Here is a 51130-nt window from a genome sequence, read left to right on the forward strand (position 1 = left end):
GACATGACCAACGCATCCTGGAGTGTCTGCTGAGCCGTGTCAAATGGTGTCTCCTCTGAATTTGCCTCACTGGCACGACATGCTCAAACCCGTCTTCGGCGCAATAATTCCGATCTTTCATGTATTCATACTCTTGTGTAATTGACGCCCCATCCTAAATAAATCTGTCTCTTCCGTGATACCCTGAAAATTTTGAATAATCCGATCTAATATGATTTCCGACCTGTAAGGTTGCCAGAATAATAATCTTACACGGTGTGTTAATAGGCCAGAGGAGAACTGGCACCCCGACTGAGTCTGGTTTCTCCCAAGGTTTATTTTTCTCCATCATGCCCCGATGGAGTTTTGGTTCCTTGCCACTGTCGCCTTTGGCTTGGCTTGCTCAGTTGGGGACACTAAAAATATGATTAAAGTTATTCAACTTATTATACAAATAAAATATATGAATTAGGTCTTATTTAATTCTATAAACTATAATACTGATCTGCCAACATTGTCGCTATATGATAAATTAAAATAAGCTGATAACATCACTGTTTTCTCCAGTACGGCTGAACAGCCAAATCTAATTTTGTCGCAATATTACCCTGTTTGACACTGTGAAGCTGCTTTGACACAATCGTGATTGTAAAAGCGCTATATAAATAAAGTTGATTGATTGATTGATTGATATGTCTAAAATTGGAGTTAAAGGCAGCCCAAGTTTCTGAACAAAGAATGACAGTTCGGGGCATATACATGAAGGTTCACAAAATCACCAATTCCATCACAAGCTGGTTCTCAGCAGAATTTTAAAACCAACAGACTGGTTTCACTCCAGCCATATAGTATGTCACCTGACGCTTTGCATACTCAATGAAACTCCACAATACAGGGTTGGTTGTCATTTGAATTTTAACAATTTTAACAATTTTTATCTATTCCTAATTTCAATTCCAGTAAGGAAAAAAAAAACACCTAGATGATATTCACATGTATTCTTATTGCAAAACATTTCATTGTAGCTGAATGCCATGAACAAAAATCAGCCTGCTAAAGAACAATTACACAAGGAACTTTTGCCTATGGTTTAAAAATGGGGATGGGGTTTGTTCTGGATTTTTGTTCTGGATCTTCTATTACCCTTTAAAGGAACAATATGTGAACATTTTATCGCAGTATGCCTGATGTAATCAGTATGGATTTATTGCTGATTGCTAGCTTTGATTATCTGCTGCTTTAGTGTCTACATGTCTATGTGCGCACACGCACACACACACACACATACAACACACACACACACACACACACACACACACACACACACACACACACACACACACACACACACACTCTCTCTTTTAGAAACGCAGACCACATGCCGTCACAGATGACATTTCTCCCTGTTTTCCTTCACTGAAGGTCGTGACAGGGTCGGTCCAGCTCCAGGAAATAGGGTGTGGAGGGACCCAGCAGGGCTGCTGAACTCCTGCTGTCTGTATGGGCTGAGGGGGTCAAAGGTCACAAAGACACAACAGGAGAGCACTCAGTCCTGCCTCAAAGCTACAAAGAGCCTCACGTAGCTCAGGCAGAAAGACAGGCTCTCCATCCGTCAAACCTTCACTCACAATTTCTCATATGCCAAGTCAAGTCACCTTTATTTATATAGCGCGGGGTCTAGCTTATATAGAGGTTAGCTTCATCATGTACAGTATGTTTCTGTAAAGAAGCTCTACAGAAGACAGTAGTGTCTAAATAACTGGGGACAATTAATTAATTATCAGCTCAATTCAGTGTTGATTCAATAGAGTTTAATAAAAGTGCAGATTCACAAGAAGCTCTGCAGATTTGCATAGTGTCAGTGCAGTTACATCAATAATGTTGCTGAATATTAAGTGTCTTCCAAACAGGAACTAAGTAAGCCAAATGTGACCATACAAGGAATCCAAATGAAAACCCAAAGAAAAAACCTTTGTAGAAACTATAGGCTCAATCTGGGAGCCAGTTCTCCTCTGGCCAAAGGAATGAACATGGAATGTTTTTTTTAATTAATTTTACATAGAATAATTTTTGACCCAGTAGTAGATGACGTATACATCCAAAGAGAGGCATGTTATCACGCTAACTCACTCTCTTCACCTCTTTGGATTAACCTATTCTTTTTTCTTTTTTTTATGTGACCACTAACTCACTCTAGCTGCTTCCAGTAATGTTCAAAGTAAGAGTAAGGTTTTCATCATCTCTTTTGTTATTAGTTTCTAAATTCAGAGGTGGCAAAGTGTTCTAGAGCCTCTGACCCAGCTAACCATGTTTGGTCTCCTCCGCCAGCACAGAGGGAGCTCGAAAAGAAACATTCCCTCTCTAATCCCCAAACACTTCCCTAAACGTTTCAACAGTGTAGTGTCCAGGTTCTGAGCATTGCTCCACAGAGGTCCTGCTCTTTAATGCAATTGGCTGGCGGGAGGTTTAACGTATGGCCTCTGCTAAAGCTATCAGTGTGTGTACTGGTGCGGTCTGGACCCACTAAGCAGATGAGTGTAAATATGAAAGAAAGAGAGGAAACCAAACCCTAGCTTAAAAACTCGTACAATCCTGGCTCCAGCCTGTAGGGTGACTAGATGTCCTGGCTTACCCCAACTGAATGTGACTGAAATCTGTAAATAGGTCATTCAATTTATGTTAGTTTTAGGCCTGTCAAAAATACAAGTTTTTCCGGCTTTCCGTGTTTTCACTGCTATGACACATTTTCCCAAAAGAGTACAGAATCTCCTGCTCAAAACACATGTGAAGAAGACGCAGAAACAAGTGATAGCATATGAAATCATATGCATATATAATATATTGTGACCATCAACATTAAACATCATATAAATCAAAACGGCCTAATGTTAGTGAATGAAATGTCGACCCAGAACGAGCTACAGGACTGTGAAACTTTAGGGGTATTGATGGACTCCATCGTCCTGAATCCCATCTAGATGTAGTCTTTGACAAAAACACGATTTTCTCAGCTTTTTGTTCAAAATTATACTTTTTTATTAAACTTACCAATATTCAAGTGGTGATTTTTAAAAAAATGAATGGATTTTGTTTAAAAGCAGAGGGTCTGTTCTTTCTTTTAATGTATTGAATGTTCAGATATTAATACAACACTAAAACTTTTTTGAAAATGATCATAATAGCCAGCGGGGAAAGAGTTAAATTAATATTAATATTAATAATTATAATAAATATAATAATTAATGTTAATAACGCATTAATAGAGCGAGTTGATTTTGGCAGACAATGCCACAAGTGCAAATTTCCATAAATGGTTATTAAAGCAATTGCAAGCCTCAGTACTAGAAGGAAGCGGTAAGGTTACCTTCAGGGCACGAGAAAATAAGTGCAAAAGGGTCAAAACAAATTAGTTAAAATAATTTCATCTTTGAAACGTATTTGCATAGTGAATGGTTTAAGGAATTAGGCTTGTTGAATGTAGAAATGTTTTCTATTTTTTATTTTTTATTATTGGGTATGACATAAAATTGTTAATAATGTGGTTCGAAGCTATGTAGAAAAATACTTCAATATGGTGAGACAACAGCATAGAGCTGGGGCTGCAATATAAATAAGTCAATGGCTTAATTGTGTATTTACTCTTCAGTTTTTTAAAGTGAATGGGATACTTATTTTGTACAGTTTTGTAAATGTGTTCAACAGCCTATAATCAAAACCACAAAAGGTAACAACCGTGGAAGCTTTGGGGATGTTGATGGACTCAATCTACTCAGTCTATGTTTTGATCATCCTCTGAATTAGATCTGGACAAAGTCTTTAAAGAAAATGCGATTTTCTAAGCTTTTTGATTAAAGATGCAACTTTTTTTTTAAAATGTTAGCAGGGAAAGAGTTAAATGTATAAAATAGATGCAATATATAGCAATAAATATTTCCGCGTCTGCTGTCTATGATGTCAAAGGTCATTAGCGAAGGGTTTAGGACTATGCGCATTCTTGTCATGATGTCATTTTTCCCGCAGCTCCAAAGTGATTCGTCAAGGCTCAAAAACTTCCATGCCCTAGAGCACCCATATAGCCCCAAAGCTAACAGCCATGGACTGCGAGCTTAGATTTTGATTATAATAGCGTCCTGAAGAACAGTGTCACACAAATGCACCCGTCCTCTGCACCTGATCATGATGCTGCAGAGTCTAGTGTGAATGCACTTAGCATGTGGCCCTGCTGCCCCTGTTTTCCACTTCAAAGCTCAAAGGCATGTGAATGCTCAGAGACAGAGCACTTTTCTCCTGCTTAACTTCTGTGGGGAAACTTAATCTCTCATGAGGGGGGTCTGTCCTCACCCTCTTCTACCTCCCTGAGAGGCTGAATGCTAAACAGCAGTGCAAACTTCCCTCAACCCAACCCCGCAGGTGCACTGCCCACCATGATGCCACCTGTTATTATAAAAGCTAGTTCTCTTCTGTAAAACAGATATTTTGTCCTAACCAGTCATGACCATGGCAAGTGATGAGCAACAAGACATATAGTCAATATATTGCTTTTGATTTCTGACATGTTCCACACAGTAGCCCCACTGGAAGTCTGTTTGGTCCAAAATCACATTTAGAGCTTATCAAGCCTTCTGGAGCAGCCATAGAAGCCATCACAACACTATGGTCTTTATGTGAGTGGTTTTTTTTTTTTTTTTTTGCTAGTTTCAGCCTGATAAATTTCACGTCCAGCGCCACATTGTTTAAATAGCGAATGCACTCGTGCAATCTGTTCACCTATGGGCTTGCTGGTCTGAAAACCATGTGTGTTCAGGTCCATTTTTGGCACGTTACTATTGAGGAACTGAAAACAACTGCACAATTGACCAACAAAACCTGCTGTAAAGACAATAGTGCAGTGTTTCTTGTGTTATTTAAAAGTTACTCTGCATATAGGCGGATGCAAAACACACATACACTCTGATTATTACTAGGGATGGGCCTGAATAGTCGAAGATTTGATTGCTTCGATATACGGAGCCGTATTCAACCAGCAATTTCAGTTTAATCTTCGTGGGTGTTATGACGCCTTTAAAAAAAAATTTAATGAGTGTACATACACCAGCGGTGGCATTGGGAGCCTGTCCGTGATGATTAAGGAAGTTCTTTAAAATCCTGTCGCACCACAGAGTGCCATTTAGAGGTTTTATATAAAATGTATATTATATTTCCCTCAAATCGTCAATGTACTGATTTCACCCTGTGGTACACGATACACCCATCGTGCAGCTCTTCTGTCAGAAGTCAATTCAAAACTGAGCTTGTGTGTATATAATGTGTGTGTCCGGTGTGAGATCCTGAGGCGGCGCTGAGCTTCAGTCCGGTGTGAGACGCCCTTTAGGCACAATCGGCTTAAGAACGTGCAGTAAACGCACTCAAAGTGTCCTTTTCCTCTCTAGACAGTTTTTTTTTTTTTTTTAGGTTTATTTATCCAAATGTTCTTTTATATATTTGTGTGATGTTCTGTATTTCGATCACGGCTTTAAAATGTTATGAGAAAACGTTTTACGAATGTTTATCCACCACATTACCTTGTATTTAAACCTAAATAAGAAAGCCATTGTCAGTTTGTCTGTCCGTTGGCAGGCAGTTTTGGTCGCTTTATTAAAAGTTGTTGCTGTGTGCAGTGTGTAAAGGTAAATAAAATAGTTTTACCCTCCTGCTGACGAGTGTCGTGCCCCTCCCAAACCATTCACACACACATTCGACCATAGAGATGATCAGTCGACCATAGAGATTTCAACAATTCTGATTCGAATGTGTAAATCCTTAGTCGGGGACAGCCCTAGTTATCACACACACAAGGACCAGCACATAAACATGCCAAATATTAAAATTCCTCTCTGGAGAAGAATTCAGTTTTTTTTTGCTTGAATGTAAATAGTGAATCCACCATGGTGTGTGCTTTTAAAGGGAAAGGGAGATGAGACTTTGATTGGTTTATTGCTTGTTACGCCCAAAACACACCCATGACTCATTAAGAGACTAGAGACAACCCTTTTAGACCAAGAGCCGGGCGCGCCAATGTTTTTTTTTTTTGCACTCAGATCATTAAAATAGGCCCTTCAGCAGATATGGAAAACAGAAAAAAATTCCAAAAGACTGGACAAGGTGTTTATTCCCATAAAGACAAGAAAGGAGACACTAACGACTGTATAAATTATCGTACAGTCGTGCTAGTAAGATTCTATTGAAGGTCCTTCAGTGATCCTACAACCATACGTCGAGAGATAACTGCCGGAAGAGCAAGCCAGTTTCAGAAAAGGTAGAAGAACCCAAGACATTATAACAGATGATTGATGGACATTAGAAAAGGCAGATTATTACCAGAAAAACCTCAACCTATGCTTTATTGATTACAGCGAGACTTTTGACCATGTGGATCACCAGAAAATCTGTGTGAATTTAAAAAAACATGGGCTTTCCAAACCATCTGATCATTCTAATGAGAAATCTTTATATTAAGCAGGAAGCAACAGTTCCAACAGAATATGGAGAAAAGTTATGTGGCATTAGACAAGGATGCATCCTATCACCATATATCTTTAATTTTTATACCGAAGCAATTTTCAGAGATGCTGGTTTAGCCTAAAGTGACAGAAGGAATCAAAGTGGGAGTTAGGAATGTAAACACTTTGAGATATGCTGAAGACAACACCTTGCTGGAGAACATCTCAGAAGATATGAAAACCCTATTAAGGAAGCTCAGACGGGAAAGTTAGAATAAAGGACTTAATGCTTAATGTGAAGAAGAAACTATATACTAATGATGGACAAATACAATCACGATACATTTGAACTTGATTCACTTGATGGTGATTAAATAGAAGTGGTCAAAGACTTGAGGATCACTGGTCATTTGGTATGCAACACCAATGGAGGAAATTAAAAGAAGAATCACTATGGAAAAGTCTACAATAAAGTCACTAGACACGATGTCTGACATCTCCCTAAAAACAAAAATATAACTCACAAACGGCCTCAGGGCTCCAGACTGTGACTAAAACGGTCGCAATTGCGACCACAAAAATAATAATTTGCGAGTGATATTTTTGCTGAGATCACCACTGGCGACCATATACATTGACATGTTCATTTTTACAGCAACATTTTACAGATTAACGTTTAAGCATTTTACAAGATGTAGTGGTTATATGCCTTTTCAAAATAACTTACTGTGGTGTGGCATTATGGGATTGTGTGGGCTTAAAAAATCCAAAATCTTTCTGTCCCTCTATGCAACAAGGCCCAGAAAGTTAGTAAAGACATCATTAAAGATATCCATGTAACTACAGTGTTTTTACCAGCATCTTCTGTCACCTTTAATATGTCACTTTTAACTTGTTTGTTAATCAATTTAACCCTTAAATACCGATACAGGCATGGCTAAAATCACTATTGTTCCAAAATGTTTAAAAACCTTTAAACCGCTAATCCGATCTGTATGATGTACAGTGTGCACAGTAAATATGAGAATCTCAGCTTTTCAGAAGCATCACATTTCCCGCAATTGAACGGGAATGAGTCATCAAAACCTGCAGCATTGATTGGTCAAGGAAATGCACGTGGGTTGTTCACCTGAGCCAATCAGTAATGACTGTTGATCATTAGCCCCAGTTAATATGGCCTGACAGATCGCTTAATCAGCATTTCCACCTTGGAAAGAGCTCGTATAAAACAGCTTAAGAACAATCATGTCAAGTAATTAGGGGTGTTCCATATCATATCGTCCATAATAATACTGGTATAAATCTTTACATGATAAAAAAGTGTCATGTCGCGATGTCAATGATATAGCGACGCGATGACGTATGGCACATTTACTTTCCCTAGCGAGCACAACAACACCTGTCTGAGAGAGAAGAGCACGACGATCAGCATGTCAGCCTCCGATGATGATGATTTAGTACCTAAAAGGGAGCTACTTGGTTGCAAGAGGTCATCTCTCTTGACAACTGACATAACATTGACAGCTTAAAGCTGTTATTGATGTTTGCCGCGCAATATTTGAACGGAAGGGTAACATTGACAGTTATTTTCGTCAGTTACGGCTAGTTAGATCTAGCATTATGCACGCTTCGAATGAGACACAGAGATAAAGTAAGTAGTGTATAAAGTAATACGTTTATTTGAATGAATGGATTATAGCATTTATTTTAATTAGAGAGAGAGAGAGAGAGAGAGAGAGAGAGAGAGAGATTCGTACATGCGTGACTGCGTCTGTTCAGCGTCTCTCTTAACAATGCAGATGTGTGTTTATTACTTTAAAATAGCGAGTGACCCCATCATTGCTGAGAAATATAATGTAGTGATCCAGCAGCGTAGCTATTTTGTTGCGGGGTGGCGTTGAAAACTAGTTTCCGTGCTCCTGAATCTGCAGCGCAATCTCATGTATGAAAATGTACAAATGCAGAATGTTTCTTGTGATGGTTAGGTTTAGGGGCTGTGTGTGTGTGTGTGTGTGTGTGTGTGTGTGTGTGTGTGTGTGTGTGTGTGTGTGATGGGTAGGTTTAAGGGCTGTGTGTGTGTGTGTGCTGGGTAGGTTTAGGGGCTGTGTGTGTGCGTGTGTGTGATGGGTAGGTTTAGGGGCTGTGTGTGTGTGTGTGTGTGTGTGTGTGTGTGTGTGTGTGTGTGTGTGTGTGTGTGTGTGTGTGTGTGTGTGTGTGTGTGTGTGTGTGTGTGTGTGTGATGGGTAGGTTTAGGGGCTGAGTGTGTGTGTGTGTGATGGGTAGGTTTAGGGGCTGTGTGTGTGTGATGGGTAGGTTTAGGGGCTGTGTGTGTGCGTGTGTGTGATGGGTAGGTTTAGGGGCTGTGTGTGTGTGTGTGTGTGTGATGGGTAGGTTTAGGAGCTGTGTGTGTGTGTGTGTGTGATGGGTAGGTTTAGGGGCTGTGTGTGTGTGTGTGTGATGGGTAGGTTTAGGGGTAGGGGCAGAGTAACATTAGGGGGATAGAATGAAATGCCGTTGATAAACACGCTAAAAAGCGATTATGCGTCTTGATAGCACGGCAAAATGGCACACGAATTGCCGTGTCATACATACACCATATCATGAGATCAGTCTGGGAATGGAGAAAAAATATTACCACTTAGCGCCTCCGGTGGACGTTTCACCCAAAAAGTGCAGGTAAACGTAAATTTCAGGTTTTGCAAAAATGTAGGCAGAGTCACGTATTTCCAATGAGCCTGGGTTGGTTGGAACAAATCAAGTCAGCTATGTCCTTACAATAAAGGAAGATCAAATTAAGCCTTGCCTATTTCGGTCATACGATTAGGAGGGAACAATCACTAGAGAAGGACAATATGATGGGAAATGGATGAAGATGAAGGGGAAGACCTGCAATTTGATGGATTTACACAAATAGCAGAGAAGACACTGGCTGAACTTGTTCAAATTGCATGCGATCAGTATCTTTATAGGTTGTTTTTCCATCAAGTCGCCTTGGATCGAGATCAAAGTGAAGGCTTGTAATTATAACTGTAAAAACCTAATGAAATTGCAAATTTAAACTCAATTGAAAGCTGATCCTTTTAAAGCTACACTGTGTAACTTTTTTAGTTTATTCTTAGCTAAAAACACTTAGTTCTTTCAAAAATATATGTGCTCATTACTGTATATTTACTTCTTTCAAGTAATAAAGTATTCTCGTAAGTTTATAATATGCCGTGGAAAATACATACGGGTGAGGGGTTCGAATGCCGGTCGCCATGTTGCTCCTCCATCTTGAAAGTACATTAGCCAAAGAGGGACATACCCGTAAATTCAAGCTTCGCCTTTTGCGTTTTAACACTCGATGGCACCGTGTTGAATGTGAAGAGGGGGATTGCCATGTTAATCTTGGACTAAATCGGCCACCGTAGGAGTTAAAACGAAATCAGAGGAGAGGAACAGAAACGTCTCGGTTACGTATTTAACCCTCGTTCCCTGAGGAGGGAACGGAGACGTAACGTCAGTGACTGACGAATGGGGGTTTCGCTTAGAAGCCTGTCATCTCCGAGACTAGAAAGAACCCAATGGCAGTGCCAATGCCATGGGCATGCGAGATTTGCATGCGTAACTCTGCCTACCCACGTGGGTATATAAGGAAGTAGCTGGCATCATCGCATTATGTTTTACCTGCTGAGGAGCCAAGTTGAACTCCGTTCCAGCGGTACAGCGGATGTGGCAACGGGACGTTACGTCTCCGTTCCCTCCTCAGGGAACGAGGGTTACATACGTAACCGAGACATTCCCTTTCGTTCAGTCACTCCGACGTAACGTCAGTGACTGACGAATGGGGGTCCCAATGCAATAACGCCACTCGGCTGTCTTCCAGTGCCCTGCGCAAGCGTGAGAACCCTGATGCAAGTTAGGACGGTCAAAGGCCTCTACTTAACGCAGGAATACCAAGGTACACTGGGAGGCATATTCCAGGAGGAGATATGCGCCAAGATGCCTACCCGTAGGGAGGACTTAGGAATACACGTATGACCCCGGGGGGCTGCATACGGAAGATCCCTGGGGTACCAGCCGCAGGTGGATTTTTAACCCCAGGGGGTGGCAAGTTGCCAAGGGAATACACCCGCTCAGGGAGGCTTACGGTGGAAATACACATGTGGGGGTCGCCGGAGGGGAACCATGCACATGGGGCACCTGGCCGGACACGAGTGTCTGGGCTAAGGGCAGACTTACTGGCGTCGGCGTCGTCAGTGCTGGAGGAGCTCAGGGCTCTCAGGGAACTCACCTGAGAAGAATATCGCACGTATCCAGTCCGTGGAGTGGAATGGCGAGCAAGCGAAGACACCTGAGCCAATCCATTACCGGCCACTTGTAGAGGCGAGTACATGGTCGGATACAGGCTCCACTCGGAGGTTATAAAACCTGGCGAATGTGTTTGGTGTCGCCCAGCCTGCAGCTCTGCAGATGTCTGTCAGCAGAGCGCCATGTGCTAACGCCCAAGAGGAGGCCACACTCCAGGTGGAATGGGCCCTGACCCCAAGGGGACATGGGCGTCCCTGCTGCTGGTAAGCCAAAACAATGGTGTCCACTATCCAGTGAGACAGCCTTTGCTTTGAGAGAGCCTTCCCTTTCAGCTTCCCACCATAACAGACAAAGAGCTGGTCTGAGGTCCTGAAACACTGCGTCCTGTCTACGTAAGCGCGAAGGGCGCGTACTGGACAGAGCAGTGCCAAGGCTGGGTCTGCCTCCTCCAAAGGCAGCGCTTGCAGGTTCACCACCTGGTCTCTGAACGGAGTGGTGGGAACCTTGGGCACATATCCAGGCCGGGGTCTCAGGATCACGTGAGAGTCAGCCGGCCCGAATTCCAGGCACGCTTCGTCAACCGAAAATGCCTGCAGGTCCCCTATTCTCTTGATGGAGGCCAGTGCGGTCAGGAGCGCTGTCTTCATAGACAAGAACTTAACATCTACTGACCGCAAAGGCTCAAATGGGGCCCTCTGCAGAGCACTTAAAACTACTGAGAGGTCCCAAGAGGGTACGAGAGGAGCACAAGGAGGATGTAGTCTCCTTGCACCCCTCAGGAACCTGATGACCAGGTCGTGCTTACTTACCGTTTTCCCGTCCAAGAGGTCATGGTAGGCGGCGATAGCGGCCACATAAACCTTCAGGGTGGATGGAGACAGCCTTCGATCCAACCCTTCCTGGAGGAAAGAGAGCACAGACCCGATCGGGCATTTCCAGGGGTCTTCTTGGCGAGAAGAGCACCAATTGACGAAGAGGTTCCACTTCAACGCATAGGCCTGTCTCGTGGACTCGGCCCGAGCGGAAGTGATGGTAGCCACCACCGGAGGTGGTAGGGTACTCAAACCTGCCGCGTCCCGTCCAGGAGCCACACGTGGAGGTTCCAAAGATCGGGACGCGGGTGCCACAGGGTGCCCCGTCTCTGAGAGAGTAGGTCTTGTCTCAGAGGAATTGACCAGGGAGGGGCTGTCGCAAGGAGCACTAGTTCTGGGAACCAGGTCCGGCCGTGCCAGTACGGGGCGACCAAGATGACCTGCTCCTTGTCCTCCCTGACCTTGCACAGAACACGTGCAAGAAGGCTCACTGGGGGAAACGCATACTTGCGTAGGCCCCGCGGCCAGCTGTGCGCCAGTGCATCCGTGCCGAGCGTGCCCTCGGTCAGGGAATAGAACAGGCTGCAGTGGGACGAGTCGTGGGAGGGAAACAGATCTACCTGTGCGTCCCCGAACTGATCCCAAATCAGCTGGACCGACTGGGGATGGAGTCTCCACTCCCCAGGGATTGGCTGAACCCGTGAGAGCTCGTCGGCTGCACGGTTCAGGATCCCCGGGATATGAACAGCACGAAGGGACCTCAGGCGCTTCTGACTCCATAAAACGAGATGGCGGGCGAGTTGAGACATGCGGCGGGAGCGTAGACCGCCCTGGTGATTGATGTACGCTACTACGGCCGTGTTGTCTGATCTGACTAGTACGTGTTGACCCTTCAGCAACGCTCGGAAACGGTGCAGGGCGAACCGTACTGCCAGCAACTCGAGGCAATTGATATGCAGGCGGCTCTGGCTCTCTGACCAAGAGCCGGCGGCTGCATGTCCATTGCACATGGCACCCCAACCCGTGGTGGACGCATCTGTTGACACAACAACATGCCGGGAAACTCGTTCTAAGGGCACACCTGCCCGTAGAAAACTGAGGTTCGACCACTGGGTGAGTGTCTGTCTGCAGGCCTGAGTCACTGGGACCCGGAGCGTGCCAGACTGCCATGCCCATCTCGGGACTCGATCGCGAAGCCAGTGCTGAAGCGGTCTCATATGAAGCAATCCAAGCGGCGTCACCGCGGCTGCAGATGCCATATGCCCCAGGAGCCTCTGAAACAGTTTCAGTGGAACCGCACTCTTGCTCTCTATCTGCCTGAGGCAAGTCAGCAGTGACTGCGCACGCAAGCCGGTAAGCCGCGCGCACATGGCGACCGAGTCGATCTCCATACCGAGAAAAGAGATCCTCTGCACGGGGCAGAGTTTGCTCTTCTCCCAGTTGACCCGAAGGCCCAAACGAGCTAAGTGGTGGAGAACCAGGTCTCTGTGTTCGCACACCCGGTCCCGAGAGTGGCCCAGTATGAGCCAGTCGTCGAGATAGTTCAGGATGCGAACCCCTTGTTGCCTGAGTGGCGCAAGGGCTGCCTCGACAGTCTTCGTGAAGACGCGAGGGGACAGAGCTAGCCCGAATGGTAGTACAGCATACTGATATGCCCGCCCTTCGAACGCAAACCGTAGGAACGGTCTGTGTCGCGGAAGGATGGACACATGGAAGTACGCGTCCTTCAGGTCGATCGCTGCAAACCAATCGCATGGACGAACGCATTCGAAAAGGCGTTTCGCAGTCAACATCCTGAACGGAAGCCTGTACAGGGATCGGTTCAGGACGCGAAGGTCCAGGATCGGTCGTAACCCACCGGATTTTTTCGGTACAATGAAGTAAGGGCTGTAGAAGCCGGACTTCATCTCGGCTGGAGGGACGAGCTCGACCGCACCCTTCGCCAGTAGGGTCGCAATCTCCACACGCATGACTGGGGCATTGGACCCCACCATGGTGTACCGGACACCCCGGAAGCGGGGAGGAGCTCGCGCGAACTGAATTGCGTAGCCGAGCCGGATGGTCCGTGCGACCCAGCGGGACAGTCCCGACAGCTGTAGCCACGCTCCCAGGGAGTGTACCAACGGGGTCATGCGGAGCACCGGCGTACCCTCGGTGGGGCAGCGAGGCAGCGTTACCGGCCCGGACTCGGGTGGCGTAGCGGCCCGGTGTCGAGGTGGCGGTAACAGCTGCGCCCTGACAGAGGAGACCAGGGAAGGACTCGCGTTCCACTGGGGTCTGCTCTGAGAGGGGGCTGGCGACAGAGAGGGACGAGAGCGGCGTGGCCCGGGGGCGGCGCACACTGCCGTCACCGGTCTCTGGGTGCTCAGAGATGGGTTTGTCAGTTCTTTCTTTAACCGCATTAGGGTGCTGCCACCCCGGGGGGCGGCAGCGGAACGAAAGATTCTCCCCCGGCCCTCCACCGGGGGAAGGAGCGGCCCTGCTGCCGTCTCCTGGATAGAACTGCCCATCTCTGAGCTGTCCGCGTCAGGAGCGCCGCTTGGCCTGGCGTTTAGTGGGGTGCGGGGCTGGCGCGGACTGGGGCGGCTTCTTGCGGCGCGCCCCGCAAGGCGGCCCGGGTGAAGGCTGCTGCTGTGGCCGCGCGGGAGCGGGGGGGACCGCAGGAGGCCGCCCTCGGCGGCGAGGCAGCTGAGGCGACTGTGCCGGCGGCACTTGGGATGCAGCAGCGGGCCGCCGGGGCAGTATGTGCTTGATAGCCTCGGTCTGCTTCTGGGCGGCCGAGAACTGTTGGGCGAAGCTCTCGACCGCACCGCCGAATAGCCCAGCCTGGGATATGGGGGCGTCGAGGAAACGAGTCCGCTCGGCGTCCCGCATATCGGCCAGGTTGAGCCATAGATGTCTCTCCTGGACCACACATGTGGACATCACCCGGCCCAGGGAGCGTGCGGTAACCTTCGTCGCTCGGAGAGCGAGGTCGTTTGCGGCACGCAGCTCATCTCTGAGCCCTGGGTCGGCTCCACCCTCGTGCATGTCGCACAGCAACTTGGCCTGGTAGGCCTGGAGGGTTGCCATGGCATGCAAAGAAGCGGCGGCCTGCCCCGCAGCTCTGTAGGTCTTCAACACCATGGAAGATGTGAATCTACAGGCCTTGGAGGGGTGCTTAGGATCACCACGCCAGGAGGAGGCGCTCTGGGGACACAGTTGCATCGCCACAGAACGCTCCACCAGGGGAACCCCAGTGTACCCTCTAGCCGCCGCCCCATCGAGGGTGGAGAAGGCGGAAGAGGTTGCCAAACGCTCGCGAGAAGACACGGGGGCCCTCCACGAGTGCGCAACCTCCTCATGCACTTCCGGGAAGAAAGGAATTGGGGGCACGGCAGGACGGCTGTCCTGACGTGGCGCACCCAAAAACCAATCGTCAAGCCGCGAACGCTCCGGCCGGGGTGGAGGGTTCCACTCCAGACCGAGCGCCGCGGCCGCCCGGGCAAGCATGGCTGTCAGCTCCGGCTCCGACTCGGACAATGCTGGCGCGCCCGGAGGCGGCAGCACAGCCGAATCATCATCCTCGGAGGACTCTAGCCCACCTTGTGATGCGGTCACCGACATCTCGTCCTCCTCTGGAGCGCCGAACGAAACCCGCGGACCGGCCGAGACCGAGGCCGCGGGCTCCATCACAACGCTCGCGGGTACCGGTGCAACAGAGGGGGGTGTGGACCGAGGCATGAGCGTCGGAGCTGTGTTCCACACCATCACCCTCAGGTCACCCTGGCCACCAGCCGAAGAGACGCCCCGCGGACCGGATGAGACCGAGGCCGCGGACACATCAGATCGGGGGGTGACGGAGGGGACTCTCACTCCGGCGGCCGCACGGAGATCATTGAGTCTCGACCGCAACACGGAGATGGCCATGTTCCCGCAGTGGGAACATGACTCATCCACAAGCGCCGCCTGAGCATGCTGAAAGCCCAAACATGCCAGACAGTGCGAGTGCCCATCAGAAGAGTGTAGAGACCGGCCACACCCAGAAGCACACGGGCGAGACATCCTGAAAAGGACGTGCCACGTGTGAGCTCTTTTGTGAGAGGATTAACCTCGCAGTTGATGCCGAAGCGCCCAGGGGACCACACACCAACTGGAAACCAATCGTCTGACCAGCAGGCAGGAAGTATGTGACCGCTGGAACGCGCCGAACACCAACACCGACTGGAAGATCCTGATCGTCTCGAAGAACTGACTTAACTCAGAAGGCTTATAGGAGTGAAAGGTATGTAACCCTTGGCTCCGAAGCATTAAAACATAATGAGATGATGCCAGCTACTTCCTTATATACCCACGTGGGTAGGCGGAGTTACGCATGCAAATCTCGCATGCCCATGGCATTGGCACTGCCATTGGGCGCTTTCTAGTCTCGGAGATGACAGGCTTCTAAGCGAAACCCCCATTCGTCAGTCACTGACGTTACGTCGGAGTGACTGAACGAAAGGGAACTATTATTCACTGGATGGTCATATACCTTTACACCGCTACACTGTAAAAAAAAATACACCATATCTACTCAATAAAAATGAGGCAACAGATTACAAGCAATATTATTAATTAAATTTCACAAGGTTTGGCATTGAGTAAATATTAATTAAATGAGACTCTTAATAGTTACACATTTAATATTAGTAAATTTGAATAGAAAACGGTACAGAATTAATTATAACCTAAACAAAAATATTGAGTTGATTTGAAAAAGATAAACTCCCTAATGTGTAAATAGTACTAATAAAAATTAATTAGATTCTACATATCATAATTGAGTAATCATCTACATTAATCTGCACACTTATTTGAATTTAATCAATGCAATTAATTAAATCGAAATATTCCTTATAAATATGGCCCAGAAAGTACAGAATGTGAATACTCAAGAATTTTATTAACAATTCACTTTTGTGCTTTAGACACGTTGTAGCACATCATTGAACACTGCAACCAGTTATATTTCAAGCCAGAAGATGGATCTTGCATTTCAAACCAGACATTTGAAAAAGGAGAGAATGCTGACTTTAAACTATTTTGTAAAAACAAAAATAAATGACATACAGAATGGTGATGTGTCCAAAATCCAGTTTCCATGCTTTATGACCTCACTTAGCCACTACATTGAATCAATAATGATCTTAAAGACTTTGAACTTACAAAAATTAAAATGTCATGACATATGTGGGACAGATCAGTGCAAACTTACAAACATAGCACTTTCAGCTATTTTCACGCTCTGTAGAAGATAAACATTGTGTAGCACAAAAGTCTGCACGGCAATACAGTCTCATTTCAAGCCTGAAGGTTGCTCTTGAGAGACTGGACTTTGCTTAAAAGCTTTAAATCATCCAGTTCGAAGAAAAGTTTTTGGAAGACCTCAAAAGGTGTACTTAAGCTGTGTGGGATATTTAAGATGCATCGCGTAGGTCAAGCCAAGGAGGACAGAGCAAGCCCTTGCAATATCTCCAAGTCCTGTGATGACTTCCACGCCCTCTATGACGATCCCAATGTTCTTTGGGGTGTTGCTTGTAATAGCTCCAGGCTTTGGGGTCACAGTAATGGCCATTATGGCCTGTTCAAGTTCCTCCAAGTTCTCAGCATCCTACAACAAGAAATTGTCATTGTCTTAGTATAAAACTGTCAGAAATATATTGCAAGGATATCACATTACTAGAAAATACATTCATTATTGTTTTCATAGCTTATAAATCGATTGTATTAGATTTTATTTTCTCGCAGGCCTTGGTGTCAAATTGGTCTGTTGTTTTGTTTTCTCCATTTTGATGTTTTTGTACAGGGTCCATTCAGGTTACAATAAGTCAAATGTAAGACCTTTAAGACATTTTAAGACCATAAAGATGTAAATTTAAGACCTACACGATGCATTACCAAAAAAATATTCAGATAAAAAGAAATTCTGAAGAAAACCATCATTAATTTAATTTACAGATAAAGGTCACATATCTAGATCAAGCACCTACTTGAGAAATTAAGGGCAGAGGCTGTTGTCATGATGCTATGTAAAGCCCTTTGAAACTAAATGTTTCCAAAATGTGCTATACAAATAAAATTGCCTTGCCTCGGATCAATTTATAAAACAAAAAGCAGCATCTTAAAGGCATGAGCTGTGTTCGCTGCTAGCCGCTAAGGACGGACATTACCACAATAGAATTAACAGATGGATGGTAAAAAATAAAATTGCTACTCTAAAACGTAACACTGTTAATAGACTGACTTCACGTGGATTTAGCTAAGTTAACTTCACATTTGCAAGTTGCAACAAAACGGTGAAAAAACAGAGAGAAGTTACGTTACCTGCCCGGGAAGACGAGCTCCACACACGAGAAGTAAAGCCAACAGAACTGCGTCAAGTGCCGTCTGAAATATACGATGCTCTTCCAGCGATAACCCCAAATATTGCTCTTTATGGAACCTTAAAATTAAACCCAATGTACTTATTTACGCAATTTCATTAAAACATACTTAACACGCAAAAGAGGAACCATGACAGTGAAAATGCTAACACACATCCTTCAAAATAAAAGTTCGACTTCGATACATAAAAATTCTTACAAAATGTATAATGCTGTGTTAATATTATAGCGTAACAACATTCTGCCTTCCGACAGAAGTCAACTTTGTGTTGCTGCTGAGTCTCTTTTTCTGTGGTAACTCATTTTAAATTGTAATATACCACTACTCGTTCCAGTGATAACAAAAGAAGTTTTCTTACCTAAGTCAACCAGTTAAATTTTGCAAGATGAGCAATGTAGAAGAAAACGAACATTCACTGTCTGTAGCCTTACTCTCTATTGTCTTGTAGGCCAGCTGACTTTTTTTTTTTTTTTTTTTAAAAAGGCGCACTTTGACAGGAAGTGCTTTTCAATTTAAATTTGCCTGATTACATTAATTTGAATTAACTCAATATTCTCTCCATTTGGGATTAGGTAAATATAATGCTTAAGTTTTATTTAACTACAATGGGTAGATTTTATTCCAACCATTTTTATTTTAAATTTAATTAAATATTTGCCTCAAAATCATAAACACAATTATATTGAATACATTTTAACCAAAAACATTAATTTAAATCTACATGGCCACAGAATCATTTCTTACAGTGTAGATGGGGGAAAATATCACACAGTGGAGCTTTAAAACAGTCGGCTCATTTTAATTTAAATAAATAGCCAATAGGAATTGTTTTATTTTATTTTATTTTTTTTACATCACATTGCCCCGTTAAAGAAGCCAATTGGACCAAAATTGAGTATTTCTGAATCTTTCTCTCTTCTGATCACCTTCTCTCAATACATTTTTCCCCTTTTTTTGGAAAGTCATAACAGCTTTATCGTGGATTTTTACTTTTTTTCTATTATATATTTGCTATTTATATACTTGCATATACATAGCTTCAAAGCTATGGATTAAATGCCACAAAACTATTGTTCTGAATGGCTTTTATTGTGATATTGCTTGTTACTGCAAACTCTTCATATCATGTGTGGTAGATGTAAATGGGCATGGTGTAAAACTCAGTTCTCACTATAAATTTAATCCTTCCCTCAGCAGTTTTTTTTCCCCCAAACGTTTATTAAATTTCCTCTTAATTAAGCTGTCATGACAGAGATTACGGTGAGGATTTCCATTTCAGAACTGCAATTCCACAGCAGCGTGGCAGCAAAGCAACCGCTGTGAGCTTCACCTACAAATCCATCATCTCTCTGCTATAGTCATCAGCCATTTTTCACATTTTTCCTTGAAACAAAATGGATGCTTCACTGGTGCCGTTTGGGATCAACAGCTCTGAAGAGAAATGATCCCTCAGCTGTGAAGCCCGAGACTGGGGAATTTTTCATCACGAGTCCATGGTCTGTTTTTCCCTCATTCACATTCAATTTGGGGCTCATTGGATCCAGCTGAGTCCAACCATGAGGCTTATTTAGAGGCAGCCAGAAGATGAGCTACATCAGACAACCTGGCATCAGCCTTTCTACATGCATTACTCAAGAAAAATGCTAACGTATGACAAAAATAAAATAAAAAATCGCTTAAAACGGGCATTTATGCCGTTGACTCGCTTTGTTGACACACATTCTTCCATCTAAAGTCTTCCTGCCTTAAATCCCTCTGTTATTAAAACATTATTAGATTAGAAAGTGTCTGGCATTGTGCTGACACCCTGCCTGCTATCTCCACATCACAAGCTGGACAAACAATGAAAGCTTGATATTCTGTGTGTATAGTGAGGTTTGGAGCAATTCGCCCTGAGAAAATCCACTGATAACATCTTAGTGACGGAGGGTTCATGTTAAAATATGGCTCACTGCAACTATGACCTAGACTGTGAAAAAACAGTCTGGATATACAGTAGCATAGACTGGGGTAAGATGTGTCACTTTTGAAGCTGTCCTTAAAGGACAACTCCGGTGAGAAATGAACCTAGGGGTAATTAACAGATGGTTACCGAGTAGATCGTTCTCTGGGATGCGTTTTCATGGAACTCGAATGCAAAGAGTTTTATCTTTAAAAACAGATTAGCTTATAACACTAGTCTATGGGGCACAGAGTAGTGAAATTAAATCGCTAGTTAATACCACTAACAAGGCTAAAAATAGCCTCACACTAACACAGTAGCATAATGAGGGTCCCTACATGCAAACCGAAGCATTGAGAACTTTGTAAGAGTACAAACAGTTTAATAAGAAGACAGTTTATAGACATAGTGCAGTACGCTTTCACGGACAGGCGCCATCTTGGAAAACAGTCTCGACTCATCGAGCGACGAGAGCTCTGCTAAGTGATGAACTGTGACTTGGAATCTCATATGGTCCGTTGTTTCCGGAAGAAAACACTGAACACAACAGAGAAAATAAATAAATAAATAAATAAATGTCCATGTTATTACATTTCACAAACTTAATTCCTATCGACCAGCTCACTTAGAACAGCGCTCGTAGATCGATTCATCGAGACTGTTTTTCGAGATGGTGCCTGTCCGTGAACGCGTAAGGCACTATGTTTACAACGTATCTTCTTATTAAACTGTTTGTACTCTTACAAAGTTCTCAATGCTTCGGTTTGCATGTAGTGACCCTCATCATGCTACCGTGTTAGTGTGAGGATATTTTGAGCCTTGTTAGTGGTATTAACCAGCGATTTCATTTTACTACCCTGTGCCCCATAGACTAGTGTTATAAGCTAATCTGTTTTTAGAGATAAAACTCTTTTCATTCGATTTTCAAGAAAACGCATCCCAGAGAACGATCTACTCTGTAACCATCTGTTAATTACCCCTAGGTTCGTTTCTCACCGGAGTTGTCCTTTAAGTCAAGGAGAAATGCAAGTGAGAAAAATTAACCCTGAATTATTTCGCAGGATTTTATTAATGGTCCAGTTCTCACTATTAACTACAACTTTTGCCTCAATAAACTCATTTAATCACAACTCAACTAATTACTGCTCATTAATAGTTAGTAAGGTAGTTGTTAAGTTTAGGTATTGGGTAGGATTAAGGGATGTAGAATAAGGCCATGCAGATTAAAGCACACTAATAATCAGCCATATCATATAATATGCATGCTAATAAGATACTAGTTAAAGGATGTTCTCTTCAAAATGAAAATTTCCTAATGTTTTACTCAACCCTAATTTATCCAATGAGTTCTTTCTTTCTGGAGGCTCTGCACAATCCCAGCTGAGGAATAGGGTCTTATCTAGTGAACCCATCGGCCAGACTGATCTCATGAAATGGTGTATATATGACACGCCAATTCGTCTCCCATTTTGGCGTGCTATCAAGACGCATAATCGCTTTTTAGTGTGTTTGTCAACACCGTTACATTCTATCCCCTACACTGCCCCTACTCCTAAACCTACCCATCACAAGAAACATTCTGCATTTTTACATTTACATTTTAGTATGTTTAGAAATCAATTTACATTGTGGACACACACACACAAACACACACATACACACACACACACACACACACACACACACACACACACACACACACACACACACACACATTATGGTTCGTTTCGGAGTAGATATTCACGCGGAATCACACGGCGTAGACATACACGCGGATAGCTCAAAATGCGAATAAGACGCCATATGGCTTTCGAAAGTGCCGTGTATGTTTACGCAAAGTCATCATGTCATGTTGCATCGCCATTGAAAATTTTAAATTAATAAAATGTATGTACTTTTTACCCAAAATTGCTCATATTGTGCTGCTCTGTGACTCCACTGATTACATAATCGCATCGGTAAAGATCACGCTAGACGTATAGGCAGAAGTATCGCCCCAAGCAAACGTTGAAGACTGCAAATGCCTTTTACCAAGAAAATCCCCCCTTGAAAACCATCCGACATTGTTGTTTTATCTTTTTTTGCTAAAGGGTGCTTGTATTAGTCTTCACACAGCACTTTGTAAACACGGGAATTCTTCGACTGAGCAAAGAAAGACATGAACATCTTGGATGAGATGGGGTGAGTAAATTATCAAAAAAATAAAAAAATCATTCTGAAGTGAACTAATCCTTTAAGAGTGAGAATCTGACCAATAACTAAAGGTTGACACAACTGACAACCTTTTTACAATAGATAATTATAGGAATATCACTAATACTACACTGTAAAAGATTATTTAGAAAAAAAGTTACCTGGTTGCCTTAACATTTTGAGTTCATTGAAATTAAAATTTTGAGTTAATACAACGAACATTTTTTGAGATTCGACAACCTTTATTAAAATATTATTTAAAGATTTTGTAAGCATATTGGGTGATTGTGTTTTATTTCTGATGACGCAGTGAAGACATGCCAAATTGTGCTGTTTTCATGATTTATCACATTTTTTATGTGGTTCAGATACAATAATATTTTGAGTTTCTATTTATTAAACAAATTTCCTTCATTGTATTAACTTCATTGTATTAAGTTTTAATTTCAATGAACTTAAAATTTTAAGGCAACCAGGTAACTTTTTTCTAAATATTTTTTACAGTGTAGTATTAGTGATATTCCTATAATTATCTATTGTAAAAAGGTTGTCAGTTGTGTCAACCTTTAGTTATTGGTCAGATTCTCACTCTTAAAGGATTAGTTCACTTCAGAATGATTTTATTTTTTGATAATTTACTCACCCCATCTCATCCAAGATGCTCATGTCTTTCTTTGCTCAGTTGAAGAATTCCCGTGTTTACAAAGTGCTGTGTGAAGACTAATGCAAGCACCCTTTAGCAAAAAAAAATAAAACAACAATGTCGGACGGTTTCAAGGGGGGATTTTCAAGAGGGATTTTTCTTGGTAAAAGGCATTTTTAAAAGGCAGTGTAGATGCAGTTTTCTGTCATTCAGTGAAATGTCTTCATAATCCACTGCTGCAGCGTCTGTCTGCTTCTAACTTCACTCATTTTCAATTGCAAAATTGTCATTCCTTCTCTCTGCTGTTTTTTATTTGTTCACATTGTTCTGTCCATCTGAATCTGAATCTCAGCTCTCTCTCTCTCTCTCTCTCTCTCTCTCACACACACACACACACACACACACACACACACACACACACACACACACACACACACACACACACACACACACACACACACACACACACACACACACACACACACACACACACACACACACACACACACACACACACACACACACACACACTTCAGTTGATATCATAGACAGGGATCAGAGATCAGCCCAGTCACTATGGCAGTGCCATGTTTGACTGAAAACAGGACGCTTTTCCCACCAGTCAGTCTCATGACCCCTGAACTCTTGACCTTGGGTCACCGACACGGCCTCACCTCTACTGTCAAGCATCTGACAGCCTGATTCTATGTTATAAACAAGCAGCCAGAGCTGCACAAATGACACAACACTTCACAAATGTCACTTTCTGGGTTGTGTTCTGCTTTTAAATTTGTAGGTTCCAAATTAAGAGCAGTTTGACCTCTAAAATGGAAGCTAATAGGCTGGAAATCTAATTTGAGGTTAGGATAGTATTGTTGCAGTTAGTGGAAAAAATCTCAACTCGAGCACATCAAAGACTATAAGACGTTATCTACAAACTTAGTCCTTCAAAAATTGCTTTGCTGAAGAAAACTGATCTGAGGTCACATACGCACACATCCATTCCTTTGGGGCTCCTATAGCTAAAAATACATTATACGTCAACATTTTTTAGCCTTCTCATTTTCAATATTTGCTCTGAAATGCCTTTTTTCTTTCTCAGAGGAACCATCATGTTGACCAAACAGCCACGCAGCCAAGGTGATTTGCAATGATTAATGTAAGAAGTAAAATACAGTGGGAAAAATGTTAAAACTACAGACTTTTACAATGATTTGACTATGGGTAATGGATGTTCTTAGGCGCAATGCTTTGCTAAATGACACTAATGTTCAGTAAATAGTTACATTAATAATAATCGGAATAAACAGTTTAAGCCACTAATTAATTATTTGAGCACCATTTTGTAATAAATGTTCTCAGAAGCCACTGTGTGTTGTTACTGATTATTATCACAGAATCAGTGTGTTTATTCCTAATAGACTAGAATGGAAACATTGATTTGTTTGTCACTACTTAAACTGCAATCGCTATTCCACATCAAATGAATAAATAGTTGCCTCCTGGAAAGCACCACAGTCTTGTGATTTGTCGACCAGAGGGACCAGTGGAAATTGCGTTTGAGGGAGGAGAGTGATTTGTCCTTCTGTCATTACTTTAGATTTGACAGAAGTCTAAGCCAACAAAAAGACATGATTTCTTCTTGATAATTATTGTGATTACGCTCTTGGCTGAAGCCAGCTGTCCAGGAACATTTCCAACTGAATCTGAAGGAACAATAGGTCAGAACAAAACAGTTGCTCTGGTTTGAAAACCGTCTACTGGATGTAAATGAGTCCATTTTCTTCACATAATTTAGGGTAAGACAGATATCTTTCACTGCAATGAGAGGCTGGAAGAGCTATTTTGCTGGGAACACAGGAAGAGCAACTTAAAAAACAAGTGGAAAAAAAGACAAAATCACTCTTCCAAAAGCAGAATGTAACGAGGTGAAGCAATGAGCCGTAACACCTGCCTACAGGGACAAAATACTTTCACATACAAACTTGAATAATAAAGTAAACTTAAAGCAGTGGAGTGTCAGTTCAGTGTCAAAATACTTTCTCCAATCACAGCTTAAAGGACAACTCCGGTGAGAAATGACCCTAGGGGTAATTAACAGATGGTTACCGAGTTGATCGTTCTCTGGGATGCGTTTTCATGGAACTCGAATGTAAAGAGTTTTATCTTTAAAAACAGATTAGCTTATAACACTAGTCTATGGGGCACAGAGTAGTGAAATTAAATCGCTAGTTAATACCACTAACAAGGCTCAAAATAGCCTCACACTAACACAGTAGCATAATGAGGGTCCCTACATGCAAACCGAAGCATTGAGAACATTGTAAGTGTACAAACAGTTTAATAAGAAGATACTTTATAAAGACAGTACATTACGTGTTTACAGACAGCAGCCATCTTGGAAAACAGTCTCGACAAGTCGATCCACAAGCGCTGTGCTCATGGATCAAACACTTCTGATTTTAGCCTAAGATCAGAGGAATCTTGTAGGATTTGCTAAATTTGTCTCAGACGCCAAAATCATGGCCAAAATCGCACAGTGTGTACCCGGCTTTAGCTATAAAGGCAGGATTTAAGATCCACAAAACTTTTCTAAGGGTGTTTTCACACTTGGTTCTTTTCAGGGGTCTGATCCATCTATGAACCCTCCACACGATCTCAGACCCCTTTAAAGCGAACCGAGCCGAGCCCATCTCTGCAGGTGGTCTGGGTACGGTTCGATCTCATCTTATGGTACGAATCGCTAAAAACATCCAATCTGAACACAATTCCAATGTAGTTTGGTCATCAGATGCCTCCGTACAAATCGGCTTTTCATCACGGCTGATTCTTCTAAAAAAAGCTCTACAAATTATTTGTTCACAACATACACTTGTTTATTGCAATTTCAACCGCTTCCGAACTGAGACATGGATGTGCGCCTTGCCAGTTTCAAATGTTACGAGCACACACACCTAGTAACACATGCACAGAAGCCAACTTTCTGTAATGCTTTGCTATTGAAAGCATACAGCAGAAGGAGTGAGAATCCAAACGCAGTTTATTTACAAGTGTCATCCAAGGTCATAGTTCATACCAGGCAGTGGGTCAAGCACATATAATCAGTCCAAACACAGCACATACACTCCAACGAGGGCAGACAGGAACAGGGAATCGAAGGCACAGGCAGGAATCAAACTTAAGAAAAACAAGAACTGCTCGAAATGCCAACAGGGAATGTTAACCAAAAACCAACAGACAAACAAGACTTCATCCAGAACACAGGGCGGTAACTCTTTATAATAATGGTCTGTTATTAATAGATAACTATGCAGGAAGTAATGCAGGACTAATGCGTAGCACTACATTAACACTTCAGCTACTACTATTAACTAATATAGAAACAAGATCAACTAATCAGTGAGTAACATCGAATTCAGGAGATAGTTCATTATTAGGTCATTAATAATTACTGACTGAGACTGCCATCACTAATAACTAATAGGTAACAAGGAAATATTATAAATAATTACTAATAATTACTAATCACAACATTAGCATGTCTGAGATTTGAGAAATTGTCTTTTTTTACTCTCGATGTGGTCATAAAATGCTTCACTAATTCCTCAAGTGTTATCTCGTCATTATGCAGGAACTTCTAGAGATCTGGACCATTATTTTAAAGTGGAAAACATTGTTAGATCACTTGTAGTTCTTAAAAATGGTCCTTTGTTCAGCTTGTTTCTATCTTAGTTAATAGTAGTAGCTGAAGTGTTAATGTAGTGCTACACATTAGTCCTGCATTTCTTCCTGCAGAGTTATCTATTAATAACGGACCATTATTATAAAGTGTTACCCACAGGGCAAATGGCATTTAAATAGACAGGGTAATAAACCAAGAAAACAAGACACAGGTGAAATAGGTTAACTAATGATGAGCAGAGGATACTGGGAAATGAAGTCCAAGAATAACAGACCCTGCGTCTCATTTAGCTCCCTAGTTCAGTTGTCAGGGCACTGATCAGGACATAAGTCAATGGGCTGACTCCCTGATCAGTGCCCTGACAACTGAACTAGGGAGCTGATTGAGACGCAGCCAGAGTCTATGGAAATGAGGCTGCCATCTGCTGGTACATAAGGGTACCGCTGCTGACATGTTACACCAGGGGTACCCAGACTCAGTCCTGGAGGGCCGCTGTCCTGCAGAGAGTTTAACTCTAACCCCCATGGTGATGGTTACCATGGTGATGAACCTGATAAAAGTTTTTGATGAACCTGATAAAAACCTGATAAAAAGACTAGTTACCATGGTGATGAACCTGATAAAAACCAATCCACCTTCTTGAGCCTGAAAAACCAGAGTTTGCTCAAACTAATCTCGAACTTACCAGGGTAACAACTGAAACCAGCTTTGTGCAACAGGCCACTGCAGACTTTAGCTCCAACCCCAATCAAACACACCTGAAACAGCTAATCAATGCCTTTATAGGTTCTAGTAAGACATTAATTAGCTGGTTCACGTGTGCTTGATTGGGGTTGGAGCTAAAGTCCGCAGTGGCCTGTTGCACAAAGCTGGTTTCAGTTGTTACCCTGGTAAGTTCGAGATTAGTTTGAGCAAACTCTGGTTTTTCAGGCTCAAGAAGGTGGATTGGTTTTTATCAGGTTCATCACCATGGTAACTTACACTGCACGGCTAACCTGCTCTGGAGCCGCTTTTATTCTGGGTTAGAGATCGCAAACCCAAACTGGACCAATCAGCAGCAAGTAAAGACACAATATAGCCACACCCCCTGTATCTCTCGTTCCAGATTAAAGAAGATTATAATGAAAAAACTTTTGAAATAAAATTGTGGTGCTAATTCTTTATTATATTTATATTATATGAATTATAATCACTTTGAATTAATATAATATTTTCGTATAAATACTATATAGATTGACAAGTAGCCAAATAGTAAATATACAACATGCATTCATAATCCTTTTAAACAACATGTATTAATTTGAGCTCTTTGTGAACCTATAATTATTAGGCATATTACTTTGATTCACATCATGCATTGATATAGTCAGATATTCTTTCAGCTGCCTTCTCAAACTCTCGCCGCAGCAGCGTTTATTCCTACTTTGTAAACGCATTTAATTTCATGATCATTTTCAAAACGATCTCTCAATCTTCAGAAGAGAAGTCAATCAAACGGACGCTGTGATTGGCTGTTTGCCGCACGTGTCACACTTTCAGTTGCACGCGCTTCAGAGTTAATCGCTAACTCTGGATTAAACCTGAGTTGACAGAGAGAGTTTATACCGAGCTCAGGTTGGATTTATCTGGATTTGTCAACTCTAAACCGGCTCTGAAACTCAGAGTTTGTTCAGCTAGCTTCATGCAACCGGCCTCAGGACAGCGGCCCTCCAGGACCAAGTCTGGGGACCCCTGTGTTACACTGTCACAGCGCGTTTACTAAGCGGAATCTTTAGCGTCTCATTGCAAGTGTCGAAAACACAAGTTTCACAGGTGGTTTTGTCTTAAGTGAATGTAAACATCTGGATTATAGCCTGATATAAGAATCAGTGGAGTACGTCATACAGTGAAGAGTGTGCAGTTTTATTTTTAATGCGATTATTCCATTTCTTACTTGAATGCTGCATTTAGGCAAACATATATTTTACCTGGAAAATGTAAAGATGTTTATTTCATTTGCATCTTTCTTTTATTATTGAATTGTATTGTTTATTTATGTTATCATTGTCTTATGCAATAAAATAAACATGAATCAAGGAAAACTATTCAAAATAAATGTTATTTACAAAGGTGGATGTGTGATATAGCTAGTGCTAGAATATGTAGGCCTAGTATTGCAAAAAATATATATTTTTGTGTTAAAAGATACAGTTTTTGTAGCAATGTCATACAATATAATAATCTTTACAAACAAATATCTTGGTTACTGAGGAACACATAATGTGTATTGGATAAAAGGCCATGTTGAAGGCCATAGGGTCAGCCATCAAACACTGACCTGGACTAGATCCAAAAAGCAAGAGTCTGAAGACAAAGGGGTCTGAGAACACATTCCTACTAAAGCGGACCAAAAAGGATCCGAGTCCTCTTTCAGGTACAGGGACAGTGTGGACGTAAAGAGAACTGGGTCCTTTTTCACTTGGTTCACCTCTTGGTCCACTTAAAGGAGTCTGAGTTCGGTTCTTTTAAAGAGGATATTTTGCAAGCCTTTTTCTTAGAAACAATCTGACAAAAAATAAATAAGGAGAGACTGCAGATAACATACACCAAAATGTAGTTATTCAGATGATACATGCCAAATGGAAACATCATATGGAGCTAAAACATTTCACTTTGGATCACATGGACAGTGCTCTTACTTATTGTTACAACTTAAGCGATCATTTAGGGCATGTAGGTAAACACAAAAGACATGGTAGGAGCACATGATAGAGATAAAGCATAAAAGAGAAAAAGAGAAACCATTCACCTCCTAAAAGGTTCAATTAGCATGCTCTCAGCTTACCACATGACTCTGCTTCTGTGGCTCACACCCTCTCATTATTATGTGTCCCGTATCGCTGTGCCTATGACCCAGAGAGAAAGACCCAGAGTTGACATTGTCTCCCGCCGTACCCCCCACCCAAAGCCACATCCTGATTTTGCTGAATGTCTTCATTCCGGTCCAGGACTCAAAGGCTGCAGGCTTCCAGCTTCACTTGGGTGAGTAAAAGGGGAACCTCTGCTGACCCCATCAGGTCTGGCTGGAGACCAGGACTAGCTCAAACCACAAAAGACAAGCCACTATGTGAAGATGAGTTTCACAGATGCAGCTGCCTCCCCGTCCAGGGGACAAACTGTGTGTGTGTGTGTGTGTGTGTGTGTGTGTGTGTGTGTGTGTGTGTGTGTGTGTGTGTGTGTGTGTGTGTGTGTGTGTGTGTGTGTGTGTGTGTGTGTGTGTGTGTGTTCTCACTGCAAGTTCTAGAACAAAGCAATGCATTATTACTAGTCTGTATTTGGTCATAATATTAACCACCACTGAATGGAGATTAGTAGTTAAACTTCAAGGCCTGGATATTTTAGACTGTCACAATCTTTTTTTATAAAGTGTTTAAAACATTTCCAAGGTTTAAAGGGTAAGTTCACCCAAAATTGAAATTCTGTCATTAATTCCTTTCCCTAATGTCGTTCGACACCCGTCAGATCTCTGTTCATCACAGATGAAGATATTAGTGTTGAAATCCGATGGCTCAGAAAGGCCTTCATTGACACTAGGGGTGTCCCCGACTAAGGATTTGCACATTCGAATCAGAATTTTTGAATCTCTCTAGGGTCGGCCGATAGTCGAATCTAGCCTATGTGTGTGTAAACCATAGACCGGAAAAAATTAAACGGTATAAACGGGTTGGGAAGGGCAGGACACTAGTCAGCAGGAGGCTAAGACTATTTTTATTTTACTTTACACACGACACACACCCACCATTTTTAATAAAGTGATCAAAACTAGGCTACACTACACATTCGTAAATGAACCATTCTCTCATAACATTTAAAAGCCGCGATCGAAACACAGAACATCACACAAATATATAAAAGAACTAGCCTGACAAGCCAGACCCACATCAAGATGTTTGGTCTGGAAACTCACCATTGACAGCTCAATCTGAGGGGCGGATAAACGGTTGTCTGTCAAACTCCCTCTGCAGGCGATAGGATAGCGCTACACCAACCAGAGTAACGAAGGTGAAACAGAGCTCGCTGACAGATTAAACATTCACTGTATCCGGTCAGCAAAACTCCGAACACATTTCCCTTTTTAAGAATGACTTCAGTGCCGTTCTTTGTTCTTTTCTCAAAGAAAAGCTTAACTCCAAGTCTTCCAGAGTCGCAGTCAAAGCTGATTTGAAAGACCGCCGCTCGCCAGTTTCTGTGTTTACTAGAAGCACGCAAACGCAACTCGCCCGTCGTCATTATGGCCCCGCCCACCGACTCTATACACGATGTGATTGGCCCGTCCAGATTGTGAGGAATACAGCTCAGAAGGGTATTGAGAGTTCCTAGATGACACTTGCGGGCAGATTAAATTTGCTGCCGTTAGGGTGCGTCTAGATTTCTAGGCTATAAAAGAACATTTTGATAAATTAACCTAAAAAAAAAACCTGCCTAGAGAGGAAAAGAACACTTTGAGTGCGTTTATATGCACGTTCTTAAGCCGATTGTGCCTAAAGGTAGCCTGACAAGCCAGACCCACATCAAGATGTTTGGTCTGGAAACTCACCATTGACAGCTCAATCCAAGGGGCGGGATAAACGGTTGTCTTTCAAACTCCCTGTGCACGCGATAGGATAGCGCTACACCAACCAGAGCAACGAAGGTGAAGCGGAGCTCGCTGACTGATTAAACATTCGCCGTATCCGGTCGGCTAAACTCCGAACACATCTTCCCTTTTTAAGAATGACTTCAGTGCCGGTCTTTGTTCTTTTCTCAGAGGAAAGCTTAACTCCAAGTCTTCCGGAGGCGCGGTCAAAGCTGATTCGAAAGACCGCCATTCGCCAGTTTCTGTGTTTACTAGAAGCACGCAAACGCAACTTGGCCGTCGTCATTATGGCCCCGCCCGCCGACTCTATACACGATGTGATTGGCCCGTCCAGATTCTGAGGAATACAGCTCAGATAGGTATTGAGAGTGCCTAGACGACACTTGCGGGCAAATTAAATTTGCTGCCGCTAGGGTGTGTCTAGATTTCTAGGCTAGCCTAAAGGGGGTCTCACACCGGACTGAAGCTCAGCGCCGTGTCTCAGGTATCTCACACCAGGCAGACGTGAACATTATATACGCGCGAGCTCAAATTTGAATCGACTTCCGACAGAAGAGCTGCACGATGAGTGTGTCTTGTAGCACAGGGTGAAATCAGTATGTACATTCACGATTTGAGGGAAATATACATTTAATCGCCGCGGACAGGCATCGAATGCCGCCGTCGGTGTATATGTGTTCGAATTTTAAAGGCGCGGCGCGTCCGGTGCGAAGCTCGGTGCCCTTAAAGGGGCGATCACTCAGCACCGCAAGTCCCGCGACACGTCTTTATAACACTAATATTGAGCACCCCCATATTGCCAAAATGGTATGATCCTCATTTCATAACACCCGTGAAGATTCAACCATGAGATCAGTGGTCGAATCCGGTCCTGCATAACGATGCATCGAATCTTCGACTATTAGGGGTCACCCCTAATTGACACCGATGTCATTTCCTCTCTCAAGACCCTTAAAGGCACTAAAGACGTCGTTACAAAGCCCATCTCACTACAGTGGCTCTACAAGCGATCTGAATCATGAATCGATTCATTGATTCATAACCGTTCGAAACCTCGTTTTGATATTGGCCATCACTATATAAGTCGTTATTTCTGTTTTTTTTTTTGCGTCTTCATAAAATGATTGTAGAGCCGCTGTAGTGAGATGGGCTTTGTAACGACGTCTTTAGTGCCTTTATGGGTCTTGAGAGAGGAAATGACATTGGTGTCAATGAAGGCCTTTCTGAGCCATCGGATCTCAACACTAATATCTTCATCTGTGTCTGAAGATGAACGGAGGTCTGACGGCTGTCCAACCACAGGAGGGAGAGGAATTAGTGACAGAATTTCCATTTTTGGTTGAACTAACCCTTTAAGGTGAAGTGTGGAGTTATTTTGATGTTGAAATACTTTCTCCCATCCCAGTGCAAACATTGTGTGTGGTTCTTTCAAACCATTGAGAATTAAGACCAATCTGACACTCTTTGACACTCAACAGGCTCACTCTTTAACCCGATTCTGCTTCTCTGTTTGGGATCAGGCCATTTTCAGCTGTAAAACTTCAGTATTATCCAGTAATCCAATTCATTCAAACAGTCCAAAACAGCGCTTATGTAAAGAAGGCCTGGCTGATGACAGCAGAGATATCAGAGAATAGAGACTCACGTTGAGGTTTAGTGAATTATTCCTTCCAATGTGTGCCTTGCTTTAAAACACGAGCTCTGGTCTGCGATTGTTTCTGAAGAGCGCAATTTTCATACTCTTAAGTGTGTGAGTGTGTTATACTGATGCATAAACAACAAACCATGTGTGTGTGTGCATGCTCTCGATCACTGATCACACGCTGCATTCATGTACAGACACACAGTACATTCGCTTTGTCTCCACACACTCGGGAAGGATAATGTTTGATTTGTGTGTTCAGTAATCGTAGGTTTTTGAACTCGAAGCGAATGATTTAGGAGTTTTTTTGTCATCTCCGTGTGGTCCTGTTCGGTATCATAGATTGACTCGTCGACAGATTAAAACAATATTGTTCGTTTTTGTTGCTCTGCACACACACTATACACTGTATATTCTGTAAAGTGTTTTATGTAATTTTTTATTTATTTTTTCCTAATGGCCGCTGTACCATCACGGTTCCCATCAGTGTATACATTTATTATGTAATATAAAATGGACTCCATATATTTGGTGTCATTTTGGTTCCTCCAATGATCCTTGAAGCTTGCAGAAAATACAGTTTTGTGAGAATCAATCTGATTATTTACTTTGGATATAGCAAATTATGACTTGCAAATTATAAATGAATGTCTTTAATGAGATAAATGGGGCATGCTAAATTTCACGAAAAGTGCGCAATTAATCGCGTTTAATTTTTTAAAATCTTTTGATATCCCTCAGTTGAACTCATGTTTGCGGTTCAGTTTAGTGATAACTGTACTCTACTACGGATGTTTTTAAAGGAAGTTCAATCAAACATTAAACATCTCTAATTTTCTCAACGCGTTCTTTCCAAACCCAAATTACTTTGTGCCACTTCTGAAACCAGGGGCGTGGGACTGGGGGGATAAAGGGTACTGAGTAACCAGGGCCCAAGGCAGGGAAGTCCGTTTTCTATACATACACATACATGGTACGGGGGCCCAGCAAGATGGTTTGTACCCAGGGCCCAAAATTTGGTGCTACGCCCCTGTCTGAAACCATACAATTTTCTTTTTTGTGGGGACAACAATGATATTGAATTATTCACCCACTCACAATCCTCCACCTTCACTGTAGCTCTCAAATCCCATTAAGATTTTTTTCATATTTTTAAGTAAACACAACCAAGACATTCTTCTTATTATCTTCTGTTATACTCCACAGAAGAACGAAAGTCATTTTTGTTTGGAACAGCATGAGGGTGATTAAAATATGACAACATTTTCATTTGGGGTGAATGGTTCCTTTCAGAGCTGTACGATACTTAAACTGTCCGCTTCTCTCATCTCTAATATAGATTGTGAACAAACAGTTTAATTTGAGTTGTTCCACATAATGGATAGGTGTTTGAAAAGACACTGATGAAAAATAAAGAGAAGTCCAGGGACTGTGTGTGTGTGTTTCTAACAGATGGACTGTTTCTGTCCAGTTCAGCAGCTCTGACGGCCAAGTGGAGATTTTTACAGACTGCAGAGGAGGAATATGTGACAGTTTTATTTTGAGTCTTGGCCTCATCGAGGTACACTTGTGTAATAAGACCTTTTCCCCTTTCGCCTCACAGACTTATCCCCATGGAGGACCAGAAGGGCCTCTATTTATTTTTTTAAAGAAGGAATCAATTATCAATTGATGTTTTACATAAAAAAATAAAAATAAAATCTAAATAAATAAATCACTTAACAAATTGACAAAAAATATATTTAAAAGTATTCTTTCATTTATAAAATGTTGTAAAGTGTGTAATTTCTGCTCATTTCTAAAATTAAAACAATTGTTAAAATGAGCATTTGTCCAATTAGTTAGCAAACTGATCGAGAATAGCAAGTGGAATATGCTCTTTTAATATGAAAATTAATTTTTGCATTTAAAAATGATAAACCCAAAAATGAAAATTAGCCCTTGGTTTATGCACCCTCAAGCCATCCTATATGACATTTTTCTTTCAGACGAATACAATCGCAGTTATATTAAAAATGTCCTGGCTTCCAAGCTTTATAATGGCAGTGAATGGAGGATACTGTAACGCCTTTTGAAGTGATATCCATATTTAAAACATTAAAAACTAAAAGAGTAACCCCTGACGCGATGTATGAGGATGTAGGAGTATCGTAAGCTTTGACGGCTCTCATGGTTCAAACTAATTGGGCTGGGCAACAAAGTCAAGATCCTCTTCTTTTATATCAAAATCATCTGATATTTCTCTTGAAAAAAATCTGATTTTAGACTAATTCATAACCGGTGTTTTGTCTTGCTCTATCTGCGCTTCCACGTTAGTCAATATACCATGCATCAGTTCAGAAGTCCCTCTTTCACTGCAAATCGATCCCTACAGCCATCAGTTGGAAGCTAGTTATTTAGTTTCTGAAGTTATTAATACGGATATTTTTCTCACACAGACTCATGGCTTTGCTTCTGAAGGCCTTTATTAACCCCCCATAGCCATGTGAATTGCTTTTATAATGGATGGATGGATTATTTTAGGCTTCAAAATACAGTATCATCCTCTATTCTCTGCCATTATAGAGTTTGGATTAGCCAGGGCATTATTTAATATAACTCAGATTTAATTCATCTGAAAGAAGGAAGTCATATAAACCTATGATGGCTTGAGGGAGAGTAAATCATGGGATAATTTTCATTTTGGGGTGAACTATCCCTTTAAGCTGACAGTTACATGTGCTTAGTACAGTAATAAGAGTAAATTATGCATAATTACAAGCAAATAACTCTAAACCAAGCCATAATCTTAACCCTATAGTAAATGCATGTGCATATAAGTACATATTTTTCCTCGACTTTGGCACTCCTAGTCCTCTATATATTTATCTATATATGCCTCCTTTATAAAAATGCCCATTCTGGTTCTAAAAACCATCCAATAACTCTCTCCTGTAGTGAAGCACGTGAGAGTCCAGATTAAACCTTCAGTCACTACAGTACAGACAGCAATGGCCATTGTTTGACCGCTTTGCCACTGTAATGGATTTGTGGGTTAAGTCTGAAAGAAAACAGTGTGTGTGTGTGTGTGTGTGTGTGTGTGTGTGTGTGTGTGTGTGTGTGTGTGTGTGTGTGTGTGTGTGTGTGTGTGTGTGTGTGTGTGTGTGTGTGTGTGTGTGTGTGTGTGTGTGTGTGTGTGTGTGTGTGTGTGTGTGTTTGTGTGTGTGTGTGTGTGTGTGTGAGCCTGTTTATGTGGTTTATGAGGACACAAATTTGTATAACTACATGGGTATTACACTGGTATTACCCTATAAATGTGGTTTATGAGGACATATCAAATGTCCTCATAATTCAAATGGCCTTAAAAACATACTAAATGATGTTTTTTTGAGAAAGTAAAAATGCAGAATGTTTCCTGTGATGGGTAGGTTTAGGGGCAGGGGCAGTGTAAGGGGATAGAAAATACGGTTTGTTCGGTATAAAATCCATTACGCCTATGGAGAGTCCCTGTAAACCACATAGACCAACATGTGTGTGTGTGTGTGTGTGTGTGTGTGTGTGTGTGTGTGTGTGTGTGTGTGTGGGGGTTTATTTGTACATGTATAGAATTATATAAAGAGCTTCAATCGTCTGCTCTGGAGTATATTAGCAGTGCTCGGTAATCAGTGTTAAACTCTAAACGTTGAGGTTGTGGCTCTCTAGTAAAACTCCACAGGGACCAGCGGGGCTGATTATTCCTGTGGGAGAGGGCGGATGGGCAGCGCACACACACACACACACACACACACACACACACACACACACACACACACAGAGCAGCGCCGGAGACACCGGCTCCATCAACACCCGCCAACATCTGCACACACCCCTATCCAGATGTGATCTGGCCTCGCCCTGGCCTCAACCACTCACCCTATGAGGGCTGAACCCTTGAACACAGCTCGTAATTGTCATCTATTAACCCGGATTATGGATCCTGCTTGTACGGAACAAGCTTTCCTGCAGGATATGAATCAAATATCTCGCTTGCAGCAGGATATATCAAAAGCATTTCAGGGAGGAAAGGAGGAGATATAATGAGCAGACAGAAGCTGCACAGCCAAACTCTACAGTTTTCCATAAAGCTGCAGTGCCAGGATTAAAAACACTAAAACAAGAAACAGAAGTTAAATGCAAACATAACACTTTACAATAAGGTTCTGTATGCTAACATTACTTAACTATATTAGTTAACATAAACTATGAAAAATACTTTTAAAGCATTTATTAATATTTATCATGTTCATTTCAACATTTTCTAAAACATTAAAATAACAAAATATTGTTATCTGCTAAAATATGTTCATATTATTTAAAGGTGCCCTAGAATGAAAAATTGAATTAACCTTGCCATAGTGAAATAAAAATAGTTCAGTGGACACATGGACATCACTGTGAGTCTCAAACACCATTGCCTCCTCCTTCTTATGTAAATCTCGTGAATCAAAAACACCACGGAAAAATAAGTGCTTCTCAACATAAACCCAACCGTGACGCAAACATTGGAGATAATTTATATGCACACCCCCAACATTTGCATCAGTCCAAACATGTTCATTGTCAGGCGGAAATGGAGCGAATCATCAAAACAACCCAACATATTGACCCAATATGTGTAACCCAACGGTTGGGTTAAAAAAATAACCCAACGTTTTTTACTGTGCATGGACACACTTCATGTTCCAGGCTGTTCAGGAGACCTGAGGACTTTACATATCCTTCCCACAGATAAAAAATGTCTAAACAATTGTCTTTAAACAATTTCTGATTAAATTGAAAGTTTCTTAGAGAGACCGCATTGTCTAGATAACTCAAGATGCTAGTACAGTAACAATAGGAAACTCCAAGTACCATACAAAACTAAATAGTGTGTCTAATGACAAAGGGTAATATTATTTTGTATTACAAAACACAACCCTAGATCCGTTGCTTACAGATCGTTCACTCGATCCTACTAGCAAACGTCACCTTTTCCACCATATAAGTTGAAACAACAGTCATTTGACAAGGCTATTCATTTTGTAAAAATATAAGTTATATATATCTTTTTATGATAACTGAAGTATGGTGTTTCCTATGATGTTTTTGCCTATTTGTATTTCAGATTATGCTACATCACAGTCACTGCGTAGCCTACATTGTGAATAACAACATTATATAACATGCAATATCCTAATAATGTTTTCAGATCGTCCGTGCGCGAGAAAGAGAGCTTGCGTGAATATGGTTGCCAGATTGGTCATGTTTAGGTAAAAACCGGAGTGTATAAGGGTTTCTTTTCACAGAAAAGCTCTGTTTAGGGGAATTTAATTACTGAAATATGGCAACCGCACGAACGCGAGCTCTTTCTCGCGCAATGATTGATCTGAAAACACCAATAAACAAGTAAGCTGCATTTTATCAATCTTCATTTGAGATGTTCTGCTTAAAGTGTCATTCAGTTGGTCTGTGTTCTGTCAGGACTCACGAGCCACTTCACTGAACTGCTGTGAGCTGCTAAAATAAGCCAATCAGAGCAGAGTTCAACATTAATATTCATGACTCTTCCAAATAAGGCAAACACAGAGCATTACATCCTAGAAACAATTTATAGGGTTGTAAATGGACCTGTAAAACTGTATCTGGACAATTTTTTGCCCTTAAATAAGCCACATACCCTCTATGTAGATATCAGAAAATAATTTAACATATTGTTTCAAATCATTCTAGGGCACCTTTAATGGACTGAACTAACATGAATTAATAATGAAAAATGTAATTTTTTAACTAACGTTAAAAAACCTAATGTTGTTAGTTAATGTTAGTAAACTAGAGGTTAAAAAAAACTGCATACATTTTGAAGAAGAACATTGTTTTGTTTGTGCTTTGGCTCTGTGTGACTGCGGATGAATATGTTTCTTTCTCATAATTAAAAAAGAGATGGATATTATCCTACTGCTCATAAATCATTCACTATAGGCTCACGAGCTGTAACCAGTTTAGATGGAAAGGATCTCAAGCTGACTAGATGAAGACGTTACTGCAGCATTACCCATTAATAGTCACGGTACAGCAATTTCAGCACAGCTTCAACAACCATAATGAAATGATCTTCACAATAGATAATGCTTATAGAGTTGCATGTGTCAGTTTATCTGTTCAATAAAATACTTCACTCAGCTGTTGAGTAATAAAAATGCCATCGTCTCCACATTGCTTTCACAACATTTCTAATCCCTCAGTGCTCGCCTTCTCCAAATCCAAGCCTATGTTGATTCTGGTTTTATTACGAGCTCTGCCACATTCTCTCTTCTCTCCTCTGTTCGCCTGTTGTTTTAAATGGGTGATCCCTGGAGGCTGGATTTTTACCATGCTCCATGTCAACCTTTCTTTCTTTTGAGACAACTAACCTATGCCACTTCCACACCAGACACAGACGTTTCTCTATTTATGGATAGGACGAGACATTTTGAACAAACAAGTAACATTGTGTACCTTTTATGCATGAACTAATGGGACCTTATTGTAAAGTGTTTCCAGCATGAAGTATATAGTAATGAGGAACAGGGCAACCCATGGGTTGGGAGAAGGAAGTAGAGAGAGAAGAACGAACCACCTCACAGCAAAGCCGTAAATCCACCTTCCTCATTCGCGGCCCTATAATTAAAGCCAAATGAGATTTTTGTGGCTCCCTATTAGCTTTTTATTTCAGCCTACAAACAAAGAAGGGGGAATACCTCCAGCCAGCCATGAACACAGCTACATCCACAGCTTAAACGCATGTGATTCCCCTGCACAGACTTTCTGTTTAATGTAAGAAATACTCTCTCTTTGAATCCCTATAGAAGTCAACAGCATGTTTAAAATTCCATCCAATATTAGATTTCACGCACAGGTTAAAACGTTATCCCCTGGAATTCACCCTGTTCCTGCAGCCACTGAATCCCTCACTGGTGCTACTGAACTGGGCCGAATTACTTCACCTAAACCTTTAGTAGCTGACTAATTTAGTGGACGGCAGAGGACGTGGAGTAAGGTTTCACGGGGCGAGCGTGTTAGAGAAATGTGCAGTACTCTGGAATAAGGGGACGGGACTCAAGATTTATGGGAAGGATTTAGAAGGCACAAATCACAACGGTCCCTGGTAATAGTTCCTCCACAGACGCTTTCATTAGACTTATGATTCAGGAACCTAAAAGGCTCTGTTGGCTTGGGTCATAGACGTCCAGGACCATTAAAACTCTATTGTTGAATACACATAAGAATTCATTCAGATCTTTTAATGCCCAGCCTTAGGACTCCAGTAATTCCTTGTGTCAAAGTGGAATTCTCTTTTATCTGTTAAAGGTGATGTGTGTAATTATATTTCCCGTATTTAATGACTTTGCTCTATCTCAGCTTAATATGCAGAGACAACTATAAGTAAACCACAGGTAGGTTGATTTCCTAATGGATAAAAGCTGTAGCACTATCAAAACATTGCTCTGATTATATGGCTGACATCACACATCAGCATTTCCAGGTCCAAACGCACCTTCAGTCATCAATACTAACAAAAAATCCTTCACCTTTACTTTCTATAAAGAGAGAAAAATATATTCAAGTGAGTCACTATCCCCACTTCACACCTTAAAAACATGGAAAAACTGATGCTTTAAAACACTCTCTGAACACAGTAAATGATTTCTGGTGTCCTCCAAATAATACAGACAGCACAGATTAGTTCACTGCCCACTGATTAACCAAATGGACGCTTCCACTAGAAGTTAACTATCCTGTTTTCCGTCTTATGAGCTGCATTGAAGGGCAGTCCATCTCTGCCGAGTTTAAAGAGTGTTAGTTGAGTGGATTTCTGTGACTGTGTGTGTAGGTTTTGTCCTGTCCTCAGTGGCCACACTTCCATGTTCTGGTAGACAGCCATAGCTGTATGATTTATTCTCTGCTAAACTGTAAAAACAAAATCGTATTACCCAGCAGAAAACTCGCTATACAGGCACAAAGCACAAAAGACCTAATTTATGTTATAATTAGATTCATAACCTCAGGCTTTTTGCCAATACGTTCTCTAAAACGATCATAGACACACCATCAAATGTGCAAAAATGAACACAAAGACCTACACACACTATAGCCACTCAATGGCCATTTCTAATATCAGTTCAAACCAGTCGACACCTCTATTGAAACCAAAAACAGCCCATGTGCTACTTTGATTTTACCACAAGTAAAAGGTGTTTTAAAGGGATAAGGAGAAGTTGCTTCAATAAAGCTCACTAACTCATGGTAAAATCACTATAACATTAACTAAGTATTAAACCACTTAGATCATAGATGGAAAAGACTATTTACAGCCATTACAGGCAATTTACAAAGGAAATAAAGTAGTTTTAAAGCTTTTTAACAGTTATCGAAGTTGAGCCTAAACCCTTGGACTAAAAAAACCTAGTTTGTGAAAGTAGGTTTTTGAAATAATCTCCAATTTAATAAATGGTTAGATTGACAACGGTGGTGCAAGAGGCAAAGTTTCTCTGAATGAGGAGTTCTGCCATATGGTATGAATGTCGTGGGCATGAGGTAAATTTCGTATTATACAATCCTTTGTCCACATAAAAAATGAAAAGGAACCCACAGTGGACGAGTTTCATTCTGATCTGCCCCCGTTAACTTTGTCTGACAGCCACTGAAAGGTCATTGGTGTGTTTTTAAAGATGCACTTATGTCCTTATAGACAATCACGGCACCTTGGACAAAGACACTGCATGCTAGTTTTCGAAACAGTAGGACTGACTATTGCATCGCTATACCCATTTTTATATTTTTACATTGTATAGCGCCGCCAAGAGGCCAGGTGCCACATCCATAGGTCTACCAAGTTTTGTGAAATTAGCTTATTCCGTTCAAGAGGGATAGCTATTGTAATAAAAGTGGCCACGACCACTTCAACATTTGGACATCCTGACGTCATTTAAAATGTTGACGTTTTGTTTATTTTTTTGTTGGTATATAGATAATCAGACTACAGAGAATCTTTCGGCACTGGTTTGGTTCTGATCGGGCAAAAAACCTAGGACTAGTTTGCAAAAGTATTATGTAATATGTATTTGGCAGCGTTGTGAGCGATTGTGTGTACTATTGATCGCGGTGTTGCCACTGATCAGGCCTTCAGGGGCGACTCTTGGTGATATTGTAGATGGGGTGAGCACTACCATCCCTCAAAGTTTCAAGTCTCTACGACTTACAGTTTGGTCTGCCCAATCACTTTATGGGAAGAATGCTGATCCTTGGATATTCAAACAATTACAAAAGGGTTTCAGTGCTACACGCTTGAATCCTTAACAAACAATTATTTGACATTAAATCAAACATTTGTCGATTTTAGAGAACTATCAGTTTTACAATGCCTCTTTTGTGTCAGTGTATTGGGTGGTCTGCCTTCTCGTTGTTAGGACATACCTAAATAAGTGGCTACAGTATATCTCACGAAGAACTCTTCTCACTCAGACATTTACAGTAAAATAATAATGTAAAGCAGTTATATAATGTTGACACATGATGGAAAACCTAAGTAATTATGCCATAAAAGATCTGATTAATGCCCACTAATAATATGAAATTAAAGGTAATTTATGAGAAATGTAGTAAAACACTTCTAGGAATGGAACATCTCGGAGGTAAAGTCAGCATTCACAAAACCACAATGAGTAATTTAGACTCTCACGTGATTTTAAAGGTTAACCTTAAAGATATAGTTCTCTGCGATGTGAAAAAACAGCAACTGGTGTCTGCATATGTAATTCTCTGTATCTGCACGCAAATACTTAAAATGATTCATTGCATCCTAAATGAATAAGCCCAATTATAATACAGTAGCTGTAAGTGATGTGGGAAACGCTGGAATGATAAAAAAAAAAATCAGTGGCTCTCTTTAAAAACATTTATACTTTTTAAAAATTATTATTTCGGTAACACTTTACAATACGGGTGCACTAAAATGCATTAATTAATGCTTAACTAATGCACAGATAATCATGAGTTAATGTATTACTAATGGTGAACTAACCCATTTATTAATGATTACTGCATCAGCAGCTAATGGAGATTCATCATGATTAATAGATGAAGTAACCATTAAATTGCTATTAGTTAAATGTGTAATAATGTATTAATTCCCTAATAACATATACTATATATTATCTAATAATGTAAATTATTAAGTTAATTACCACAACGGGTCAAAGTCATGTTTTTCATCTTCCAGTTGTCTGCTTTAATTAATCATCAGCTAATGATTTATAAAGGTATCATTATGTTATCACTTTACTTGTTGGGGCACAATTATTAACGCTTTCATGTAAACGTATCCTAAAGGCACACTCACACCAAGAACGATAACAATAACTGAAGATAACTGTATATTAGCGGATAAATTGAGCCAGGATCACCAAGATATCCCGGCTTAATCCTATGGTCCTCCAAATTACTCAAAATGAAATAATTAAATAAATAATGAATTCAATTAAACAACAATTAAATGTACCAGTTTATTCTGAAAAAAAATATATATATATATATTTTAATAATTAATTTAATAATTAAACAATTAATTTAATTAAATATAAATTAAATAATTATTTTAATAATTAAACAATTAATTTAATTAAATATTAATTAAGTAATTAAATAAATAGCTAAATGTATCTATTTATTTTGTAAAATTACATGAAATTGTTTAATATATTTCACAATAACCTCTTCCACACACACTCTTCCAAATAGATACAAATACATTTTTTCATTATTAAATGTGCTTTTTCAAAAATACGTTTTTCATAATAATAGAGGATATTTCACCAATGCCAATCAACAGGCAGTGGGCGGAGCTTGGCGCTGATTGGATAATCCTTTCAGATTGATTACTTTTTTTCTGTCTGGGTCTGGCAAGTGGCAAGGGGAAATTGGGGAATTGACTGGAAATTAATATGGCGGTAGGAATTGATCAAGATTAAAACGCACTGCCTTAACACAGCCACTCATAGTTTTCAGGTTTTTAGAAAATTCAATAGGGTCAAAATACATTTTCAGTAACAAATAAGAAATGAGAAGCACCCTTGGTGTTCCGTGATGTCATCACCACACACAGATGGATCTGTCATGTCCGTCCACTCTTCAACTTCAAACCAATCAGTGCCAAGCTCCGCCCACTGCCTGTTGATTGGCATTTGTGAAATGTCCTCTATTATTATGAAAAAAATCTTTGGGAAAATCGTGCTTTGGAAATGATTTGTCAAATAAGCGTCATTCGTAAATGCAGCATATTATTATGAAAAACGTATTTTTGAAAAAGCACATTAAATAATGAAAAAAAGAAGAGTTTTAAATATAAAAAATGTGAAAGAGGTAATTGTGAAATATATTAAACAATTGAATGTAATTTAAAATAATAAATAGATACATTTATTTATTTATTGAATTAATAATGAATGAAATTAATTAATTATTTAATTAATAATTTCATTATTTCAGAATAAACTGGTACATTTAATTGTTGTTTTATTGAATTCATTATTTATTGAATTATTTCATTTTGAGTAATTTGGTCCTCCATATAATCCCTTATCCTAGTTTTGTGCAATAGGCCCCTGGTCCTCTCTCGTCCTTCACTGGTGTCGCTCGTCCTTATACATGCCTCCGAGCTCCCTCATGAGAGCACTCGAGACCAGCTCATTCTCAATCACGCACCGGTCTCGCTCGCTCCTCCCACAATGTACCTTAAGTAAAATAGAAGCATTGAATATGGCACTGATAGCTAATACCTTGTGCGATTGTTTTGCGTGTACATGTGCAGGCCATATGCACGCGTCATACAGTAAGTGAATGCTGCTTTCACTCTGCAATGTACAGCAATAAAGCTCGAGTCTAAAAGCTGCTTTTTAATAAATGTGACAGCCTGCTAGAGTGTGCATTGTATTACATTCAGCTCGTATTTATTTAAGTGTGAGAGTGCTGTGGAGCTTGGCAGTGCGTGTTGTAGTGTGTGTGTTTGTGTGTGTTTACGTTCCTAGTCTGAGCCGCTTCCGATCGCAGTCACTTTCCCAGGATGTGGACCGAGCCAGCGCCGGCTGTTCACATAAACTCTGAGTGATGATAGAATTTTGAGTCTACAACGTGTAGAGTAAGACTACGCACACGCACGCTGATATACACTCTCGCGCGGTTAAGCCAAGAAAAACAAAAGTCAAACCCTCACACAAACAAAGAGTCCAGAGGTGCTACACACCACCCACACACAACAAAAATAGATGTGGGTGTAAATGACCCATGCGATTGTGTGTGTGTTTTTCTGTTTCAAACTTTTCCAAGCTTAGTACCACTGAACATTGATTCTACAGAGAAAGATTAATTTTATTCCACAAAAAAGTAGCAAAAATACTAATGAACTACCAACATGGGACTTTTGGACACACACAATGGCAAAAACATTGTTCTTGGACATGCATGATGGTGGTAAAAGGCATATTTATATGGCTGACTTAAGACATAATCCCAGCTAACAAATTTATGTTCTAGTGCTGTCCAATTTAACATGTTATTTTTTCACTTGAACACATTAAAAATATTTAAAGCCATTAACAGCATCCTTTGTCTACACTATATGAACCTGCTTTTATTCATGCAAATGCTCATAAGACACAACGGAGAATGCAGTGCTGTATTGGTGCGCATCTGTTTTCCATTTTCTGGAGTATCCTCGCAAGTACCTTCTTAAAGGAGTTAAATTAAGTCTTAAATTAATATAAAGAGAGAAGATGTGATGTGTTTCAGATCCACGTCATGGGAAGCAGGTCTTAAAGGGTCAGTTCACCAAAAAATGAAATGTCTGTCATTAACTCCTCTCCCTAATGTCGCTCCACACCCGTAAGACCTCCGTTCATCTTCACACACAGTTTAAGATATTTTATATTTAGTCTGAGAGTGTATGCAAGTGTATGCACACTATACTGTCCATGTCCAGAAAGGGAATAAAAACATCATCAAAGTACAGTCCATTTGTGACCAGCACATTGATTCATGATTCAGATCGTTTTGCTAGATAAGACCCTAAGTTGCGACCTTAAACCGTTTGGAGTCCATTATATGGAGAAAAATCCTGGAATGTTTTCATCAAAAACCTTCATTTCTTTTCAACTAAGCCCCTTTCACACTGCGATTCCGGCAAATACACGGATAATGCGACCCGGCATTTGTTCCCGGGCCGCTAGATTTGGTCCATTCTCACTGCCAGCGAAATACCGTAAAATGAGCGCTTTCACACACAACCCGTAACGGTCCCGGGTCGAGTTGACACGTGACATCCTGATGTGACGTATAACGGCGAGCGATCTCCACTTCAGTGCGGATAGTACGGAGCTCCGTGGTCTCGACTTGTGTCCAGTTTGCACACATTTCTGCTTGTTTAATATTCGTTTTTTTTTTTGTATAGGAACACTCTCTGTGTTTAAAACACCGACGAGCTCTTCTGGCACTGCAGGGTTGTATTATTGAAAAAACAAGCTCTAGGAGTCGCACGATAACTACGTACATGTTGCGGCATTAGTTTCAGCTTTTGTTCACACAGCGCTCGTCCCGGATCGAATCCCGCAATGTTACTAGGTCCCCGACCCGGGTTCAATTCGGTAATCAATCCCGGGACGTGGTTGCTTTCACACAGAAGGCGACCCGGCAATGCTCCGGGAATATTGCGAGTCCGACGTGGAGTGTAAAAGGGAGAAAGAAAGACATGAACATCTTGGATAACATGGGAGTGAGTAAATTATCAGCACAAGTTTATTTAAAAGTGAACTAATCCTTTAATGGCAAAAAGTATGATTACAGAAGTTCTCAATGCTGCTGCAGGTGAAATATAATGCGGATAACTTTAAATAAATATATTTTAGTCAGGTTCAATACTGATAACTGATAACAAATCCCTTAATCTAAACCTCTCTACTTAACCGTCGGACTCGCACATCCGTCACGTTTGTAGTTTTTTAACACTTTTTATCCGCGTTTGTAGTTCTAATCGATTCCTTGTCCAACTCGCAATGGGTTGTGGGTAATATCAGCCGTTAGAGTGTGTGTCGATCTGCACTTTGGATTCTGACCGGAAATAGCAAACCATCCAGGAATCTTTGGAGCACTCTTTTCAACATACTACGATTTGGGACACACTAACTCTATTTTTGAATACTATTTAGTATTGAAAAAAAAGCTTTTCTTACTTTGTATTTTTGTCTTGTCTTACGTTAGGAAACATTTACTTGACAAGTAAACATTTTTTTCTTGTTTTGGGAAAAAAATAACTCAAAATTAAGAGTTTTTGCTTAAAATAAGCAAAATAATCTGCCAATGGGGTAAGCAAAATAATCTTAATTCAAACAGAAAATGAAGTTTATTTTTCTTACCCTATTGGAAGATTATTTTGCTTATTTTAAGCAAAAACTCTCTTCATTTTGAGTTATTTTTTCCCAAAACAAGACAATAATTTTTACTTGCCTAGTAAATGTTTCTTAATGTAAGAATGTTTTGATATTTTGACTAGAAACAAGACAAGAATACTAAATAAGAAAAGCATTTTTTGCAGTGTATGTGAATTGGGACGCAGCACACGTCCCAAGATTCTGCGTTCCAAACATCACATTTGGAGAACATCGTATTACATCCAGCCTGTTGGTTTTTAACTATCATACACCTATATTTTAATTTATAATAAATTATTACAAGCTTACTGTTGTGAATCTGGCTATGGTAAGGAGATAGTTTTGAACACTGACTGGTTATATACTTTAGATCATTTTTAACCCAAAAAAGTTACGAACTGCAGCTTTAAGAAGCTGATGTGAAATATCATCCGGAACTTCAACTGCCAGATGCAGAATACAGTGTGAACATGTTGATTTTTTTTTTTGGTGTTTGTGTGTCTGCAGTGTGTGTGTGTGTGTGTGTGTGTGTGTGTGTGTGTGTGTGTGTGTGTGTGTGTGTGTGTGTGTGTGTGTGTGTGTGTGTGTGTGTGTGTGTGTGTGTGTGTGTGTGTTGAGCACGCTCTCTGACACGTGATGTCATGTGTTCATCATTCAGACTGAGATCTGTCTTTAATTTCTATCACTCTCCTGCTCAGAGAGCCAGTCTTGTAACCTCATTCACCCTACACGAAATCAAAATGTCACGCTAGACTTAGTCTGACATTTCCTTTAATGTTTGTGTTTGGTTAGCATTTAATTTGTAACATAAACTGAACATCACTTTTTTATATCTACAGAGGAAATGTACTTTTTTATGAACCAGCAAAACCCACAAGGAAAAGGGAGATTTCCAGTGTTTAAATAAAGCAACCATACAGTTATTTTACCCTGAATAAGGGCAGTTCTAGAGCACAAAATGAAGCAGTGTCTAAAACAACAATCACAAGCATGATTGTTTCTCTCCCAAACCAGTTAAGCTCAATCCTCACGTTTCTAAAGGTTTATTTGGTCAGACCCTAAACTCTTATCCATCAAAGACAGTTTAGAAATGCCCTTTTATTTTTGATATTTTATTTATATTGTTATTAATCAAACCCATAATTACAATGACATATTACTTAACAATTAGTTAATAGTCATGTGCCCCAACAAGTAAAGTGATAACATAATGATACCTTTATAAATCATTAGCTGATGATTAATTAAAGCAGACAACTGGAAGATGAAATGCATAGCTCTGACCCGTTGTGGTAGTTAACACATTAATTTACATTATTAGATAATATAATATGTTATTAAGGAATGAATACATTAGGACAAATGTTATTAATAGCAATTCATATTAATCATGATGAATCTCCATTAGTTGCTGATGCAGTAATCATTAATAAATGGGTTAGTTCACCATTAGTAATACATTAACTCATGATTATCTGTGCATTAGTTAAGCATTAATTAATGCATATTAGTGCACCCGTATTGTAAAGTGTTACCAAAAAAAAAAAACGCTGGAACGTCAGTCTCTTGTGAACGCATACTAAAGTTAGCAGAAGTTATTACAGTTTATAACATGGATATATTTTTTTCTGAAACTCGTCGCTTCAGAAGGCCTTTATTAACCCCCGTGGAGCAGTTGTATCAGTGGCGATTTCTTTAAGACTGCAAGGGAAGCTCGGCTTCCCTTATAATGTCACAAAATTAATGGTCAAATATGTACTATTATATTAACATTGTATTGACTAAAAATGCGTTAGAAAACGTTCATCTCAAAGACGAGTTCGTTCAGAATCAGCTACATATAGCAGGTCGGCTGACTCGATTTCCATCCCATACATTCCCGCAGGGTCAGTGCATTTCCCTATTGAAGCCCAGCGTCCATTGACTTCAATGGGGCTGCTTTGAACGGTTTTTTTCAGCGCTTCGAAACTAGATGGTCATTGGATAAACGCTGCGATTATGTCCCGCCCACGGACGCTCAGCGTCTCTGGGAGTGAATGGGGAGTGGGCTGGCCCGGACGCCGAGCTTCTGCGTGATGATTGGAGGGTCTGCATCTCCTTTTGACTGACAGCGATTCTGTACTATAAGGAATCACTGAAGCTATTCGCGCTCAGTCCCATCGCGAATTTCTCAAGTTCAGTCGAAATAAAAACTTCTGCAACCTATTTCTTTGATATTTGCTTGGCGAAATTGCTTGATTTTCATCATACATTTCACACAAGTATACACCACATTCCTTGTTTCAGTTTTACAGAGTTTAATATTTTTTTAGATCGTTCATTCATTCACAGGGTAAAAGACCATTTTCTTGAAAAGGAACGTAGGGCAGAATTTACTTTTAAATAAATAAGACAATTGGCCAAAAATGAGCTTCCCCTCTCTGACAGACCAGTAGCCGCCACTGAGTTGTATGATGGATAGATGCACTTTTATGGACTTCAAAACAGAGACATCCATTCACTGCCCTTTTAAAGCTTGGAAGAGCCAGGACTTTTTTTGTATAAAATAATTTTTGGGTGAACTATCCCTTTAAGTTTTTGTCAGTTCGGATCTGATCCGTGATCAGCTGTGAGGCTGGACTGAAATAACGTAATCGCTGCAGTTAGTGTTTTAATGTCTATAAAGAGCGAGGGGAAAAGGGCCTGGGGTTTGTTAAACATTCCTGTAGGTATATCATCCTGTGTGTGAAGTGTGTTTTCCTCCCACCCACACATATGAGCTTGAGACCCACCCAGGAGTGCCCACCCAGAGGTTGGCACGAGAAAGGTGCTTGAGGTTTTGGGATTAGACTTTCTCAGACTGGCAAGGATTTCCCTGGCATCCCTGTGTGGCACACTCATGTCTTTCTCTCCGCTGCTGAATAATGGCCCGCTGAACTTGGCCAGCACTTGATCTAATATCCTTGAGCTTCTGTCTCAGGAATCAGAGAAACAGCCAAGAGAAAAAGGAGGAAATTATAATTTTTGGGTGAACTATTCCTTTAAGGATGGCCCTGTGATGGACTGGCCATCCATCCAGGGTGTTTTTCTGCCAATGGCCCAAGGCACTGAGGTAAGCTCCAGCATCAACATGATCCTACATAGGACAAGCAGTTTGGAAAATGAATGGATGGACTTGAGGAAGGGCTCTTTTGACTTGGGCCAGTAAGCAACCCAGGCCCTGTTATAGAACCAAAATCACTGAAGGTGCTTCTTGAATTACTGAGGATGCTTTAGTAAAGTCCAGATGAAGCTCCATCATAGGGGTAGGTAGCCTGGATGCCTGGAGTTCGGGAGGTTTGGTCTGGACTTAATCCGTTGTTGAGCAACTATGCTCGACCCAGAGCTGTTCAGACCAATCAGATTGTCAGGGCAGGCTTTAGACGATAATGGACAGATGATGAACAGTAACGTAATCATTCACTTCACCAAAGAGCGCTTGGGTTGAATTTGTTCTAATCCTAAACGGAGAACTTGTTCATATCAGTGATTTGTACTCGAGACTCGATCTCGAGACCATATTTTAATGGTCTCGATCTCGTCATGGACTTGTGTGCATTTGGACTCAAAATTGACTCGTACTCAAACATGTTAGGACTCTGACTTATTTCCGAGTCCACTCAAGTCCCATTCAAAATATTAATGATTATTACTCTATGTTAATATTTCTAGTTAATAATTGATGTTTGACACTTTCAATGATGTGTGGCTTTCTTAAGCACAACTGCGCGTGACTCAGGGGCGTAGTTTATGGGGGGGATGTAACCCCCCAGTATTCAAATCCCTCAGTTACAACCCCCCAATATTTCAACATGAAAATCACAGTAGAAAAGAAAAATATGTAGAATTCATACGTTTTGAAACAATACTTTTGTTCCTGATCAAATATGAGTTTGTCGTAATAAAACAGCGCCAGTGGTGTTTGAATGGAAGAGCAAACGTTAGCCCCAAAAATGAAGAGAAGTGCTGCACAGCGG

The 51130-nt window shown here is 41.1% G+C and overlaps 1 long non-coding RNA gene across 1 annotated transcript; it reads right to left on the bottom strand.

Annotated features, from left to right (window-relative positions):
• Nucleotides 1-16459: 16459 nt before the first annotated feature.
• LOC137045321 (uncharacterized) lies at nucleotides 16460-18451 on the bottom strand. The gene is made up of 3 exons (XR_010898739.1): nucleotides 18324-18451; nucleotides 17906-18023; nucleotides 16460-17192 (listed from the first exon to the last, which is right to left on the bottom strand). It is a non-coding gene; the product is annotated as an uncharacterized lncRNA (long non-coding RNA).
• Between the last annotated feature and the right edge of the window lie 32679 nt (nucleotides 18452-51130).

The sequence above is a fragment of the Pseudorasbora parva genome, chromosome 17 (assembly GCF_024679245.1).
Source record: "Pseudorasbora parva isolate DD20220531a chromosome 17, ASM2467924v1, whole genome shotgun sequence".
Lineage (NCBI taxonomy): Eukaryota > Metazoa > Chordata > Actinopteri > Cypriniformes > Gobionidae > Pseudorasbora > Pseudorasbora parva.